Source organism: Phalaenopsis equestris, unplaced genomic scaffold, assembly GCF_001263595.1.
Source record: "Phalaenopsis equestris unplaced genomic scaffold, ASM126359v1 Scaffold000540, whole genome shotgun sequence".
Lineage (NCBI taxonomy): Eukaryota > Viridiplantae > Streptophyta > Magnoliopsida > Asparagales > Orchidaceae > Phalaenopsis > Phalaenopsis equestris.
This window is the reverse complement of record NW_018164980.1, coordinates 1,095,015-1,147,462: the sequence shown is the minus strand read 5'-3', so window position 1 is coordinate 1,147,462 and position 52,448 is coordinate 1,095,015. Positions and strand designations below refer to the sequence as shown.

At 33.7% G+C, this 52,448-nt stretch overlaps 3 protein-coding genes across 3 annotated transcripts in view; all 3 read right to left on the bottom strand.

Annotated features, from left to right (window-relative positions):
- Positions 1-6,249: 6,249 nt before the first annotated feature.
- LOC110028954 (serine/arginine-rich splicing factor SC35) lies at positions 6,250-9,832 on the bottom strand. The gene is made up of 8 exons (XM_020731036.1): positions 9,672-9,832; positions 9,482-9,560; positions 9,179-9,258; positions 8,987-9,053; positions 7,713-7,784; positions 6,864-7,097; positions 6,600-6,798; positions 6,250-6,509 (listed from the first exon to the last, which is right to left on the bottom strand). Exons 1-8 carry the CDS (start codon positions 9,745-9,747, stop codon positions 6,504-6,506), a joined length of 813 nt encoding a protein of 270 aa, XP_020586695.1. The 5' UTR covers positions 9,748-9,832; the 3' UTR covers positions 6,250-6,503.
- A 3,377-nt stretch (positions 9,833-13,209) lies between these two features.
- On the bottom strand, positions 13,210-45,213 carry LOC110029001 (transcription elongation factor SPT4 homolog 2-like). Its single transcript, XM_020731096.1, has 7 exons — positions 45,156-45,213; positions 42,014-42,135; positions 41,495-41,586; positions 25,066-25,121; positions 19,510-19,587; positions 13,537-13,598; positions 13,210-13,439 (listed from the first exon to the last, which is right to left on the bottom strand). The coding sequence occupies exons 1-7, from the start codon at positions 45,211-45,213 to the stop codon at positions 13,389-13,391; spliced, it is 519 nt and encodes a 172-aa protein (XP_020586755.1). The 3' UTR covers positions 13,210-13,388.
- A 6,993-nt stretch (positions 45,214-52,206) lies between these two features.
- LOC110028964 overlaps positions 52,207-52,448 on the bottom strand; it is a 2,702-nt gene continuing 2,460 nt past the window's right edge. The window contains exon 2 of the mRNA XM_020731046.1: positions 52,207-52,448. This exon is cut by the window's right edge and continues 190 nt beyond it. The gene's annotated coding sequence lies outside the window, so the exon portion shown is untranslated.

Genomic DNA, 52,448 nt, shown 5'->3' with positions numbered 1-52,448 from the left:
ACTGCCATGAGTCACAGAGTTCGTTTGACCAAATGAGCAAAGTCATAAAGCTAAGCCAACTAGGTTAAAACCAATTGAGCCACGAAGCAAACAAGAAGACGATTGGATGATTCAACCATAACTCATGTCCGGAAAACAAGACAAAAGATCGTCTAAGCCAACCAGTAGAGCCGACCTAATGAAATAGACAATTCCAAAAAGCATCTTTGATCATTTTAGGGAGATTAAAAGACTCCTCACTGGGGATCAAAGACGGTCAACCAGACCTGGTCAACTGACTGAACCATGCCAACTAAGCTCAGCCAATCGAATTCACCCTTCAATCTGAAGGCAACTAAACTTAACCAGGTGAGCCAAAAGGCAGTCAAGCAATAAGCTCACACTAAAAAAATACCAAGAATATCTTAGTGCAGACCCATTCTAAACAAGAGTATAAATATAATATCACTATTATCCTATCTCCTTCATAAACATAAAATTTATTTTATGAATAGAGCACAATTAATTAATATTCATCTCACCCTATCTCCTTTTTTACCTCTATCCTTTTGAGTGAGATTCAAGGACAATCTCAAAATCCGTAAATCCCATTTTCTCGACTTTGAGAGGAGATGCACATTTTATACATGGATAGTATTATATTAATATGGTCAGCACAATATTTTTAATACAGCATATGAGATTTAAGTGGGCTCATCTTGGAAAGGCAAGCGAAAGTTAAAGCTAGAGGCCGGTAATTGTCAAAATAAGTACTTATTATATGTATATATGTATTTATATATATATATATATAATATCAAAAATATTTATTTTTACATATTTGTCACATTATCTTTCAATGAAAATATATGTTTCACTTTTTATAAATTAAAATAATAGCATTTTTTTTATGTGATACTAAAATTTTAGATCGCATAAATATAAAAAGTAAAATTTAAATGTTAGATACATAAATACATAAGAATTGTGTAGTAGTGTGTAAATGGCCATAAATATAAACTATATATAATTAAATCAGGAGCAGAGAGAGAGAGAGAGAAACAATGACGGCGATTATAAGTTGACCGGTGAACCTTCCAACATTAAAATAGTTCTCGTCCGCTCACATTTTTTAAGAAAATTTATATACGTAGCCCACATTTCTTATTTTTTTAGATATCTCACGCCTAAACTTTCATATCTATGTACATAACATTATGTTCATCTTTATGTAATTGATAAATGCAATTTTAGCCGAAGCATACATAAAGACATGTAAAAGTATTGCAACTTGACTATGCATAAATAGGCTTTGTTAGACTAAGCATTTGGTACAAAAATAACATTTTTTCCCCAAAACTTCTTTTATTGGTTCTTTCACGATTAAGCTTTTTTTATATGGCTACTTCAATATGCAATTGAACATAAAAATAAAATCAAATTAAAATTATCTTCTAGCTTAACTTCAAAACCTTAGCTTTAACAACCTTTATTGCCTTATTTACTTTAGGAAGATTCACATACCATTCAATTCCTAAGTACTTACATAATTAAAATCTAAGGTGGTACTTTTTATGTGATATGAAAGATTTGGGTGGTAAAGGTAAAAAATATATATAAAGTTTGTGAGTTGGATGTGTAAACATCATAAGAATTGGGTGGTATGTATGAAATGCCCCATTAATTTAATATAGAAAGAATGATTGGTTATCCCGCTTGGAGTTGTCATCATTTCATCAGATAATTTTGTTGATGATGTCAAGGAGTTCAAAAATCTCTCATCATCAAAAGTGAGAACATGTTGTCAAATGAAATGAAATATTCATGTTCTTAGTGGGAACGATATTATCATATATGCAACAATGTTGCATTTTATCAATGACAAAAATGATTCACACCATACCATGTAGGATAGTATATACAAAATAAATCACTGAAAAGGCGACACAATTATTTAATGTTCATATTAGGAAGATGTATTTTGAACAAAATTCATATATCAATGTGATTAGAGATGCATGTGATCCATCAATTATTGAACATGTGATACCCAAACATAATTTTCAAATTAAAAAAGAAACAAAGGAAGAAGCTTCAAAGTTCAATAGTTTAATAGAAGATACCGTTGAGGCTTTATGTTAAAATTGTAAGACACTCAAATTTGTCAGCTATTGAATTACAAATCAAAATCTTATGAATTGAATACTTGTCATGATCACTCTCTTTTTCATTGAATCAAAGGCTCTTAAAAATGAGAAGTTGGCAAGTATGAAGTATCAAATCAATAAAATGATGAAGCAGCTCAGACTAAAAATTAAGAATGATTGCATGTTACTACTGACTCATCAAAGTATACTAGGTGCATATGACCACTCACTAGAAACTAAAAATAGATTCAAATGGTTAACATAAAAATGACACAAAATATGGTTGACTCCTACTCCAAAAAAAATTATTTGTCGGGCAAAAGACTATTGAACATATGATTTGACTAGCTATAAATATAACACTTGAATCGGTACTAAAACATCCTTCCAGAGTAGTTGATGTGTATAAAATCTGAAGTGATATATGATGTGCTTTCTGCATTATTTGTTTCATTTTTATGTTTTTCTTGGGTATATTTAATTTGTATGTGCAATATAGAGATAAAACAGGAGCTTTTGAAAACCCTAGGACAAAGACATTCCACTCTTGAAGAGAATTTTTCTATACATTGTGAAACTCTGAATGAGTGATTATAAGTTTGTTTGTATTGAAAGCGTGGATTGAATTGAGAGGAATCAAGGAAGAAAAGCAAGGAGAGAAGAGTAAGACCGATAAGATTTCATTTTGGGTTGTAATTCTCTTGTATTTATGTATTTTGCAATTTCTTCAATGAAATCCTTCGTATAGGAACTAAATCTTTGTTTTTTTTTTAATTATTTGAAAATGTAAAAATTCATGTTTATTGCATGGCAATTCCCTAGATTCATTAAAAGCATGCCAAAATGTTAACCTTCCAAGTTTATTTACTTTCTTGCCGGCCAATAGAAATATTAAAATCTCTTGTGATCTAGAAACTATTGAAATTAAGCTGAAAGAACAAGTTAATACTCAATCATTTTGTAGAATAAAAATATTGGTAATAGGATATAGCAATCAAATAGAGGAATGAAAATTCTTTGGTGATTATTCAAAGTTCAGAGAACTTGACTATAATATGAGACCACAACATTTCTTCTACCTGGGGATCAAATAAGAAATGTCTTTGATTGTCAACATTTTAGTAGCGAGCATCATTCCAAAGAGATTTGATGATTCACATAATCTGTTTCAAATAACATTTATCTCAACATTAGATAAACCAAACCCATCTGTTTTTTGTTTTTGAAATTAAGATTTACACTTTAAAAAATCTAAAATGCTTTCATAATTTTGATCTAAATTAAAGAATACTAAACTAATAATTGGATTATTTGAGAAATCAATCAATTTCTTGTGGAATCAATACATGGACACAATCCTTATACTACTTGATCCATATGTATAATTACATAACATCACATGCTTCACAACACTTCATGAATCAATAGTTTAGAAACACCTTGACTGTACATATCCAAAATGTTGAAATAGTATTTGAACAAATAAATTACACCTATTTGGCCAATGCAGCGTACTATACACATGTTGGTCAATGCTTGCGATTATATACAATTTAGCACCATGCTTATCTGCCCCCATAATCATAAGTCAGCATCGCTGCCGTGGCCACTTACCCCAAGTTCAATATTGATACCATTTTTTTCAAAACAAACTTATCATAGCAAGCACTTCTCTTACACCAAACCAAGTAATTTTAGAATATTACAAATATACTACACAAAAATTACAATGATACCTTTTACACTACATTCTTTTTTTTTAGCAAACAAACAGCCCCTTATATAACGCTATATGACATGCCAATTCGTATTTAAGAATAAGCAATAAGAGAAAAAGAAAACACACTTGAAAATGGTTGGAGAATAATATAAGGACGAGTAGGCTTTGCTTAAAAAATCACTACGAAAGAATAGAGCAGACGGAATGCTCAACCTGATTGCCAATTACCAGAACTTGTTCACAAAGCCCTAAATTTTTAAATAAAGCTACTCTAACGAATCTATGATAAGTCTTATCCCACCCGCGTTCACAATTTTACATTTTTATTCCCCCTGGCAAAATCTGTGAAAATTTCAGTTTTTTCTAGCAGCTTCATATAACACAAGTTCATTATGTTAATAGTTGATATGCATTAAAATGTGACTTTCAGTTCAGTGCACTGTGCCTCAGCAAAATGTTTTCACAAAATGAATAAAAAAAAAAAAACATAGCCTCATCTGAAAGCCTTTTCCCAGGAAAATTTATTAGATAAAAATAATACCATGCAAATATATATCACCAATTAAAAGGCTACACGATTCTATTAGGTGACCCCCCTACTTATCTCACTTTACCAAAGCACCACTTCTGAGTTCTGACTTCAGCATCTGGTCGAACCAGCATCTGCCCTGCCTATTATTACAAATTCATTATAATTTGCATGTTACTTATCTCACCTTACCAAAGCACCACTTTTGAGTTCTGAATTCAGCATCTGGTCGAACCAACATCTGCCCTGCCTATTATTACAAAATCATTATAATTTGCAAGCCTTTATGCTGCATTTGATGATTAGGCCACATCTAAATGTATTTTTTTTCAATCAACCTGACTTGTATTTTGCAGAAACTAATACTTGAATAATATCCTAGAACATAAATAACAAAAAAGAAAACTATGATGGCTGAAATGCAGCTGCCATTTGATAATGTTGTTATGTTTTCTGTGAAAAGCTTCAGAAACTATGAAATAGGTTGACATCAAATATCACACCAAAATAAATGGGAATAACTAGCTTTAGTCAAGGAATAGTAAAGACAAAAGCACTGAAAAACGACAGGCGCCTAATGCCGAACAACACTGATGCGCGACACATACATGCAGGTATAAAATCAAACATGAAGCCATGAACTACAGAATACAAGTATAGCTGAGAAATAATGCAAACATTCAACTAAATAATCTACGAAATTTCATCACAAAAAGTAAAAATGCCTGCAGTAGAAAGGCAGAAAACAAATATATTTAAAAAAAAACTGACAATATACTCTTACTATTTGGTGATTCAAACCAATTGTCATTATATAAATAAATCTATCTGAGATTAAAGGATCATCAACAAATTACAGACGTTTAATCTGTTATAACATAGAAATTAATAATACCCAATGACCAACTGTGGATGCAGAGATACTTATAACGATAAAATTAGACCACCATACCAATGAGGGATGGATCAGATCCATTGAGACTAACGTAAAGCATCAGATTCAACAGCAAAAACAGCAACAAAATCCCATAGCATCAGCAACCACATGGGACAGCAACACAGCTTTTGCTCATCTCTCACAACACACAGCTACAGCCTGGGCCATGTTAACCACATGTCCGAAGATAACCATACGTCAAATAACTCTTGTTATCTCATTCAACAAATTGAATCTCAATGGAAAGAAAGTAGGAAGATTTACATAAATACCACACAATTCCTATGTATTAGCATATTTAATACCTAAACTTATATACATTTTTTATGTGATATGCGAATAGATAGGAAATGAGTGGCATTTATGTATATCTCCTCCAGTCATGCACAAATTATCTACAATAGTTTGGTCTTAAACAGAAGACACGACTTACCTGACCTTCCCGGGACCAGAATTAATAGTATTTGAAAAAGGAAAAGGAACATTTCATGGCTCCCAGTCTACAAGGTTAGCATGGCTTTCAATACTAATGAACACCTTTTTGTTACGAACATCACCTTCCATCTACCACAATCAGCATCATCAATGATATCATCGAAATGGACAACCATCAACAGTGACTACAATATCAGCAAGACTCTCAAATTTCCCTCTTTTTTATATTTCAATTAAACTTGATTTTAGTAGAGTAATGAAACCTTTTATTTTTCCTAGGATGAGACGAATACAGCATGTCGTTACGAACATCACCATCCATACATCAACATCAGCATCAAAGATATCATCGACACGGACTAACAGCAACAGCAATGACACCACATCCATTTGGATCATCTCACAATCAGCCGCTAATCAGCTACAATTACTGTTTTCTCCAGCAAAACTGGAAAATGTAGGATCTACCACAAGTCAGCATAGCATCAACAGGAGATAGTCATCACAGTTCAAGGGTAAAGTTTAAAAAAAGGTACATCACAAATTAACAGTCTTCCAACAAAATTCAGTTACCAAAACTACAGCCAAAATGCAATGCTACCAGTTTGAGAAAATGTGCCAGAAACAAAGAAATAGATTGTAGCAACTGAGAAACAAACTCATGACCTTGGAAAGCAGCCCAGAGCTATTTTAGATTATATGGGCAAGTAGGAAAGGACAAATTATCTGCCATCCTTCAACGAGATCTTGAATCAATCAATCCTGCAATAACATAAATCAACAACATATCTCACATAAAGCATGTCATGACTATGTTCAAAAAGCAAGTGAAATTTTGAAATAGATGAAGACCTCATCAGAATTGCGAGGGGAGGGACTACGGGAATCAGCATGACGACCCCTCGGAGAAGCACTTCTAGATGGTGAACGCTTGCCACTGCTGTGTTTGCTGGGGCTTTCATCATGGTAAGGAGGACTACGACCGGGAGATGGAGATGATTTCCGAGGAGACATGCTCCGCCTCGGACTAAGACTACGACGGTCTGATGCACTGTAAACAACATACAGATTAGAACACAGACTAAACCATTTTTATAGCAATGAATTAAAAACTACCTGTCAATGGAGCGGCTTCTGCTCCTCTCCCGTTCATCATCATAGCCTCTGCCTCTACCACGACTTCTATGATAATCAGGGCTCATGCTACGACTGCGGCTTTGGCGACGATAATCTCTCTCCCTCTCTTGGTATCTGTCACGTTCATACCTCCCTCTACTTCGACTGCGGCTTCTCCTTCTATAATCCCTATCACGGTAGTAATCTCTATCTCGATGATAATCATCTTTATACCTGAGATCATTACAAAAGAATTTAAAAAAAAAACAATCTTTCTCATCATTAGCCCTATGAAATTCCAATTGAGTGCTACATGACTAAATTGTAGTAGCTACATGTCTTTTGCATAACTTGAAGCCTTCCAATATGCATGCCTAAACCAGCAAAGTCGATTTTGTACAATTGTATACTAAATTACGTCTCCCTAATGCAAACCTTTCACAATTTACCCATCCTATTTTTACCATGTGCCAATCTTTCTCATTTTTTCCATAGTTCAACAAGTCTATTAATACCTTATTTGATGAACATGCAAACTAAACTGAAAAAACCCATAATGCAATTAAAATTACCATCCAAGCAATCTTCAATATGTGAATGCATCTAAATGCAATGACTTCCATGAGATGTTCAGTTAAGTGCAGACAAATGTGATGCAAAAGGAGAGTAAATTACTAAAACACACTATATAGAATTAGATCAGTGTTGTACAACAAACAATGATCAATAAAATGATAGCTTAAAATGAAACTAACTATAACCAGATATGAACATAAAAAATGTTCATATATTTAACATCAAAACACAATACTTATTATAAAGGTATCAAAAGATAACATAAACTCTTACTTAGGCCTAGGACTGCGGCTTCTAGACCTGCCCCTTGACTTTGGCAAAGCTTCAACAATTCTTCCTTTGTGGCTGCAAAAATAAATTTTGACAGGAATCAGCACAAAATTTTCAATGCCAAACCTTGCATGTAAAACAGTATGAACTACAGAAATGACAATCTTATACTCCAAGACATCCAAATAGCTTTCATAAAAAATATATGACAGTAAAAACTAGACTGTGCAGTTGTTTTATCAGAAGTGACAGGCTGAATTAGGGTAACATGGCTGACAAGGCCCCAAGCTATAACCATCACCCTACAAACTTACCTGAATAAAGTGAAATACCAAAAAAAAATCTAATCCCGTTAATAAACCAATATCTGCTTTGATAAACATTATATGAGTGAAAGCAACAGCTGAACTGAACTAATAATAAATTAATAAGTTTGCTACATTCTATCAATCAAAATTAAGCTAACAGAGTTTCTTAAACAAAATAATGCAATTAAGTTAAAAGTTAAACACTTGCTCCCAGAATTCATGCATGCATAATCTAGTCTTCATAACCATCCATCCTCTTCAAATTTACAAATAAACTCTTTTCAATCAATGGCTTGAAGCCTGTTCGGATTAAAATAACAAATGCCAATTGCAACATATGGCGCGAAAGATAAATTATCATTATGATCACTGTAACATTGAGGATTAGCATGATAAGCTATAAAAGCAAATTTCCATCATAGTACCAAAAAAAAAATTCAAATGAAAAAATCCAGTTTAAGAAGTGCAAGAATTCAAGTAACACAAAAATGTTTTTAAAACAATACATGCAATTATTCATCAGTTTCAACTGTAATTGCCAATTTCTATCATACTTCAACCATTATTTGCTCTAACAATCAAGTTTAAGATATGCCACCAAATGAACAGCACGAAAGAGAATAAAAAAACAAATCAGAGAAAATTTGCTCTTTCATCTGCCAATTAATTCGCTCTAACAATCCAATTTAAGATATGCAATCAATCCAACAGTGAAGCGAGAGGATTAAAAAAATAAATATATTAAACAAAATTCGCTCTTCGATCAGCCAATTATTTAAAAATAATTCAGGAAGCTAATCATGGCCAAATCAAGTTCTGTGGATGCTATTGTATGTCAGCACTTATGTCTGAGTGCAACAATTAAAAATTTGAATAACTCTTCAAAGTTGAAAAAAGATGATGCATTTACTTAATAATTAATACATTACAATTAAGAAGATTTCAGGGCTTAAAGTTAATGATGCCTACATTCGTTCAGCATTTGGTCCATATTTAGCAAACTGAACCATGATCTCCCGTCCATCCACATTCCTTCCTGTTGTTCAAAAAAATAAGCAAAACACGGATTAAAAAAAGAATAACAATAACAATCAATAAAAGATATAAAGCACTGATTATTGCCAGCTAGGTGCTGCGCTTAGAACAAAAGGAATTAACAACCGTCTAGTTTATCCACAGCCTTCTGTGCCTCATCTGCGTACTTGTACCTCACAAAAGCAAAGCCTCTAGACTCTCCACTCCTTGAAATTCAAGGGAAAGAAAAACAAAATAATTATCACAACAAGCGTAGAAACATCCTTCTAAAAAGCCCTAAACTTTAAAAAATATAACAATCAATAGAGGAACATAATCCAAAACATCTTTTCCCGAACCCTAAACTTATAAGCTGAAAAATCACTGATAAAGTCCAGGAAAAAAACAAATATTTAATTGTATAAGACAGAGAGCATGTGCTTGAGATACCTTCGGTCTCTGGGAATGAATATATCAACCACCTTTCCGTATTTATCAAAGAGGGGAAACAGATCGTCCGCCGTAGTCCCTGCTCAAGAGAATCGAGACACAAAAAATAAGTAACCCCATGCCCCGTACAATTAGGGTAAGGATTTCAATCACATCTAAACATCAAACAACAGTTAAGGGAGAAAATTACTGAATGTGATATTCAGGACGAGGAGAGAGTATGTGTCCTTGATATCCGGCGGACCCGACCTCCCGAAGTGCGACATCTCTTACGCAGGGAAGGCTGAGTTTTGGAGCTAGGGTTAGGGTTGCGAGAAGGGGCGACGGCGAACTGTGGTATAACGTTCTGGTACATATATATGATGCAGAGATTATTTTCCGCGAAGCGGACATTGTAATAACTAATTGCAGATCCAACCCTAATAAAAAGATATTTTATGTTATATTAAAAATTTAGGTGGTATGCATACGGGTGTAAACGACTGCCTCGTGTTTGGTTCATTCATATTTTGAGCTTAAAAGATATGTTCTCATTCGGCTCGTTTGTTTAGCGAGCCAAACGCGAGTTGTTCACGAACAAAGAGTCTTTTTAACAATCCTACTCACGTGGCCATAAGACGATAAGGGTTTGAGCAAAATTTAAAAATTATTATTTATATTAAAACTTCATTTGAATCTAATTTAAGAATTTTTAATCTATTTTCTTAATCAATATTTTAATTGATTATAAATCTTTGTAGCCTTGTAGTCAATTAGATTTTTTTAAAATACTACTTTTATATATATATATATATATATATATATATATACTTGATGAGTAGTATTTCGAGGTAAAACGAGCAGAACACGAACGAACACATCTTTATTTATGTTCGGCTCGTTAACTTATCGAACGAAATTAACGAGTCGAACACGAGCAGTTCGCCAACAACGAGCCGTTTTGCCAGGCCTAGGTATGCATATAAATATGAAAATTTAGAAGTTAGATATATAAATATATAAAAATGGTGTGATATAGGTAATGCCCTACAATTTAAATGAACAAATAAAATCATAATTAATTGCTTAAAGGCCATAATTTTTATTCTTATTGCAAAAATCTCATGTTTGTAAAAGCAAGAAATAAGGATATCACAATCATGATTATTTGAGATTTAATGTTGATTTGAAATGTAAAACAAAAGCCTTGTTAATGATTTTATCAGCCAATAAATTAGTTAGTTAACTAGATTAGCAATATTGTAGTTTAGTTATGCATTATGATCCATTACCATTACTCAAAATAAAAAATGAGATTAACTGTAATCTAATTTTATTTAATGTATTAAAATAATGAAAATAAAAGAAAATCCATCTAAATTGACAAAAGATCATTTTAACTTATTTAAGCCAACTTAACCTACTTATGATTGGTCTTTAAAATTTAATTCTAAGCGAGGTAGAATGATTAAACGGCCAACTAATTCTTATTGTAACTCAAAAATTAATATCTGATCAAATTAAATACTATTTTATAATGCAATATTTGAATTCAAAATCTATAAACATAATCAAGATTGAGCTCTAATATAGTTTACTATAAGGTTGGCTTCCTAGAAAAAGCCTCATGAAATAAACCATTTTAATTGGAAAAGAAAAAAAAAACACTAAATCTTATAGTTGAATTCAGATTTATCCTATAAGACATGCCCAAGATTGAAAAAGTAGGAACCGTGAAGGAGAGACAGAAAGAGAGACAAAGAGAGTACACACGAAATTGCCCCTGTAGAGCAAATTGGAGTATTATAAGACTCTGTGAGCCACTTTATATATTAGAATTGACAAATAAAAGAGAGATGAAGAAAATATTCTCCCTACAGAAGATGGTCCAGAGAAGAGCCCAAAAAAACATTAATACATGCTGCTTTATAGGGGTTGTACAGGGTCTTATTGTCTTTTTGCCCGCTTGAACCTTTTGCTCAATAGGTCCTTGGGTTAGCAGACCGAGCTGATTTCGATCAGATTTCAACTGGACACCAGTTAACCTCAGCTATGGGAAGCAAGTCGATTTTTTAATGGTGTTATCAGTTAGCTTTTAGGTAACTGATCGACTTGCTTGATTATCATTCCTTAGTGATTTTTGGTGGTCCAAGGGGAGATGTCAAGAAAGCTTCACATTGACACTTGTTAGATGGTTGATAGTAATATACCTTTATCTAGTCATTGCATCAATGCCATGTTGGCCTTGGTGGTCATTTGATCATTTGAGTGACCTTCAGTCGGTGCGCAGTTCTTCAATCAGATGGCTATCAGTAGGTTAGGTGATCTTTAGCTTATCAAATTCAATGATAGCTTGTAGCATCTCATTCGAGGCAAGATCCTCATCTTATCTCTTTTAATCTAGACCACTAAATTATCTCAACATTCATGCATATCATTTTTAGGTGTACATTTATAAAGAATTTAAATTTATTTGCTTGGAAGAAAAGCAAATAACAAAACAATTCATATATATATATATATATACATACATATCTAACACTCAAACTTCTATTCTGTTAAAACTCTGTGCATATAATAAAAACGTTTTCCCCACTAAACAATAAGTACCACAACTCAATTATTTCAAAATTCTTGTAACGAAAGAAATTAAGAAAATGATCCAAAAAAAAGGTATTGCAGAGGGGTTGTTTGGTTAAAAACATAAAAAATATGTTGCATTTTTACCATCCTACATTTAAATTTTTGGAATTAGATGAAAGGGAAAGAATTGCATTCATGCCAATCAATTCTTTCTTACGCATTTAAATATCCAACACAAACTTTAAATTTTACATATACATCAACCATATCTGTGCAATAAAACGAGTATTTCGCTTCTTAAAAGCTAAAATTGTGATATTCATGATGTGATGTAATAGATTTGGGTGATATAAATATAAAAAAAACTAAAGTTTAGGGGTTAGATATGTAAATACATAAGAATTATGTGGTATGCACATAAATGCCCAAAAAAGAACTAAGATGCCATGCCCCAAAACTTTTATTTTCCTTGCATTTCAAACTCCGTTGAATCAATCAACCACAATGTCGCTTTGTCTTCCTGTCCAACCCAATACCTTGTGAAAATTGTACGTCCGGACGGCCAACTGTCGGGCGCCACATCGCCATACACGTCGACGTCGGGCGACGTGTCACCCGGCAGTTGGTCGTCCAGACATGCGGACGTAATATTTTTTCTCCTCCAAGGCTCCAATTTTCATACATAAACAATAGAAGAGACAAAGACGAGGAGAGAGAGAGAGAGAGAGAGTTAAAAATGTATCCTAATTAAATTCATTTGATTGCATCTCATTAGATAACTTGTATTTAAAAAATGCATGCGCTACAATCAATCCACAATTCTAAAATACATGTATTTTATAAAAACTCAACCAAACAGCCCCCAAATTAGTATCAAAGAATCCCATCATACATAGGGGCATGTACATACAAACCCATAAGTCTTATGTATTTACATATTTAACTACTAAACACTCATTCGCATGAATACCACTCAAATCATTAACGTTACGTCAAAAATACTGCCATCACAATCTTTTAATAAAATGAAATCAGCTTTTCATGCATAGTTTTATGTAAATATAAAAAAATTGTGTGGCATCTATGTAAATTTCCCAAAAACTTTTTCTTGAGCATGCATTATCATAGAGGTGACAACAACCATTTCTTAGGTGGCAACATTCCCAGTAAATAATGCTAGCATATATAATAACTGATTGGAAATAAACAAAAAACTAAAAATTACATCCACTATAAATTTCTCAAGAGGAATTAGACACAAATCTTGTCATATGAATTACATTCTGCTTGAAAACTGAATAATAAGACGAGCAGGCAAATCAACCCAAATCGAAAAGCTTACAGTTCATGTACGTTTTGGGGGAACATATTGCACGTTGTTATCCGCACAAATATTCTGCATTGGATCAATAGATAAAAATTATACACACATAACCTGATAAACATATTGCACCAAAAATAATCTGCTTTATCAAATCATTGCCACACATAACCTGATATTCTTCTGGAAGTTCCTCAGAAACTGCAAGTGTATAGCACCCAGGGATAAACCTTCCTGCGGAGAAGGGTTGGAAGTATAATATTGAAATTTTACTGGTAGTATATAGTCCAAAACTCATTTCCTAAGTTGCGTTAAGTAATATAGCCGGGGATTTAGTTAGCAATTCATGGGACTTATCTTCAAAAAAGATAGATTATTTATTGTGTTTCATCAATTCTCATAACTCAGAATTCTATGCTATTCCCATTAAAGGAAGAATATAGCTTATCACTATTATCAAGTTCAACATTAGCCTTTACCAAACTTTTAGGTTGGTTTTATAATTTTTTTTATAAAAGAAACCATATTGTATTAACTATAAAATGATATAAATATAACAAGAGCATTTGCCAAAAAATGCGAGAGTAAATTTGAAGGACAAGTGCTCGTCATTTAATTTAGCAATAAAATGAAGGACATGCAAAGTATTATGGGTGACATTATCAGCAGTTAATAATTTGATCAACACTAATGAGCTAGCAGAGACAAGAGCATTAACTACTTTCTCCTAAAAATAAATAGAACCTAGCTCTACATTTTGGAAACAGACCTGAAACAAAGAAGGGAGGGAGATCTTCTGTCAAGGAATTAGGAGGGTAAAAAAGAATCTATTGATCCTTATTTTTTACTTATAATTGACTTGGCATAGTGTAAACTGCAAAATGTGATTTGAGGAGTTGAGCCAGACAACTAGCACAAATGTTGTTCAACTGTTAAAATCAGTTTCAGTTATTCGAGTTAGGGACACTAAACAGTAAAATGATTACTGTTTGGCACGGAGTTGGGCTGAAAGTGCATTCATGGAATGCAGCGCCAATCCGTTTGTCCTGCACGTCATAGGTGTGGCAGTGGTGGCACACGGAAGAGAGAAGCAATCTGCGGCTGTGTTCTGTGGTTAAGGCTCTTTTCTTCCCATTTTACACCTTCCCATGTCCACTTATTCATCACCTTTATCCTAAATATAGGATCCATTAGAGCAAAATTTTAGGTTGCGAGCTTCATTCTCTTTGCTCAAGATTGAGATTGATCTCTGATGTTGCTCTCATCTTCTCTCACTTGGTTCCTACTAAAGTATCCTCTGCCTCTCTCCCTCTGTCTCTCTCTAGTTTACTCATTGCATCATGTGAATAGTTTCAGCCGGGATTTTTTGGATGATTTGCGCTGGAATTTTTTGTTATTAGTTGTTGCTCTAAAATTTGAATTTTCCGTTATCTTGAGCATTTGATGTTACTTGAAATGCTTATGTGATGTATGGCGGGGGGGGGGGGGGGGGGGGGGGGGGGGGGTTGGGGTGGGGGGGGGGGGGGGGGGGAGGGGATTGTTTCGTTATTATTTCTTCCTATCCTTTTGTGATCGTGGTATGAACTTCTTGGATTGTGTTTTTTATTTTTTTTGAACTGTTGTGATCATGGTATAATCCACTTGTGAATTTATGTTGTTGGATGGAGATGATGTCCTTAGATGAATGCATTTCATGGTTAAGCAATTTTATTCAAAATTAGATGTCACCTATAATTCTTGGAGAATGTATAACAGGACCGTATAGTTTGAAGGTGTGTTATAATTTTAGGTGTTTTGTATGCAAATACATTAGAATGTGGTAAGTCTGAAAATTCCATCTGTTTAGCTATTAGTGAAAGTCTCGTTTGCTTTGGATGGGCAGTTGCTGATTTCCTTTTTTGCTCACATATGATTGCTGAGATAATTTTCTAATGATAAGAGGATGTGATACTTTTAGTTCTTTGTTTTAAAAGTACATCAGAATTGTGTAGTATGTCTGCAAATGTGATTAGTTGAATGTTGAGATGGGGAGGATATTGTTGAAATGATCTTCTTTATGCAACAATTGATGTTACCAATAATTCGTGGATGGGAAGGATGTATTGTTTAGCTATATGAATGTCTTACTGAGTGTATGTTTGAAGTAGTGTTTTATGTTTAGGTGTTTCATATGCAAACACGTCAGAATTGTGTAGTATGTCCGAAAATTTGGCATGTTCAAGTATTAGTGAGGAACAATTCTCATTTGTTTTAGATGGGCAGTTATCGATCTCCTTTTTCTCTCACATAGCATTACTTTAGAATTTTTGGTTTTGTTGGTTTATGTAGTTAGGAATGTATTTTATGTCTATGTATATTTAAATCTTGGAGAATTTACAAACATACCACCCAAATCTTGTGTACTTTCATATCATATTAGAAACACTCATTTTAAAGTTTTAAAAGTTGCAATATACTTTTCATGCATATGTTATTTGAAATTTAGGTGTTATATATGTAAACAAGGTTTTGAAAATTTGACTGGACCGATCGGCCTGACCAGTTCAACCATAAACCGATTGTTGGTCCAGTCCAGAAGCGTGAAAAAATCGCTTGTGTGTCGAACCATCAAGGATCATCTGGAAACTGCAGTTCAACTGCAAACCAACGAAGCGGGTCTCATCGCGTGAACCGTTGTGCATGGTTCCCATTATAGCTTCCATTTTTTACGCAATCGTCACACTGCCCGTCGTCGACTTTAAACGGATTGCCTGCTTCTCAATCTTTTTTCTCCAAGGGAGAAAGCTTTTTGAAGTCATTTATGAGGGCAGTTTTGCCGCAAGAAGAAAAAGCAGGAGAGGTATGAAAAAAAAGCCAATGGGATGAAAGCAATTTGTACGAGGGTTTTGCATGGGGGAGTTTCCAATGAAGGAAGGCATTGGAAACGTAATCAAGGAGGGTAAAAAATAAAAAATAAAGTTTTGAGGAAGAAGATGATTATATAGCGGGCAAAGAGTTTCACCTCATTGGAAACGTGGCCGATACAGAGATGGGAGGAATGGCATCCAACCATATCATTGGATTTCATGCCAACATTGCAGATGGGAGCCAATAGGAACCTCGAGGAAACTAAGTTATAAGATAGTTGAGGTGAAGGTAGACAACAATTTTGCAATAGATTTTAAGGTCTTACACAATTCATTTTATTTATTATAAAATCTTTTTAAAAGTTAATTGTGTTATGAGCCTTATATTTCATATTTGAATTCTTTGAAAATCAATTATTTTAAAATGAAATACATACCAAAATTATTATGGTATTTTTTTTTTATTTAAATATTTAGATACTTAATTTATATTGCATAATCAATTTTTTGAAACTACACCATTTATGTTACATTTAAATAAATTTATAATTCATTACGTCATCCGGTTGAACCTACTTGGCAAAGTTTTTTTAAGAAGGGAAGACTCTAATTCATTTTTCTAGTGAAATTGTTTGATTAAGATTTTATGAAATTGAGGGCTTGATTAATGGAGTATTCCTTTTAAAGGCCTTGATCGATGGTGTATTCATGTGGGTTTGTTCTATGTTGTTTGTGGGTTTTGCCTTTAATAATTCAGAGACTATCAATATGAACCTATGTGTATGGGATGTTGCTAATCCGTGTGCAATTGCTCTTGAGCTATGTGAGGTTGTCCCATGGAGTGGTTTCAGTTATATGTGGTCTATGTCTTTGTTATATTAGATGCTTAAATTGGTTCATAAATTTTTTAACTAATCTTTTTGCGGTTTCAGTTGAGCTTTACTGGTTGTCTTTCACGGCATAAATGCAATGTCGTCTTTAAAGATTAGTTAAATTTTAATTAAATGCATTGTCGTCTTTACACCCACGTCGCTCACCCATGTCTTGTAGTTTAGTTCTCATAAAACTTTCGCGCGGTCTTTTGGTTGTATGTATGAATATGCGATGAATTGAAATGACTGAAAAACATGGGGCTAGTTACATTTGAGTTTGGAAAAAGAGTTGAGCCAAGGCATTCTAGTTTGTTAGATTTCAATTATTTAATTTATCTTGCTAGTTGTGAGATTTCAGATGTTTATTTTATGTTATCTTGTTTGTTGTGGGCTTTCAACCGTGGTTATTATCACTTTTGTGCCATGTGAATAAATGATTGGGGAGTTGTGTATTGTTTTCTTGGTTAATTTATGTTTTGACGAGTTCAAATTATTTTCATGCTAGTGGTGGTTATGGGTCAGTCAAAAGAAATCAGCTCGTATAAAGATATGAAGTTAATCTTTTTGCGATCTTTGCTTAAAAAAGGTGAAATTGAAAAATAGGTCAGCACCCATTTAACAAAGAAGAATGACATGACATTATCTAAAGAAGAATGGAATAAATATAATAGAATGCAACTGAAAAATAAGTAGGATCAGTTAAAAAATGATTGAAAAATATGAAAAAAATTAAAGCAATGATCATCAGACTTAGGTTGGGATCCGATAAAGTAAACCATTGATGTTTCGAAAGAAAGGTGGGTTGAAATATTGGCGGTAAAAAATAGCAAAAATTTAGAGCTTCTATCTTTTTGAAGTCATCAACATATTAACTATCAATTAATTTGTAGGTTGTTCCAACTGCTAAGAAGATCAAGTTTGGTGGCAATGAAGCTAGGCTTAAAGAAAAGTTGGACATAATGTTTGGTTGAATCATGGATACATGCATAGACACCAAACAAGAGAGTGCACACTAACACAGCTGGGCATGTAGATATTGAGCAAACAACAAACTCAAGTGAAAGGTCCAATTCTAACCTCAAAAGCTGGATCTACCCGTTGTTCCAAATGTCCTAGAATTGCGAAGAAAAAAAATGCTGTGGTTTTCATAACATGCCAAATTTTGTAATTAGTTAACTCATGTACTTGTCAGTGATAAAAAGTTTGAGTTGTGGTGAGTCGCCCGTAGGAAGCTGTCGGTCGCCGGAATCGAAATTTCGTCACCCGCTTCGGAAGGACGTTTTAATTTATATATAGATTTAAGTTTAGAAAAATATGAAATCAAACTAACCCCATAATTTTCACAGTTTAAATGAAAGAACACTCTACCTCAAACTCGGTATCTATCTCGAGGGATAAACACAAGACTTGAGGATGAGGCTCGATCAAATAAACTAAGAAATATATGACGTCCGTTTGACCTACGAAATAGTTTTATTTGCCTATAAATTCTCCTATTTAATATGAAAAATTAAATAGAGTTTATTTTAGGTTGGATTCGGAAAAGCTTCCTATAAGGGTAAGCCCTTATAGTTAATTACATCTTAAATGACCGAAGTCACTTAAAAACTCTCGATAAAAATAAAGAAAAATTATATTCACGGACTTCAAAAGAATGAGACTTTTCAACGAAATCGAACAAAAAAGTGTGAAAGGGGAATGACTCAAATTTGGAACATTTATTACAGAATCCAAAGGAAGAAGAACTAGGGGATGACACAGATCCAGAGGAGATCCTCGGTGACTTCTCAGTCTACCCTATGGTTTGACTTCCGTTTCAAGGAGAAATATTCAAGTGTTTTATCCTGTTAATTTTATCTATTTAGAGTTTATAATTATGTGAAACGATCACACAAATAGTCTGGAAGATGTGAAGATTTAGATCGTAACGAACGACAACCTCAGAATCCTAAAACGAGTTAGGGCTTAGATCGTACAACAGAACTATACAAATGCCTAAAGAAAATGTTGAGGATTTATTTTGCGCTAGACGAACAACCTCGAAATCCTATGGATTGTTGTTTTAATTTCTAGAAAATGAATGATTTAGTTGGGGAAGACATGAAGACATGTTCTGCTGTTGCTGTTGAAGATGACCGTGCTGCCCATAATGCTAGCTCCAAGCTCTTTGTCGTGCTGAGTTTAAGTTTTCTAGGATGTCAGGTTAAAATGTCAAATCCAGCGGCCCTATGGTTGTAGTTTTTCATATATTTTATAGATAACATGTTCAAGTTGTACAGTGTATAGCATAACAGTAGAGTATGTAGCACAGATCAAGCAGTAGAGTATGCAGTAAAAAAACAGTACAACATGCGGTGTAAAGAAAAGTAAAAGGTACAGCAGGGAAGTGATTATAAGAGAATAACATGTTGTAAACATAAAACAAACCTGTATACCTGGGAGATCCGTTGTTCCTTAGATGTAATTGATGTAACAGGTACAAGCAACAGAACTTGAGGAAGCAGGCTGAAATGTTTTATATAAACGAAAATAAAGAAACGTCACCCAAAAAACACAAGAAAGAACGGTAAATGACTTGTACGAGGAAATTGACAAAGCGATAAATCGATGAAAATCGATGAAAACCGTAGAAAACACGGAAAAATCCAGAAAGAGGACCACGAGTGTTTTGTCCAAAGGTTTCGATAAAACATATGAAAAAGTCCGAAGAGAGGGGACCACAAGCACTCGTGTAGGGCTAGGCTCAACTATGTATTAGTATTCGAGGGTCGTCGAAGGCTACTCGTTCACCCCGATGTATAAAACCCGCCACTCAACTAGAAGGGTGTCCTATCGAACCTAACTCAGAAGGATACTCCTTAGCCTAAATAGGTGATCAACAAGTGGACAACTGATATTTAAAATGTATTTAAAATTTATATTTCCAGCATGCACATAGGTTTCAAACATGCAAAAAGTGGGTTGTATGAATTTTATTTGTAGCGAAAAATATATTTTGTTTTGGAAAAAGGTGCATCTATTCTTATCATATTTCTTTTTATCAATTTTGAAAAGTACTTGTCCACGAGTCGATCGAGTTGTCGGGCATAAGGCTACCAACAACCTAAGAAGGTTCGGGTTAACTCCCGCTAGTATTGTGTCAGTGAATGATACTGTCATCCTACAGCTCACCGGGTTCCTGAATCGGATCCCAATGTCGTAGGATGACATATCAATCTGCTGTATCTCTGGTGTGTCTTTGTCATCACCGCCCTAAGCCTCAAAACAAAACCGACCTACTTGCGACCTTGTTTGATGGTTTTACGTATAGCAAAAGGCTCAAAAGGCTATACGTTGTATCGGACATAAACATCAAAAACCGAACCAAGAAGCAAGGAAAAAAAAACAGAAATGGAATGAGAGAGAGGGAGGAGAAATGGAATGAGAGAGAGGGAGGGAGAGAGGGAGGAACTGATCCACCTAAAACAACGAAAAGACAGAGGATAAATCAGTTCTCAAAACTCATGACGAAAAGACTTGAAAAGCAGGGCCCAAGGTCCTTGAATCAATACAAAAGGATGTCATTTTCTCGCTTTATTAGAATTGGATCAACCCAAGGAGGGTGTCCTTTCCAAATTCTATTTCGAACGAGTCGAAACGGGCCCGAACCGACACGACGATCACCCACAAATGACCTTCCCGACATCAGTGTCTAACCTCCAAAAAAAATCTTCCATAGACTCAATTTGACTCAATCGAATACTCTCCCAAATTGGACTTGAAAATCTTCCAGATTCCATGAATTGAACAAAAGGAAAGTGACCCGGGGAAGACTACCATCACCATTTCCAAACCCATATCAAAATTAAGATTTCTCAACTCCCCAAATTAATCAATAGCTTCATATATCAAATAAACATAGAGTCTTTCAATAAAGCCACATAAATGCTCACGGTCGGGGTCAATAGAGAAGAGGAAGCAGCCACCAAGGCTCTCGGCTAAGTCCACCAACAGAACAAGGCACTCACGGCTAAGTCAAGAAACAAGGCCAAAAGAGGCTAGAGGGTCACGGGGAAGGCCCACAAAAAGAAGGTAGAGGGTCATGGGTAAGGCCAACAAAAGCACAACCGAGCTCCAAACTAGCTCACGGGTAGGAGCCAGAACAAACCAAACCAAATTCCATATAGGAAGCTCACGCCACAGATGGCAAGCGGGAACCCAACACAACACAAATCCAAGGGTGGGGGACGAAAAGGAAGCAGACCTATGCCTACTAATCTCACGGTTAGAGGGCAAAACGGAAGGCCACAAGGGCAATGCCCACTGAACAAGGCTCACGGCCAAAGTAAAGAAAAATCAGCCCAAGCACAAGAAAGGCTCATGGCCAAGGCAACCCGAATCAATTCCATGTGAATCTTTGATATACATAAGAGAGTATAAAATATAACCATAATTTTGGGATGACAAATTTGATTCTCCAACAATCATCCAAGTAATTCGAGCCCAACAAGAAGGACCAAATCAAATTAAACAACCATCAATATGTCTCACGGGTAAGAGTAGGAAACAGCTCAGGATAGCCACCAAGGCTCACAAATAGGAACAACACAAAAAAAACACAAGTCAGACCCTCGGGTAAGGGCCTAAGACAAGCCAAACTGAGCCCTCAGCCAGCCCTCGGATAGAGACAGAAGCAAGCACAGGGCAGCCACCAAGACTATCGAGTAGGGACAAGTATAAAGCCTAAACATAGGCTCTCAGGTAGGAGCTAAACTAGCACACTGAGCCCCCAAACAAAGCCAAAACAAACCCCTCAAGGTCCATAAATGAAGTTCAAACAATTAGGACAAAGCCTTAACCAAAACCAAAAGCCAAGTCTCAACAAAGTTCAACCTCCAACCCTTCCAAAGTGAAAACCGAGCTCTAATAGGACCAAACCCAACCTTTGAAGGCCAACAAATGAAATCATAATAACAAATCCACACCCAGCCACCTCATAATGAAACCGAGCACTAATAGAGATCAAAACCCAATCATAGTAAAGGTTCAAAACCCATGCCATCCAAGGGTTAAAGTATACCCATATGCTCTTGAAACATCAAAATATGGAGCCAAAATAAGTTTTAAACTGTAACAGCAGCATGAAAAATATTTTAAGCTACCAATACAATTGCTCTAAGCATGAAAGATGTTCCCTTCCCCTTCGAGGAGCCAAACCAAACTATCAAAGCAGGATATAAGACACTTCCAAGTTAAATAAATTTTCTCACAACATATATTTCAAGTAAGGAAAAGCTACAAGGAGCCAAACCGAGCCGCAGCTAAAGCTCAGAACCCGGCCACAACAAAAGCTAGAAAACATCCTCATGCCTTCAAAACATCAAAACATAGGGCCACCACGTGTTTCGAACAAGAACAGTTGTAGAGCTTCCCCAAATCAAGATGAATTTCTTCATAACATGCATTTTTAAGCCAAAAAGGAATTTAAGAAGCTAAAACCGAGCCTTCCACATGCGTGAAAGACCAAATAAATCTTCCAATGTCTCATGCTAGATACGAATAAATGAAAAGCTTCATGATACATATTCTAACATGCTTGAAAGAGGAGCTAACAATGTCTCAAAGCCATGTTTCAACCCTCCTAATTGCTTCCAATAGAAATATGCTACAATAAATAGAAACATGACATAACTTCACCACTTTAAGCAAGTAATCAAGTTTAACTCCTAGAACATGCTCACATTTCCATTTCTAGATGTTTGAGTACCAAATATTTCAAAAAAACATAAGTGTAATATCACGCAAGCATGCTGTATCGTCCATTGCACCATTGCAAGGGCCTCGGCAGAGAGAAAACCAAAGAAAGACAAGGCACAGAGGGGGGAGAAAGTACTTCCCTGAAGCAAAGAAAAGCCACACAGAAATTTTCAAAACACTCCTCCACTTCAATCCTTCCTCCAACAGTAATAGGGAACCAACTCAATTACAACAGGCTAAAGAAGTAAGTGAGAGAAGCAAATGGCAGAGTTTTCCCCTCCTCAAAGATTATCGGCCCCTTGAAACGTACCAAACAGAGTATCATATAAACCAAAGAGAAGGAGAGGGAATGACTAGGGGATCGCATACGGATCAAAGGATCGAGAGGAGCAGACACCCCATACGAGCATGCGAGAGGCAGAGGATGAGATACGATAAGGGATGGGTCGCGTGATCATCCCGTGTGCGTCTCGCACACGCAGGAACGAGACTCCAACAGCACGAAGAAGAGGGCCAGGTGGAACCGAGCGAGCCGAAGGTAAGGCAGAGGTCCACGGGTTCGAGACTCAGCAGAGGGGAGGGGGAGATAATGAAATTAGGTTAGGATTTAATATAAGGTATTAATTATAATAATAATAATAATAAAATATTGTTTATTATTAAAATTAACACTTAAATGTGTATTTTTCCTCATACGTGTCGTCGCAGTGAAATGAACGTCCTCTTTAGGTAAAATTGACGTTCCGGACGCGTCGGCGCAGTCCGTTTTGTCATCCGGAGTCGTTTAGACAATCTCGTTGACGATAGAGGAAAAAACGCGTCGCAACCCGAATCAAGTTAAAAAATCGGCTCGAAGTCGATTAAACAGAATGGCGAAGAGCGCAGCGGCGCCAAATCAACGAGTACAGGCAATCATAAGGCCAACAGTCCTATAGGAATACTCCATGAGTTCCTTTATAGTAGCCTTACCTGCTAAGCAATAGCGATCAAAACTATTATATGGAACGTCAAGTCGAGCGAAGAAAAGTTTAGATTGCTAACGGGGGGGGCTCCAGTTTTCTAGGAGTAGTCGACAGGAAGGTCCTACGGCTAGATCCTAGGCTACTAAGGAGGGGAAAACTGCACATCGATCGAAATCGAGGTCAACAGCAATAATGAGTCTAGCATATCATCCATTTAATATTCGCGTCGGGTTCATGTCAAGCAGTTTCAGGTGGGATCAATTTTGGGTAAGACTCAAACTTGACCTGTGAACCCAATTTGATACCACTATCAGAAACCCTCATTTTAAAATATGTTAATTTTACACTAATAAAGTATTAATTGTCTTTAAGATTAGAATAAAATTGATCTGAATAATAAGTAGAGTCAATCCAGTCACAACCAATAAAAAAAACTAATTGAGTAACAGAAATTAAAGATCGTATTAACTAGCCCATATCAATTGATTAAGTTGTTTCAATTAATTAATTGCATCAAAAAAAAATAACATTCATTAAACTTAAATGGGATTTATTAAACTAATTGGAAAATAATATACTATTCAAGCAAACCATGTGACTCAAGATATGACTTGATCAATCATCAACCCATGATCGGATATTCCTAAGTTGGCCCAAATACTCACATATAGAAGTACATTGGCACCGTGTGTATGGCTTGCACATGATTAAATAGAACATAATTGTGTTATGATGCATGTGCTAAAATAGAAAATATAATTGCAACATGACGTGCATGATTGCGCGAAGGTCGCAATTGTGGCTGTATGCAGAGAATTGATTAAAGATCGGTCAACTAACCAACTCAATGTATATCAAAAGACATAATCAAAATATGATGACCAATTTGTGAAAAACCTAATGTGTGTTAGGTTGAAAGTCGCTAAACAAGAAACTCACTCTCAAGTCCACCGTACGTGTGGAACTCAATGAACAAAAGAGTGTAAAAAATCTAAGGTTAACATAGATGAACATGATAAATAGTTCGATGGAGAGTTCTTCTAGTCAAATGATAAGACTGAATCAATTTCTAAGCCAATGATGGCCACAAAAATTAAAGAAGATGAACATTATAAACTATAATGATGCATGATGATCATCGTAGTGCTACTCATAATTTTACATGGAGCTCTCATATTGAACATTTCATGAGATGGTATTGCTAAGCTACGCAAATTAACATGTACATAAGCCCAAGAAAGAAAATGGTATTCAAATTATTTCAGTCAATTAAGAGTAACTTTACCAATTCTCAGCCATCGAGCCGACCAACTTCTAGTAGGATCCATGACTGAAATTATCCTGCCAACATAGAAAGATTCCTGCTTTAATAAATCAGGTCCTTACCTGAAGGAAGATAACTTAACATGGTAGAAGCATGACATATCAACAGCCAAGAACATGAAAAACTATCAACTGTTGCTAAACAAATGCATACCACTTTCCCACAAAATGTGTCCCTGTGTGTGTGTCTGTGTTTGTGTGTGTGTGTGTGTGTGTGTGTGTGTGAGAGAGAGAGAGAGAGAGAGAGAGACCGGAGTGTTTGTCTACAGGCTAACGCTAGGGTTACCTCCATCAATCACAAACAGACCCTGGTCAAGCCCAAAATGTCATGTTGGGTTAAGGAAGCAAAAGGTGGAACCATGTAAGGTTCGACAAAAAATTTTGTTCACAAAATTTCGTAACCAGGATGAGCCAGCTACACGATAGACATGGATAGGCCTCCCTCCCTCCCATGATACAATGGCCCACATCCCTCGTTGCTTAAAATTATCAAGGAAAACCCTTTCACCCATACGCCTAGGTTTCTTTCCCACTTATACATTTTTCAAGAGGAAGACACATATCGAAAGTCATCATACAACGGCCCACATCCCTCATGGCTCGGGTCCATGAAAAAATCATGACTCCTCACATTCCCATACAATCAATTTGAAGGGATTCTCAGCCAACTCTCATCCACCCTATAGAAGCAAAATCCAACATCAATGTAGCCATAAATAGACTTGATGGAAGCATCCAGCATGTTAAACTTATTCTTCGGCTTTCCTTTCAATAATTACCATTAACTCTCTCTCTCTCTCTCTCTCTCTCTCTCTCTCTCTCTCTCTCTCTCTCTCTCTCTCTCTCTCTCTCTCACACACACACACACACACACACACACACACATGCACTCAAGTTTTTCTTCGAATTATACATTTTTCAAGAAAGAGGCACATATCCATAAGCATGATACAGTGGCACACGTCCCTCATGGCTTACAATTATCAGGAAAACCCTTTCACCCAAATGCTTAGGTTTCTGTCCCAGTTATACATTTTTCAAGAGGAAGGCGCATATCAAAAGTCATGATACGACGGCCACATCCCTCATGGCTTGGGTCCTTGGACAAATCTTGACTCCTCACATTCTCATACAATCAATTTGAAGGGATTCTCATCCAGCCGATAGAAGCAAAACCTAACATCAAGGTAGTCATAAATAGATTTAATGGAAGCATCAAGCGTGTGAGACTTATACTTTGCCTTTCTTTTCAATAATTACCATTGACCTTCTATTAAAATTGATTAAGAAACAGAAGTCCTGTATGATTACGAAAACTATCATTTTGCTTTAAAGCTTCTACATGAGGAAAACACTAACAATCATAATTTCAGAAAATGTCTAAAACTGAATGTGAATGTGATTCATGTTTGCCAAATCAACACTCCTTATCCAACAGTTGGAGGCCGAGGTATAAGTAAATGAAGAGCATCAAAACTCGCCAGATTTTCTTTCTATTCCACATTATCACTAGCACCATAGCTTAATGAAGATAAGAGATGAGGCATTGGAAAATAACAAGTCTTAATGATGATAAATTGTTAAGTGTCATTTAAGGCAAGGGAAGGGAATGTCTCCAAAACGAGATGCATGCATGCATGCCGTGCTAAAGTAGTTCAAACAAAAGCTCATCTAGTTATGTTTTCTCATTCAAACATCTTGTCTCCAATTATGAATCTAGTATGAATCTTGAATAAGTTGGCTACAACTAGTCACTTTGAAAGCCATATAAGAAGGACAACATGTTTTTTCAACAAGATCGAAGAACGACACTCAAACGTTGATTTACTCCGATGTTTATGTTTAGTCATTACTAATTTTATCCATAAAAACAAAACACAATAAATTTTCTTTGGTAAAGCACACATACACCTCTAGGATATAGTAAAAAAATAGGAACTAGACGTCATTAGCTATCTCTATTTCTATTTCATACAACCTGCTTTGCTTTTAAAATATGCATCAAAACTTATGAGTGGAGCTTCTTTCCTTAGGGCTTTAGCTTTTCAATATAACCAATCTTGACTATCGCCTTAAACCAAAAATTCTTTGATGGGTAGAATTTCTTCGCTATAATAACATAATAAGACAATAACCTAACCAAGTTCAAGTTTATTGTTTCAGGGGTTAAGTTCAACTCCTTTCTAAAAAAAATCCCATACATATTCTAAGAGTAAGAGGCAAGCATATTAAATAAGTTGGTTACAATTATTCATATGGTCAAGTTATGAGAATGGAAGCTGCATTGTTAACAAAGTTGGCTTCTAAGGCCGTTGTCTAGCCTTCAAAAAAAGGCCTTTTAGCTTGTCAGGACCCAACTTAGCTCCATTGTTATGCACCTTTCATTCAAGTTAAATGAACAGGTTTTCCAAAAAATGGAAAGAAGATGGCAGGTTCGTTGGCCAGCGCTTGTCTCTTAATATGAATACAGGTGATATTTGGAGCAAGTAAAAGGATATGCCTAAGCTCATTATTATGGAAAATAATAAATCAAATGGTTGTATATTAAGATGCTTCATTATAAGAAATCTATTAATGTATTTTCTATATTAGGCAACCTAATTAGAGGAGATCTAATTACAACATCTTCCCTCTATTAGAGATATTCCTAATCTATAGCGGTTGGAGTGTATATAGATATATAACATATTTTTTAATTAAGTAATAAGAAAGAGTTGTTTTCCTTCACATGGTATCATAGCCGACAGTTAGTCGCTTCTGCTCCTCGGTTCAGTATTGTTTTCTGCACCGTCGTTTGAATTATTTGATCATTTGTTTGTTTGTGTTGTCTGCATATCTTCGTTCCCACGCACGGCTTCTTCTGATTTGCTCATCGAAGAAGTAACATTAGGGAACCAGTTAAATCTTCACCTGCTTAGTCTTCATCTTGTGAAATCGGTTGTTCAAGTGTCATCATCCATCGCCATTGGTCATCTCTTGCGACACCATTCCTCGTGACGATCGTTGAATTGTTCGTCGAGTCATTTGTCTCCTACAGATCGATATCGGTCGTCTCTGACTTTCGTCTTGCCTTTCAGCTCGTCTTTGTCATCATGTTGAGGAGTCTATCATTAGAATCAGTTTATTCAGTTTCTTTAAATATTTGGTGATATTCGTGATTTTTGAACATCGGTGAACCTCAGTCTCAAGACAATTATGGAAGTAAAACTCTGAATTATGAAAATCAATGCTCGAAAGTAGTCTACTACTACTGCAAAAAAATCAGGTCATACGAAGAGAGCATGTCAAAAATTGCTTAAAATAATAAGTATCTAGATCACAGTCAGCTCACATAGTCGCTACTAATGAGACCTCTTAGTGTCAAACTTTATCGATTTTTACAGATGAACATGCTAAATTCATCCAATTTCAAGAAACATCCAAGAAATCTCGACCCATAGTCTATTCCAACAACATATCTCCTTTTTGGGTCCTTTGCAATTAGAGCATTCTTCACTACAAATGTTAAAAAGATTATACCCTCAGTTTCAACAATTATCATTTTTAGATTGTGAATCATATCAATTTACTAAACACCATTATTTATCTTCTTTTCCCAAAATTATAAAAAAGTTAGTCATAGTTTTGAGTTAGTTCATTCTGATGTATGGAGACCTTATTCTATTTTATCTAATAGATTTTAATATTTTGTCAATTTTGTGTATGATTTTTCCGTATGACTTGACTTCATTTTATGAAAATTCCTACTGAGTTGATGTCACATTTTCAATCATTTTGTGCCAAAATTAAAATTTAATTGACCATTTGGCCGCAATTTTCTAAATGATCGGTTTCTAATTTAATTTTTATATCTTCACTTTTGTCGCAGTTATGAACGCAAGTATACGTATCGCTCAAGTAATACAGAGCTCTAGTAGAGTCCTTGTTATCGATCCCACAAGGAATACAACGGAACTTTAAAATGGAAAACGTAGTGCAGAAAGCCAATATCCAATTCACAATGCGCGTACTGAAAATATTAAAGTCACTAACAGTATAAAGACGATTAAATATTCAAGCTCATTAAAGTATTAACTAAGCTTCTATTTCGTTATCGATTAGATTGCTAAAATTGACATCATATATCTTTGAAATGTTCCAGATGCATTACATAATCCAAAGGTCATTCATTCGAAAATCAAAAGTTTCATAAGGTCTAGTAAATGTTGTCTTTTATTGATCCTCAGGAGCAATAGGGATTTGGTGATAATAGATATATCCATCCAAAAAGCAGTAATATTTATGCTCAGCTAGTCTATCCAACATTTGATATAGAAAAAGGTAAGGGAAAGTGATCTTTCCTGGTGGCGGTATTTAATTTTTTATAATCAATACAAATTCGTCAACCAGTGACTTGTCTTGTTGGTACTATTTCATTTCTTTCATTCACGTCGATAGTCACTCATCATTTCTTAGGAACACAATGAATTGGACTTACCCAAACAATGTCTGAAATCGGATATATAATTTCAGCATCTAATCATTTTCAAATTTCTTTCTTTACTACTTCATTCATCATTGGATTTAATCTCCTTTATGGATCGACTCTAGGTTTATGCTGTTCTTCTAATAAAATTCTATGCATACAAATCAAAGGACAGATTTCTTTAATATCACCTAAAGTCCAACTAAAAACTTTTATGTATCTTTTTGATGTATCCATTAATTTTGTTCTTGTAAATCGTTTAAATCTGATGATACAATAACCGGTGAGGTAGATAATTCTCATAAAAACACATACTTTAAAATATCAAAAAGAATTTTCATTTCAAGTTCAAAAGGTTTTATAATAGATGAAATTATATTTTTATTATTATCTTCTCTAGTATCTAACATTTCAAATATGTCCTGAACATAATCCAATTTTTCATTATTTATCTCATCTTGATCATCTTCCATTTCATTATCATCTTTAATTTTCAAATCTTCATTTTCCATTTTCTCTTCAAACTTTTTCTTAAAATAATAATCTCTTAAATAATCACAAATTTCCATTCGAAAACATTCATCATCTTTTTCTATCAAGGGATATTTCATTGATTTCAAAATATTAAATGTTACCTCTCGATCATTAACTCTCACAGTTAATTCTCATTTTTAAACATCTATCATTGTTCTTCCAATAGCAAGGAATGGTCTTCCCAAAAATAATAGAAATTTATTTATCTTCCTTCATATCTAACACAACAAAGTCCACAGGAAAAATAAATTTATCAATTTTTACTAAAACATCTTCTACAACTCCTTTAGGATAAGTAGTCAAACGATCAGCTAATTGAAGAGTTACAGAAGTAGGGAAAATTTCTCCTATTCCTAATCTTTTAAAAGTTGATAGAGGCATGAGGTTGATACTGGCTCCCAAATCACATAAGGCTCTTCCTAAAAATTTTTCATCTATCGCACAAGGTGAAACTAACTGGCTCTTTACTTTTTTCAGGAAGCTTTTTCTGAATAATTGTGCCACACCCTTCACTAAGTGCAACCGTCTCGTGATCTGTAAGCTTCATTTTTTTGTTAATTATATCCTTCATAAATTTCACATAATCGGGCATTTATTCCAAGGCTTCGACGAATGGAATATTTACAGTTAATTTTTTTAGAATTTCTAAAAATTTTGAAAATCGTTTACCTCTATCTTGTTGTTTCAATCTTTGAGGAAACGAAGATGGTGGTCTTTCTACAGTAATTTTCATCGGTGTAAGCGGATATTCTAGATCTGGATATATATGATCATTTTCTTTTTCAATTTCCACCTTCCTTTTTTCAACTTCAGTTTCTTTTTGCACTATTGTTTACAAATCTTTTCCACTTCTTAAATGAATAACCTTAATTTGTTCTTTACTTTGATCTTTTGAATTGATTTCAACATTGCTAGGTAGAGTTCCTGGAGGTCTATTACTAAGCATCGTAGTCATATGTATCATTTGAGTTTCCATAATTTTAATTGTTGCTCCTTGACTTTGTAATTGATTACCAATGTTTAAAATTAATTCTTCCATAGACAATTTCTTCTCTTTAAATTGTGAATTACTATTAAAACCTGGAGGATAAAGAAGTCTATAATTAGTGTTTCCCTGGTTGTTCTAATTTCTCAATGGGTTCACTGAAGTGTTTCCCCGCTGCGGATTAGCAGTAGCGGTATTACTATTGTTCCAACTTAAAATTGGGTGGTTTTTACAACCGAGATTATAGTTATTGGGTCTATTATTTATAGCATTCAAGGTTTCGTAGGATGATTGAGAATCCACTATTTGTAGAATCCACTATTTGTCCAAATTTGTCCAAATGAATTTTCCTCTAACACTGGAGGCATTTGCGCTTTGATCTATTTTCTTTGAGAGAGCAGCAATTTGAGCAACTATCATGGATATTGCATCAGAATCATGAATACTAGCTAATTTTTTAAGATTCACCTGTTCAGAGGGTCGTTGAAAATTATTAGTAGACATCTCCTCTATTAAAGAATATGCATCTTCAAAAGGTTTTGACATTAGTGATCCACCAGCAACGACATCAATAATTGATCTAAGAGATCTCACTAATCTATTATAAAATGTTTGAATTATTAACCAATCTGATAGAGCGTGTTGTGGACATTTCCTACGGAGATCTTTAAATCTTTCCCAAGCTTCATATATCGATTCTCCTTCAAACTGACAAAAATGTGTAATATTATTTCTAAGCTTATCAGTTTTCGACGGAGGAAAATATTTTGACAAAAATTTTTGTGATGGTTCTGCACAAGTTCTGATAGATCCAGGTGCTAACGAATTTAATTACACTTTAGCATTATCCCTTAGTGAAAAACGAAAAAGTCTTAAATCTAACTGCATCATTCGACACTCTCACATATTTAAATGTAGCACACAATTCAAAAAAGCTAGCAAGGTGTAAATTAGGATCTTCATTCGGTGTCCCGCCAAACTGACTATTTTATACCATATGGATAATAGCAGGTTTAAGTTCAAATAAATTAGCAGTTACATCAGGATTTTAAATGGTTAAGTGAATTTCATCTGATGTAGGGTTGGCAGTCTAGGTTGATGTTCACTTTCATTTAAGTTGTTCATCATTTTGTTCAAATTTATAACTTCTTTTTGTTGCTTCCGAATTTTTCTAATAATACGTTCTAACTCTGAATTGTAAGGCACTAATCCTTCAGATTCAACACTACGCATACAAAAACACACTAAACACCTTAAAGCAAGTGAGCACACACAGTTGCAAATTAAGAAATAAAGGTTTTTTAAGTACTACTAATTTTACTATTACCGTTTTTATATTACCCGACAACGGAGCCAAAAACTTGGCCACGATTTTCTAAATGCTCGGTTTCTAATTTAATTTTTATATATTCTCTTTTGTCGCAGTTATGAACGCAAGTATACGTATCGCTCAAGGTTATAGTGGAGTCCTGGTTAACAATATCACAGGGAATACAACGGAACTTTAAAATGCAAAACGTAGTGCAAAAGTCAATATCCAATTCACAATGCGCGTACAAAAAATTTTAAAGTCACTAATAATATAAAGACGATTAAATATTCAAGTTCATTAAAGTATTAACTAAGCTTCTAAGCAAGTTGTCTAACGCCAAACTCAATTTTTGTCTTGCAAGTTTCAAATATGGAGAAGATGTCATCCCCCTTACAATGATGTTGTGGTGAGTGAAAGATAAAGATTAGTAGAATATTGTGTTGTGTCAAATATGAGCATTTCTATTCATTATCCTCTTTCAAGTGCTGTAAAAAACATTTACTAATCCTAAGTTTATCTCCTAAATCAATATTTAGGCTAGGAGGATACTGGATGTCACTCCAGAGCTCTCACTTCCCTTCCCCTGAAGGCTAGCTCTTGTTTTAGTTTACAAACACTATGACCAAATTTGGGATTTTAGTCTGTCACTCTAAAATCTCTAATTCTACGTCCAATAAAATATATTTCCCTATTTATTTGCATTCAACCCCTAAGAACTTTACCATCCATGAGATTTGAATGTGATCTTAACTATTGTTGTAGAATATATAGCCCTTTCGGATCATATGATTCACAACAAATCTTAACAATTCAATTGACCAGATCAAAATATAAATGAAGCACTAAGCGTAAAATCATCACAACATTTCAGCATTAATTCGACACAACCAATCTAAATCATCACATCACCGAATCTCATTGAAAAGAGAAAGACAAAGAAATCTGCTCAGAACTCGTGAGGAAGATACAACAAAACAAGGATTTCATATTTAAAAGCAGCGTCATACAACCATAAGAAGTAAATACATCTTATCTCAAATTCTTCTCCAAGCAAATCTCTTGAAGTTCCTTTGAATTTTCTTCTCTTTAAAACTCCACACAATTCCTTCTTTAGATGAATAAGGGAGAAGAAATCTCTCACAATCCTTCTCCTCCTACACTCCTTAAAGAGGAATCCAACACAAACCCTAACTCTCTCACTCTCCAAACAAGATGAAAAACTCTCCCCTACACTCACACCACCAAATTCGGGCACCAAAAGCAATTTAAATTCGTTTAGAACGAATTCCCTAAGAGATTTCCCAAGCACCCCTTTAAAATCCGTCCAAATACATTGAATTTGGGCATAAGTTTGCTTCGGGCGCCGTCGGCGCTCAATTATGCAAAGCATCCCATACTCTCTAGAAATGGGCGCCGCCAACGCCCATTCTGGCTTCGTCGGCGCCAATAGCCAGTTTTGGCCACTTTGTCTCTTTTTGCTCCAAATTCGGTCCTTTTTTTTTTGCTTTCTTTGACTCCAAACACCTAAAATCATCATACAACAACAACAACAAAGCCTTAATCTCACTACGTGAGGTCGGCTACATGAATCTTTTCTCTCCATTGCGTCCTATTTAGTGTCGTAGTTTCATTTAGTTCTAGTAAATTAAGATCATTTTTAATACAATAAGCCCAAGTCTTCCTAGGTCTACCTCTGTCTTTCTTAACACAAGTCGAATCTAAAACATCTACCCTTCTAATCAGATAATCAGATGGTCGACGTTTAATGTGACCAAACCATCTAAGACAACTTTCTCTAATTTTGACCGTCACAAGAGCTACACCAACCCTATCACGGATATATTCATTTTGCATTTTGTCTCTAAGTGTAAAGCCACTCATCCACCTAATCATTCTCATCTCGGCAACACTTAGCTTATTGTTATGCTTCTCTCTTAAAGGCCAACATTCAGCGCCATAGAGCATTGCAGGTCTCACCACCGTCTTATAAAATTTTCCTTTCAGTCTAAGCGGTATTTTTCTATCACACAAAAGCCCCGAAGCATTCCTCCACTACAACCAACCAACTTGAATTCTACTATTGACATCCCCATCTATATCATCATCACTTTGAATAACGGACCCAAGATAACTAAATCGTTCACACCTTTTAATAATTTGATCACCCAAAGTCACACTTCTGTCACTAGAGCTATTACTACTAAAATTACATTCCATGTATTCAGTTTTAGTTCTACTTAAATGAAGGCCTTTAGACTCCAATGTAGACCTCCATAGTTCAAGTTTTTCCTGGACTTTTTCTCTTGTTTTATCAACGAGAAGAATATCATCAACAAAATCATACACCAAGGTACATCCTCCTGTAGATGTCCAGTAAGACCATCCATAACTAAAGCAAAAAGATATGTATTTAAAGCTGATCCCTGATGTAATCCAACAGAAATAGGAAAATATTTGGTCAATCCTCCTTCAGTTTGAACACAAGTAACAACTCTAGTATACATATCTTTAATGACTTGAATATAAGTCATATCAACACCTTTCTTCTCAAGAAATTCTCTAGAACTCTCCAAATGACTTCTCTTGGAATCCTATCGTAAGCTTTTTCTAAATCAATAAAAAATTATATGTCGATTCTCCTTAGTCTCTCCTTCTCCATCAAACCTCTTAATAAATGTATAACTTCCATAGTAGACTTCCCAGCATAAATTTAAAAATCTTTATATCACGTCTCAACCCACATTCAATAATCATCTCCCATAATTTTAAAGTATCACACATCCACTTAATCCATCTATAATTTGCACTCTTGTTCTTCTCTTTTATACTTACAGATGCGAGCCAAAATATTCTTCCTCCACTCTCGAGGCATCTTTTTAGTTTTAAAATAATATTAAAGAGTTTTGTAAGCCAATAAATTCTCAAACCTCCTAAATATTTCCACACTTTAATTGGGATATTATTAGGTCCTACTAAGTTTTCATCTTTGGGTTCCATTAAAGTCTCATCAACTTCTTTTTTACTAATGCGATAGTAAAAATGAAACTTTTTATTATTATTCATAATATTAAAATCACTAAGGTCGATCGTATTTTCAAAAACTTTATTAAAAAGTTTATCAAAACAACTCACCCGCCTATGTTGAATATCTTTTTTTAAGAAAAGTACTTTTTAATTTTCATTTTTAATATACTTTACTTGAGTTAAATCCTTACTTTTCTTTTATCTTTGTTTGGCTAGTTTATACATATATTTTTCACTCTCATTAGTATGTAATCTATTATAAAAATCATTAAAAGTAGAATTTTTAGCGTCACAGATTGTTCTTTTGAACTCCCAGAGGGTCGTTTGATATTTTTCTCACTTCTCTAAGTTTTTACATTCATATCAATTTTTATAACATAACTTCTTGTATTTTATCTTTTCTTACACATTATTATTCCACCACATTATTATTCCAAACCATTTTTATTTATAAAAACATTTTCTTTTGATGCTCGAAGCACATCTTTTGCTACTTGTTTAATAGTGTTTGTTATTTTATCTCACATAACATTTATTTCTTCATGAATATCCCAAATTTTGAAATCTTGAATTTTACTCATAAAAATAATTTTATTTATCTTTTAAATTTCTCCATCTAATTCTACGATGATGAGTCCTACTATTCTTTATTTTGCAACACTTAATTTTAAAATCTAGAACTAATAAACGATGTTGAGTACTTAAATTTTCACTTGGAATGACCTTACAATCTTTAGAATCGCGACGATCTCTTCTTCTCATAAGAAAATAATCAATTTGTGTTTTATTATATCCACTCTTATAAGTAATAAGATGCTCATCTCTTTTCTTGAATAAAGTATTAGTAATAACAAAATCATACGCTAAAGCAAAATCTAAAATAGTTCTATTTTTCTCATTAGTTACTCCAAAATTGTAGCCACCATGAGTACTTTTGAAGTCATCTACCACTTTAGCGACATGTCCATTTAAATCTCCTCCAATAAAAATTCTTTCTTCAAGAGGTATCATCTGTATTAAGTCTTTTAAGTCATTCCAAAATTTATCTTTAGACCTTGTATCTAAACCTAATCGAGGAGCATAAGCACTTATAATATTAAAAATCTTAGTATCAATGATAATCTTAAGGGTTATAATTCTATCTCCAACTCTATTAATTTTTACAACATTATCTTTCAAACTCTTATCTATAATTACACCTACACTATTTTTATTGCGACTCTTACTAGAATACCAAAGTTTAAAACCTAAAATATCAATTTTCTTGGTCTTTTCTCCAACCTACTTAATTTCTTGAATACAAAAGATATTAATTTTTCTCTGAATCATAATATCAACTAATTCTATTAATTTACCATTGAGAGTACTTATATTCCAAGATCTTATCCTAATATTAGTTTCATGGATTAACTTCTTTAACTTCTTTATGGATTAACTTCTTTACCTGCATTCGCCCGTAATGTGGGAACTCTTGCTTAGTTAACACTATACCCGGGCGCCAGTATAGCGACCCTTGCACACTTTTCACCTAAAATCATCATACCTACAACAAAACATGAAAAATAACTTCCTTTAAAGTGCAATACTTCCTTTAAAGTGCAAGTGCAATATCACAAAAAATGAGTAAAAATACATGTAAGAAATCCAACATATTTTTGGTGTCACTATTTCAATTAAAATTCTAATAAGTGATAATGTCAAAGAATAATTTTTTATATCTTTTCAAACATACATGACACAAAATGGCATGTTTCAACAGTCATCATGTGTCAATACTTTATCTCAAAATGGAGTAGTTAAAAGAAAAAATAGACATCTTCTTGAGACAACTATAGCTCTTTTGTTTCAACTGAATTTGCTCAAAAGATTTTGGATTGACGTTGTTTCTACTGCATGTTTTTTTATCAATCAAATGTTTTCTATTGCTTTACAAAATCAAATATACTACCCAAATTTTATTTCCAACCATTTCTTTTCTATTGAACAATGTACATTTGGGTGCACTTGTTTTATTCGTGATATTGATCTACAATTTCTAAACTATACCCCAAGTCATTAAGCTATGCTTTTCCAAGATACTCTCGTTTGTTAAAAAAGTAACGGTGTTTTCCCCTCTTATAAAGGTACATTATTTATGTTGATTTTACCTTCCATGAATAAACTCCACTCTTTGATGACACATCATTGCTCAAATTTTCACAAGATTTTGACGAGTTGTCAATGTATACATCATCCATTCAAATCTCGCTTCAGTTCCCCCTCCACCATCAGTGTCTCAGCCTAGATCATCTATCACTAATGTTTACTCTAGAAGACCTCGTCCCTAATCCTACTTCGACACTTGTATCTTCCTCTTTAGTGGATCCTCTTTCAAGTAATCTTGATTTATCTATTGCTCTTTGAAGAGATAAACGTCATTTGTCTATCTCATTTCCTCTTGTGTTAAATATAAGTAGTTATCTTCTACTTCGTGCTCGTTTATTGTCTCTCTTGACTCTGTTGAGTCTCGAGATCTGTTCAATAAGCCCTATACGATTCTGGGTGGCAAGTAGCAATGCTTAATGAAATGAATGTCTTGACTGAAAATGAAACTAAGGAAATAGTCGAGCTATCATCTGGCAATAAAGCTTTTGGTTGTAAATAAATCATTACAACGAAGTTTTATTATGATAGAACTTTAGCACATCTCAATGCTCTATTATGTTCAAACTTACTGGATTGAAGACTTGGACATGTTCTCTTCAATAGCTAAGTTGACTTCAATTTATCTCTTTTTGTCCTTGGTCGCAATGCATAATTGGCCTCTGCACAAAGTTGATGTGAAGAATGTATTTCTGCATGGTGATCTTTTAGCAGAAATATACATGGAACAATCCCTCGAGTTTGTTGCTCTAGGGGAGTCTGGTAAAGTTTGTCATTTTCGAAATTCATTATATGGATTAAAGCAAATCCATCGGGCATGATTTGGAAGACTAAGTCAAACAGTAAAAGAGTTAGGGATGCAAAAAAACTATATTCTATAAACACAACATGCTTCTAGGATCATTTATTGGCGGTTTAAGTTGATGACAATATTATTAATTAAAGCAATGTGCAAGGAATCTTATCATTGAAATCATTTCTTTAAAATCAGTTTAACACTAAAGATTCGTGTTCCTTGAAGTAGTTATTGAGGATTGAGATATCAAGAAGCAAGAAAGATATTTTTTAATCTCAATGGAAGTTATGGATTTGTCGGTAGAAACTAAAACATTAGAGGTCAAGCCATACAGTACTTCAATGCTTCCTAAGCAGCAACTGACCAAGAATGGAGTCTTTTAATGATCATGACCAGTATAGGAAGTTAGTGAAAAAATTGAACTACCTCACAGAGACTCGCCCCAATATTGCTTATTCAGTTAGCATTATAAGTCGGTTAATGTTATCCCCCACAATCCATCATTGATAAGTTTTGAAATAGATACCATGTTACATCAAAGAAATTACTGGACAAGGTATTCTATATTAAAATCATAGACATGAAAATATTGAATGTTTCTCTAATGTAGATTGGGTGGGTTCCAATATTGATCAGAGATCCATTACGGGATATTGTGTTTTTATTGGTGGTAATTTAGTCTCGTTAAAGAGTAGAAAATAAAATGTTGTGTCATGATCCAATTCAAAATCTAAGTATCGAGCAATGGCACAAGTTTCAAGTAAATTGATGTGGATCTCTCAATTCTTGACCAAAATGGGTTATAAGATAATAGTTCTATCGAAATTGTGGTGTAATAACCAAACCGCAATTTATATTGTTTCAAATTGTGTCTTCCATGAGCGAACTAAGTATACTGAGATATATTGTCATTTTGCTTGTGAAAAAATACAAAATTTAATTTATACCGCTCATGCAACAACTGGGGGACAACTATGAAACATCTTCACAAAGGCCCTTGATGGAGCTAGGGTCACCTATATTTTTAACAAGTTATGCATGATAAATATCTATGCTATAGCTTGAAAGGAAGTGCTTTGAAAAGTAATAAATCTAATAGTTGCATATTCAAAAGCTTATATATTAGGAAACTTAATTATAGATAATCTATTAAATATATTTTCTATATTAAAGCATCTAACTAAAAGAGATCTAATTATATGATCTTTAATCTATTAGAGATGCTCCTAATCTGTAGAGGTTGGAGCGTATATAATATGGAACATATATTTTCAATTGAGGAATAAGAAAGAAATAGCTATTTTTCTTCACACTCTGGTACCCAGCTTTTGGTCATTTCCATAACAGCTAAATATATGCATATTGGATTATATGTGATAATGATCGAAAATCACTGAGATATCTGTGTACTTAGGTATAGTCAGCTTAATTCTAATTACAAAAACTACACAAAGGCTCTAGTCTTTCTTTACATGAAAATAAAAAAGCAATAGAAAAGATTGCAAGAATATAACATAATTGTATTTTGCTAAATCTTATGAGGCAATTAAAGCCCCTTAAAAAAAATGAATTCATTTGTACATTATAGCTTCAACGAAAAGCCAAAACCAGATCAAAGCTATATTGTCTAAAGAAAAGTTCACATTGAAGTACAATGTGAATCTTTCGGAAGTTCTACTTGGATTTATAAGTACTATCGAATGATATGAATACTAAAAAAATTCACTACATAAACATTTGATTTAATGTCTGGTCATCTTCCTTTTAATTCAGCAATAGAAAATCAAAAGTTTTGACGGGTCTACACATAGGCTATCCATCCATGCTTTATAGAAAACTAAGAAATTTTGTCAGCAATCCCACATTCGTGAGATATCCAGTTTGTCCAATTTCACTAGTATCGTAATTTTTTAATTTCTACGTGAATAAAGATTAAGGAAATAAAGTATTCAAACCATTAACCCAAGCCCATTGTAAAATCTCACTCAACAGAATATGAAGGTCCTTATGGCATAGCATGTGTCTGGTCTTTCGCAACAAAGCGATGGATGGAACAACCGTAAAATAATAATTTTTTGATTTTAAGCAAAATAACCTAAATTTTCCAATAAACCTTAGGTTGCATGTAAAGCTGAAAATCCAATTGGTTCCATCAGCTTACGCATCATTATTCCTAGGCCAATTTGCTATATGCATTTGGCATTATAAGGATTCTAAACCACTTTGTTGCGATATTAAACTTAGAGAAAACTATGAACAAAAAAGATGGTCCAACAGTATCAATAAGTAATACAGGATGAAGCCTAGATTTGAATATTCCAGCACATACTGATGAATGTAAACTGCTGTGGAAGGTTACACAACAAAATTGTTTCAGCGGTGATTGAAATTCGAGAAGATAAAACTATCTGCTTATAGTCATAAAAATCAAGCGGACTTAAAATTTACAAATCTTTGAATAAATAAAGAGACCTCATATTTATGTACTGGTTACCTATTGTGGAAGGTTACCGAACAAAACTGGTCCAGCAGTCATTAAAATTCTAGAAAATACAGTTCTTTGCATGAAGTTGTATACTATCAACTTGACTTAAAAATAACAATTCTCTGAATAAAAAATAAGAGTATATATTTGCATACAAGTTTTTTGTCTAAGTTTGATTTGGACCGATCAGTTTTTTTTCATAATCAGGCGCTCAAAAACAAAAATATTAAGTTTACTAGCGTTTTAAATATCAGCAAAACAATGGCATTGGAGATCTCATAGAATTGCCACGAAGACATCATTTTGTAATTTTTGCTATTGTTGTGTTCAAATAATTTGAATTAATCAATACTCTTGCAGACAACTACAAGATGTTATGAAGTGTTTTCCCCCAATTTACTCAATCCATTGAGCACAAGTCAATTGTTTTACATGCCAAGTTTTTGGAATAATTACTAAAAGAAAGTTTAAGTTTCGAATAGAAACCCTGCTAATAACAAAAAAAGGTTCATTTCCATTAACCTAAAAAAATAAAAATAATAAAAATAAAAAACTACAAGAAAAGCCCAAAAATGATTTCGCATTTTCATATCAATAAAGCGGAAGATATGGAAACCTGCGCACAGAAAGAATGGTGGTTTAACCTACCCGGTAAAATTCGGTGTGGTGCAGTTCACCACATTGTCATGCTCCTTGTCCATCTCTAAGAACGGGCAGTTTTCACAACCCGATTCCCTAAACTGTGACAGTGCAATAGAAACATTAAAAGCTTCCAAAGCAACAAAAAACAAAGAGTTTAAGCCATTAACGGTATATTGTCAACTTCATGAGCATGCCTGGATACACCAAATACAGCCAGGCGGAGGAAACACATAAAGCAAATCCATGAAGCCGGCTGGCAACTCGGAAGGCCACACAAAAGAAGACAATTTTGCAGAAGTTAAAAACCAAGGCATTACTCCTTACAAATTAAGTTACATTGTCGATATGATCAAAAAATTGCCGGCATTTATAAGTACGGAGTTTAGGAGTAGGGAGTAAGGAACTAAGATTGTGAGGAAGGACAGACTAAAATATCGGACTCAATAACCCAAAGGGATTGGGTAAACTAATAAACCCTAACTAGCAGAACGAAAAACCGATGAACGAAGGGGAACGGAATGTCACCTGGTCGTAGGTCTTGACCAGGCGGCAACGGAGGCAAGCCCTAAGTTCGTGCCCAAAGCTTGTGGGGATCTGAGCGAAGCTCGGTCCCCGCTCTCGCTTCTCTTCCCGCTCCCCATTTCTCTCTTACGCCGGCGCCTGCAACTGAATAGCAGAGCAGGTTCGACGGGAAAAAGGAAACAGAGAGATGAGAATGGAGGGAGTGCGGAGATTTACAAACATATCAGCTGAAGCTAGGGTTGTGCTCACCCAAACCTTACAAACATAATGTGTGAGAATTGATAGCATTCTGACGATATTATATCCTCATAATATCATTAAAATATCACTAAAATAATACATATGATAATATTATGATGATATTTGTAATGATATTGTGCTGCAGTACTATTATAATGCTATCAAAATATCACAATCTGCACATCAGATAGCTTGAAGCAATATTTCTTCAAATTAAGGTTGTAATCGAGTCATATTGGGGTGTTCGTACTTAATTAATTAATTAATAATAAATTAGGAAGGTGGCTAGCAACTTCCTTCATTAATAGCCACCTACCACCCTTCAAAAGTTCATATTTTTTATTGACTTTTTATCATTGTAATCCTTATAAATATGACTGATATGTAATATTTTAGATCAATTGTTGAATGAAATATTTGAGCGAGAACTTTTTCTCTTGTTACTTGTTGCTTTGTGACTTCCAGTATGGCATTTTTTTTTATGAGATTAGGTATTTATTTTTGTTTTTTTTTTATGTTCTTCATTAATATTTCATAAAATTTGCTCCTAAACTCTTTACCACTCTTCATCCATGTCCTGAGCTTCTTATAATATCAACAAACCAACAACCAAAGCCTCACAACCATTTCAAACTCCTCTTCATAGATCTTGACCAAATAAGAGCATATTAAGACCTAGTCTTATTCCCCAGCCCTAAACATCGTTGCAAACCCATCCAAACCAACCCATATACTCCAGATCATAAATAGACATCTTAAAATAACCGCCAATAATAATTTGTAAGCACTTACTCATTATTAAGCCACTTTTTCAAAGCGATAAGCCTAAACTAGCCTAATTCAGACAAGTCTTCGTATTTTAGCCACGACTCTCTCCTAAATCTTTTATGATTCTACCAAAACCTTCACATCACATCTTTAGATTTAAAGTCAAACATCAATAGAAAATTTTAATACTTTATATCATCAAAAAGGCTACCCACCTCCTTTATTAACATTCTTACATAAATATAAAAAACTCATCAAGTACCAACATCATAAATTTCACTCGAGCTCATACATTAAGAGAAGCCTTATTTTAGAAAAACTATAGAAAGTTATTAGAATTTCATGAAATCACTACATTTTATGAGATTATCACTAAATATTTTTTAGATCTTCTATGACCTTCTAAGTTCTCATTGATTTTTATCGACTTATCGTTCACTCTGTGAAATTTATAAAATATATATATATAATATACGTCTTAACTGTAGTTTATTATTATGTTATCAAAACCAACATTCACATATTCTCCTACTTTCTCAATGATATTGATATCACTTATAACAGCAATATCTTACTAAAGATAAGGTTTGCATAAAGAAGAACGCACGATCAAGGCCTCTTTCAAGGGAAGTCCATTGTTTTATATTATGGGTCATAATTATTTCAAATATGAAGGAAAAAAACTATCTTAATTTGGGGAGGCAACAATAGCTTGAACACAACAACTCATTGAATCTGAGTAGGCAATGACAATATGAACACAATAACTACCTCAATTTGGGTAGACAACAACAAGTTGAAGGTATCAACTACTTGGACTGGGTAAGCATCAATTACTTGAGTTTGGGTAAGCAAAAAATAAAAAAAAAAATCAAATATGGTTAGATAGTGATATCATAAAGAAATTAGACAACCACTGCATATAGTCAAAGCAATTATAACCTTTAGACGAGGTGTGTGCCTTATATACTCACAGAGAGTATTATTTAATGTTGAAATTTAGAGAAAAATATATATATAATTTAAAATTGGTCGATCAGCCCTACTAGCAAACTGATAGGCGCACACGCCCTCACTCGTTAATGAGGCACATGCGCAAGACAACACTCATGCACATGCACGTGCTTGCACGATAATTCACATGTCATTTTGCAGCATCCTCTGACTCACACAACGCTGCCTTCAATCCCCCCCTGCCTCTGCACAAGTTGTTATGTCATCACCCATACTTGTGCTCACCTGCAGACCCTTCTACATCCACTAACACATAATTATGTTAATTTGCTTGCACACACATACATGTGCTCCAGACCACACATGTGTGCTCATGAAACATGTACAATGCCGCCAACAATGACCATAATACCATGATCAAATTTTTTTTCAAGAAGTTTTTATTTCACTATTTTTTTATAATTTGGACTCAATTTTGGCATTTTTTCAATTTTGATCATTTAAAATGTTAAAGTTCTTCTTTCAATCAACACACAAATTTATAGAGTATAAAATTTACGATTAAGAATTTACCAAAGACATATTTTTGGACGATAATAGCATCAACGTCCAAAAATAAGAAGCAACTTATGTATCATCGAGAATTTTTTATCATTAGACACAAATCATAAATCATAGTGAGCAAAACAATAGTTTAAATCCAAATTGAAGATCATTAAGGCCCCAATCTCATCAAGTTTATAATCAAGCCAAGTGTCTTTACAAAATGAACCTAATAATGTTGAAAGGGATCTAATTCAATTTCAAATGAGTCAATATCAAACTATTAAAATATAGTCAATGACTTGGTGCATCAGTCAGCAGGCTAAATTATATCAAAATCTGTCATGCTTCTATTCAAATCGAACGTCTCGATAAGTTAAATCTAACGACTCCAAGTTCACTCAATTTTGATGTCATCAAGATGCTACAATGTTAAAAAAAAGTTACTTGTCGTCAAGGGAATCAACGTGGACTGTCCGAAAAAGTGTTTCAAGAAATTTATCAAATTTACAAAAAAATGATCCTCTAAAAACTATAAATAAACCTTAATTTTTCATTTGAAGGGAGAGAAAAGCAAATAAGATAGTGAACTGACAATTAAAACTTAACTCTTAAAGTTTCAACGGTTGTTATCAATCACCACAGTTTGTCGCCTTCCGCCACATTTCGTCACTAGGCACAACTTCACAATCAACCATCACTAGTAATTGCTACAATCAATTATGACCATTGTAATAACCCAATATAATTTTTGTAGTCAAACTACAATTGTTATAGCAAAACTGTTATAAATTGGTGTGTTAGTTTTTATAATCTCATCTTCTCTATATCATGAGAAGTGTGAATCTTGGTACTTTCAATTTATAATTAGATTATATTTATTGAGTCAAATCCCGTGATTTTTTTTAGGGTTTTATCCCTGTAAAAAGTTTTGCTACCTCTTACAACTCCATTCACGCGCTAAAAAGTTATACTAAGCTAAAACAAAATTTCTTAGCTGTGGAAAATTATCTAGCATGCAACAAGTCTATTTAGTTATATCAACCAACTCAACAAAGCAGTTTAATTAGCTAAATCGATCAACATGTTAAACAAGCAATTGACATCAAATCATTTTAGCTAGCTCTCTTTGCAGGTCAATCTGACTTCATCAATTAGTTAAGGAGTCTAATAGATTTTCGAAGCGAATGAGCTATATATTCAACTTTTTTTTTATATTGTCTCATTAATGTGGCAATTAAATAGTGAACCATGTGTTGAATCATTTTAAGGCATGGGCTCCCATATTATTCATGGACTCATACAACATGAGAGAGACCTTGTTTTTGAAAGAAATATTGAAAATTTAAATACATAGAGATGAGAAAGAGAAAGAGAAAGAAATAGAGATAAATGGAAGGATCAATTTGTTGCGCAATCCTCTTTGTAAAGTGGGAGACATCTAAATTTATATCTCTAATCCTATGCTCTTTCTTTCTCTCTCACCCTCTCCGACAGGCGGAAAGAAGGGGGAAAGTAAAATGTAGATCATGTTCTTGTGAGGATATAGGGATGTGAATGTCACACAACTCTAAATTAAATATGGATGCATGGCCGTCTGTAAATAATGCCATCTTTGTTAGTGGTTTCTAAATCTCGATGAGCAATTACAAATGGCTTGGCATATCACTTTGATGGGTGAGCTCAGCATACTAGCAACAAGTGAGCTTGATAAACCAATTTGACTGCTAAGCTCGATAAGCCAATTCGACAATTGAGCTCAACAAAAGAAGTCCGAGTTTTTTTTTCGTAAAATAGAAGAGTAGGCATTCTGGGCTCATAAAATCTGCTAACGTATGCATTGTCCTGTGAAAGTTCTCTATGTAAAATATATTAAATATATAGTAATTTTTTATGATCTTCACCAAATTCTTCCTATTTCTTTTTGCTTTTTTGGATTTGCATTGCTCTTTACAATTTTTTTTCTAACTTGAATGGTTTCACAGACATATGAAGAATTTAACACTAAACATTATGGATATTAATGACAAATTTTATAGTTGACCTTTTAAGTAGGATAAATTCAACACATTTTGTTCAAGTGATATATTTAAAATTAGCCTTAATTAATTTAATTTGTAATACATTAAAAGTACACTAAAGTGGGATTTTCAAATATATTCAAAATTTACACTATGTTTATTTTTCTTCTCAATAATCATTGAGATTTTAAATTTTTGAAAGGATTATATATATATATATATATATATATATATATTGGTGAATGGAATTTTATACCGATGAGACAATCTTATGTGAAAGGAAAGATGAAGCATTATGAAGGTTAACAATATGATCAAGGGTGAAATCAACCTCTTTTATTATGGGGACAGTAAACTGTAGACAAACGTGAGAGGTTTTAGAACAACGAATAGCAAAGTGATATTTCAGGAGGGCAATAAACCAAATTGTCATCCATATAAATAAAAATCTAAATCTAAGAGAGAATGCGGGTTTAAAAGCATAATATCAGGAAATCAAAGCATAATATATAAATAGAACAAAAAAGTGATTTAATATCAGGAAATCAAATGAAAATCAGAAATTGCTATTAAAAGAAACACTTATTGCTTTTATATTCACTTATATATACTCAAAAGGCCAATCATAAATTTGCCAATATGAGCTATTGATGCGTGCCAGAAAATTCGCGACGGTAGAGTAATGGATTATCGTCTTAGCATTGTATGAGAATTTTGGACACACTCAGATGAAAAAGAAAAAAACAGTGACTACTTTAGAAGTTTTTACGTGAAAAGCCCGTAAAGGGAAAAACCACGAGGTCTTGTCTAGTTGCAAAAATTCACTATTGATTGATGATTACAAAATTAATTATCCTACAGTTACGATGTTGACCGACAGCGTCTAGTTGGTGGTGATCGATGACGATTGGCGGAGGTCGACGACGATCGGTGATGGTCTTCGGTAATCGACGATGGTCGACCGCGATCAACGGGGGTCGACGACGGAGGTTAGCTGTGGTCGACGAAGGAGGTCGGCGGTGTTCGACAACGATCGACGGTGATGTGAAACTACAACTTCTCCTCATGGTCTCAGGCTCTCTTTCCAGACTTCAACCTCCTCATAAGAGGGATGATGCTTTATTTATACTGTTCCGGGTGCAATTAATGCAGGAATATGAATCATTTTGATCGGACGATCCGGAAAGCTTCCCTTGATCATACAGTGTTTTTTGGACATTTGAGTGTCTTAATGATGTCAGAATTGAAGGATCTTGAGCTCGTTGGATTCATCTTGTCGAGTAACTCGATTCAAGTATAAACTTGTTATATTCGACAACCCATTACTTTTTGAAATGTGTCCGAAAATCAATTAGTTACGATTCAATTACTTGATCTGGGCTTGATTTGACTCGAATTGGGCTAGTTTTCATATCAATAGATCCGCCTCATCAAGCCGGTCAGTTTGACTATAAGTTTGCTGAAATCTGAGCTCTGGATAAATTTTTATTAACTTTTTATTAAGATTTCAATATTTGATAACTTTTTATTAAGAGATTCATGTCATGCCTCGAGATTCGTGTCGGATGATGAAAATTTGTTGGTGACGTATCAGCTATAATGCTCCGTGTTAAATTGTAATATATTCGTAAAACATCTCTTAGAAAATAAATAAGAAAGAGTAAATAAAACTTTAAAAAAATTAGAAAAAAATAGGAAAAACTTGAGGAATAATACCAATTTCCATTTAAAAATACTTATTGAATTTTTCTGATATTATTTCTTAAGTTTTTTCTATATTTCCCTTTTTTTTTGTTTTAATTACTCTATGTTATTTATTTTCTAAGAGATGTTGTTTTATGGATATATTGCACTCAAACACGGAGCATTATGACTAATATTTATTTATGATTGGCCTTTTGACTATATAAGTGAATATATTCAAACATTGAAAAATAAATAAATCCAACTTTAATGCATTCATGCAAGCAACTATATTTACTATTCAATACATTATATTTCCATTTTATTATGTTCCTTTTATGCTACATTTCTTTTTTTAACCATTTAACTCTACCCTATTTAGAACTCTAAAAGCTCAGCCTCTCACCCTCATCCCCCTCTCCCCCTCTCCCCCTCTCCCCCTCTCTCCCACCCACTATTCAAAGATAAATAAATCATTTTGAAAGAATAAAACTAGTGAAAAAAGGTGGAAGGCACATTTGAAAGAATAAAACTACTTGGTCGGTATTTAAAAAATACATAGCGTAATTATTTTGTAGGAGTTTAGAAAATCCTAGTGGTTGGCTGATATAAAAATACTGTTAAAACATGATTATATTATCTGATTAACAATATTCAGAAAGAACTACATGTCTTTGTCGGAAATATCATTAATTCTTTTTTATTCCAAAATATAGTTTGATTTTATTCAGAAAGACCGACATGTCTTTGTCGGGTCGGATTCAAGTTAAATTTCTTCAATTATTTGATTGTTCGAGTCACTTAAACGCACCAAACCTAAATCCACTTTAAATCGACTTGCCGATTCAAAATTGACTCAAAGTTGACCTGATCGAAACTCAGACAGCTATTACTCCTTATATTAAATGGGTTATACGAGTCGGGTTTGGCTTACGATTTGAAGGAATGTTGATTTTGGATATTCAGGTTTGATTCTAGTCGGCCTAAACTCGACCCCTTGACCCGAATTAACACCCCTAATTATTAATTTATAGTATTGCAAGAGCAAAATTACATGCAAAAAAAAAAAAAAAACTTAAATTTTTTTTTATTTAAAGTTAAATTGTACTGGAAAATATAAGTTAGAAATTAGTGATAAAAATGTGTTTTTAAACTTTAAGAGAGACTTTCTATCAAATCCTCTTTACATATAATTATTAAATATTCACTAAATAAATTTGACGAAATCCCATAATTTTGAAAAGAAAAAATTCCGATAATATGTTTTTTAAATCACATTTTCAAATAGCTAAAAATGATATATTTTATGCTTTCTCTATTAAAATTATTTAATTATATATATGTCCATATTTAGTTTTCAGCATTTAGCACAGCATATGAAATTACAGAAAAATAAATAAATAGCCACATAACTAGCTACTAATAATTATTCCATTAAAATAGGATCTCAATGAAAAGTGCAAAATACAACCAAAATTCCCAGCGATAAAAAAAAATACTGCAATGCTCGCTCGTTGGTTGCTGTGTCTTCAAAAAAGCTGACAAAATCTGGTAACAGTTGTTCTCAACAATTTTATTTTTTCATGGACGGCTTCACAGGGAAATTTACATGTATATCCTATAATTCTTATATATTTACATATATAACAACCAGAACGTAATATTTAGAATTAAAACACTTTGGTGTCACAAATAGGTGCATGGACACAGACAGAAGAGAGAAGAAAAGCGTATGTTTCATTTCTTCAATGACTGCATAAAAAACAACTATTTCAATAACCTAATCTTCCAGGGAACGAACGATTCCAAGTTGAGCAAGAGCTCTACAATGATAAACATAGATATTTGGGGGGAACGGCCGAGTGACAATAGTAAATCGGTCGAAGACTGATCGAGCGGCCAGCCAAAGAGGAACTGACCTAGAGGCCAGCTGAACCATAAAGTCGATTAATTGGGAGTTAGACCAATTATAAAGAGATAGAGAATCATCAAACATAATAGAAGTTTAAACCACATACAAAAATAAATCATCCCTCTCATATCTCTCTCGTTTTCACGCTCCATTCCTTAGGTGTGATTCCCGGACAACTCTAAGTTTAACAAATTCATTAAATTTAAAAAGATATGCATTAACAATTATACTTCATACAAATTAAATATATTGACAAATATAACTTTTATCAAGCTCATAAAAAAACAATCACACATTGCAACAAATGATGGGCATTTGTTTGCTTTCTTCAATAACTTTGTTTTAGGGTTGCACTGAGAACCTAAAAGAGTGCTCTATCTTAAAAAATGAACCTTTTTTTGTTCTTATAACGCTTCGCTAAGAGCTCTGGGTTAGATACTGCACAATGCAACTCAAGATATTGATATAATGTTTTTCTTGCCTGCACGCATGGATATATGTGACTCTGATCTTTCTTGCCCTTCTTCTTTTATGTAAAGCTATAACGAGGATGATGAATATTTTAACTCTAAAAAAGTGAAATACACATTTTCATCCATAGCAGGTGTTATGTATATAAAAACTTAAAGTTGATTAGGAGTTAAATATGTAAATACATAGGAATTGAGTGGTACGGAAGCAAATCTTCCAAGAAATAATCAATATTCATTTGTTTTGTAGGCAGAAAAGGATGATTCATTTTTCTCTGATATGAAATAGCCTATGTCCCTATTGTTTCAAATAACAAAAAGTCATTTTAACTTGTTCAGGATGCTTACTTGCATGTCACTGTATTCATCACATATGGACCTTTTCAAATTGAGTAAAACGAAAATTTTGGATGAATAATTAATGTTTAGTTGAGTTTGTGTTAATGCTATAATATTGTAGGGTACATTACTTTAAGGCCCTTCAAGTTTCATTTATTGTCATTTCATTTTTGGTCCCCTACACCTTTAAACACTGTAAATATTATTTTGAGTAATTGTACCTAGCACATAATGGTTCAGAAGGATATGTAATATAAAATTATCATGAACTCAACCACAAACTTTAGGGATTTTTTTTGGATTTTGGGTTGGACAAAAAACTATTTAACAAATTGTTGCAAATAAATTTTGCAAGATTTTGATAATTGTAAGAAAAATATTTGATTTTTTTCCCCAGACAACGTTTATAGTGCTCATATTAACTTTCAAAAGTTATGTTTTTTTCACATTTATTACATAATTTTCTCAAACACATGTAAACATTCCAAACTGATCCCACTTATTGTTATAATATATTTGGAATCAGTTTGGATTATAAATATATATATATATATATATTGCTCGAAAATTATTTCTTTTTATTTTTATGCTGTAAATGTGATTTAAAATTTTGCAGATGGTGATAATGGCTTGAAGGCAGGAAGCTATAAACGTTGTCGGGAAAAAATCAAATATTTTTCTTACAATTATCAAAATCTTGCAAAATTTATTTGTTAAATACTTTTTTGTCCAACCCAAAATCCAAAAAAATCCCTAAAGTTTGTGGTTGAGTTCATGATAATTTTATATTACATATCCTTCTGAACCATTATGTGCTAGGTACAATTACTCAAAATAATATTTACAGTGTTTAAAGGTGTAGGGGACCAAAAATGTTGAAGGGCCTTATAGATACTAAAAAAAACTTAATTTTTTTTAGTATCTATCTATCTATCTATATATATATACATAGTTTAATGTATATTCAATAAGAATAAATGAAAAATTAGATTCATTATGCCGATTCCCAATAAGTGGGATCAGTTAGGAAAAGGTGATGAAAAAACAAATCTTACTTATTTCCAAATTATTTCCTTCGTTACATTCTTAAAAGCATTGAAAAGTTTAAGAAAATATACTTATGCTTATATCAACTATACAAAAAGAAATAAATACCTAAACTAAAAATATATTCATTTTAAAGACGTGTTTATTTGAGGATTATAGGTCATACCCAACAAAGCTATAAGATCTCTCCATGTCATAAATTCATAAAAGAAAGTTTTCTTTGAAGAAATACAAAAAACCACGCTGTAAATCACTGCATAACTCGCTCTATTTCACTCAATGATAAGTATGAAATGGAGAATTCATAACTTCTAAAATCTAAAAAATACACATTATGTTCACATTGAAGCTGAGAAAATGAGACGAACAAAACCAATACCAATCTAATTTGCTTAAACATGGAGCTCAGACATGTTGCCTGTATTGATGGTATATGATGCAGAGAGTTGCAGAGGGAGAAA

What these genes read in the sequence shown, in the direction of transcription:
- LOC110028954 (XM_020731036.1), bottom strand. Translation starts at nt 9,747, where the DNA reads ATGTCGCACTTCGGGAGGTCGGGTCCGCCGGATATCAAGGACACATAC. An exon ending in CGTCCTGAATATCACATTCA is followed by an intron (nt 9,561 to 9,671) that starts GTAATTTTCTCC and finishes TCTCTTGAGCAG; the next exon opens with GGACTACGGCGGACGATCTG. An exon ending in GGCTGTGGATAAACTAGACG is followed by an intron (nt 9,054 to 9,178) that starts GTTGTTAATTCC and finishes TTTGAACAACAG; the next exon opens with GAAGGAATGTGGATGGACGG.
- LOC110029001 (XM_020731096.1), bottom strand. Translation starts at nt 45,213, where the DNA reads ATGGTTGATTGTGAAGTTGTGCCTAGTGACGAAATGTGGCGGAAGGCG. An exon ending in GGCTCGATGGCTGAGAATTG is followed by an intron (nt 19,588 to 25,065) that starts GTAAAGTTACTC and finishes AAAACATTTCAG; the next exon opens with CCTGCTTCCTCAAGTTCTGT. An exon ending in CGGATCTCCCAGGTATACAG is followed by an intron (nt 13,599 to 19,509) that starts GTTTGTTTTATG and finishes CCTTCTCCGCAG; the next exon opens with GAAGGTTTATCCCTGGGTGC.